General features: G+C 38.4%; 1 protein-coding gene, 1 long non-coding RNA gene and 1 pseudogene across 3 annotated transcripts; 2 read left to right on the top strand and 1 right to left on the bottom strand.

Annotated features, from left to right (window-relative positions):
* Window positions 1-19679: 19679 nt before the first annotated feature.
* On the top strand, window positions 19680-30997 carry LOC145116623 (pleiotropic drug resistance protein 1-like; annotated as a pseudogene). The gene is made up of 22 exons (XR_013712230.1): window positions 19680-20069; window positions 20163-20283; window positions 20639-20727; window positions 20814-20898; window positions 21015-21174; window positions 21279-21355; window positions 21832-21885; window positions 21946-22036; window positions 22113-22414; window positions 23219-23500; window positions 25747-26063; window positions 26146-26306; window positions 26739-26842; window positions 26942-27331; window positions 27439-27771; window positions 28124-28414; window positions 28897-28980; window positions 29066-29199; window positions 29281-29508; window positions 29596-29767; window positions 30194-30448; window positions 30547-30997. The product of XR_013712230.1 is annotated as a pleiotropic drug resistance protein 1-like (transcript).
* A 20153-nt stretch (window positions 30998-51150) lies between these two features.
* LOC145116621 (caffeoylshikimate esterase-like) lies at window positions 51151-52584 on the bottom strand. The gene is made up of 2 exons (XM_079052944.1): window positions 51936-52584; window positions 51151-51735 (listed from the first exon to the last, which is right to left on the bottom strand). The coding sequence occupies exons 1-2, from the start codon at window positions 52473-52475 to the stop codon at window positions 51289-51291; spliced, it is 987 nt and encodes a 328-aa protein (XP_078909070.1). The 5' UTR covers window positions 52476-52584; the 3' UTR covers window positions 51151-51288.
* LOC145116622 (uncharacterized) lies at window positions 52521-53688 on the top strand. Its single transcript, XR_013712229.1, has 2 exons — window positions 52521-53359; window positions 53444-53688. It is a non-coding gene; the product is annotated as an uncharacterized LOC145116622 (long non-coding RNA).
* The last annotated feature ends 18401 nt before the right edge of the window (window positions 53689-72089 follow it).

The raw sequence follows: 72089 nt of genomic DNA, 5'->3' as shown, positions 1-72089 counted from the left end.
GCTTGCATCTACAAAGAAGAAACACTCACACAATATATATATATATATATATATATATATATATATATATATATATATATATATATATATATATATATATAACGATCTGGGTCTCACATATGCGTTAAGCAGAACCCAAATACTACAAAATCTTTGGTTTTCTTGACGATAGTTGAAGCTTATATACATAATCCACATATATAAACAAAAATGAGCTAATGGTTACTGGGAACATTTTATAAATTCGTATGATATTAAAACCGAGCAAAATATATATATTTTTCTTCCTGGGCATTCATTCGAACCCCACATGCATGGGTTACCAAAAGTTTGAACTTATTCAATGAGGTTTACACCTCTTGGTGTGACCCACTATGATTGAAATTTTTCTTTATGATGACGAAAGAATTAAGGCAAAGATTTGATGGCCACTGTGAAGAAAACTCAAAGTAAAACGACAAGGTTTTGGTTTCTTTGGCTAGTTGAGGTATATGGGGAACAAACCAACAAAGAACGTAAAAGTAAGAGAAAGAGGGAGAGCGACTTACGATGGATGAGGAAGGTCGACGAAGGTGGTGGCGGAGGGTGGTCAAGGGTGGCAGCCCTTGATTCTTCTTCTTCTTCCTTTTTTTTGACAGAAAATCAAGGAGAGGGAGGGAAATGGAGGTGAGGTGGTGTTGAACGATCCAACAATGGTGGGAGGGTGAAATTTTAAGGTAATCGTGGGTTTAGTCCAACGACAAACAAACAAAACTTGGTCACTTTCACCCTTTAAGCTTACTACCATTTCAGTTCAAGAAAAGAAATTTTGTACCACCTCAAAGGGGAGAGGTTTGACTTTCACAAAGTCCAAAACATGGATAGAGACGTAGGAGAAGCAGGGAGAGACGTGGGCTGCATTGGTTTACAACATTTTTTTTCTTTTTTTTTTATTTATGTATTTTAAATGCATAACATTTATTTTGTCCTATGTCCTTGAAACATATTTCTTCTTAGCGCGTCTAATTCTCTATGTCGTGAGATCTATCTCATTGTGTCATGTAATAGATTTTAATTCCAGGGTTTCAAAAGCGCGAAGGAAATATTTTTCCGAGTTGTAAAACTCCGGGAATTTGCGTTTGAAATTTCGCGTCAAATTGGTCTGAAGTGTTTGATTTTTCTGTCTCTTACAAATATTTTTACCAAAAATATTTCGAGTTTTAAATAAAATATTAGACCGTAGTCTGAGTTCATAAACGCTCTCAAAACTTCTTTCTGAGGTGTGTAACTGCCTTAACGGATCAGTTCGGTTTATGAAATCGGATAAATGCAATGTTATACCGGTTTGATTCTTAAAACGGTCATATCTTTTGCATACGAACTCCGTTTTGGGTGTTCTTTATATATTCGCGATCATGGAAACATGTACTAGGAGTTTAGAATATTTTCTTTGTTTGCAGACGCCTAATACAATATTTCAGTTTTTCCGTCGTTAAGTAGAGTTACAGTTTGCGTTTTAAGTTTCGGTCGACATTTTCCATAATTTGAGATATGATATCATTTCATATATTATTTCATTTGAAATGACGTTATATTTCTACTAAAATAAGCATGTAAATTCAATCGGTCAAGATACAAAAGATCTGCGGTGAATTCGTCGTTTACAGACTCAAACCTAAATTCCGGGATGTCACACTATGTCTGAGTCGGCCATGGTGTGCTCCCATAGTTCTTGTTCTAGCTTTTGAACTTCTCCCCTTGGGCAGTATTCTTCCAACATCATCTCTTTTAGGTTCTCCCAACCTATTGAGTTAGCCACTGATAGGGTCAGTGACTTAACATGGCTATTCCACCATGTTAGGGCTCTGTCGGAGAAAGTGCAGGCAGCAAACTTCACCTTGTTCCCTTCTGGGCACAAACAGATTGCAAAGACCGAATCTGTTTTCTCGAACGATCGCATCAGAGCAATGACTCCCCCATTTCCATTAAAGGATTTGGGTTTGGAGTTCATGAAGTCCTTATACGAACACTCCCTAGGGTGCCCGTGACTACCACCTTGGGTTTAGTTAACAACCGATCCACTCCTGCTAGTATTGGTCGTGTATAATGGAGCTAGGGCTGTCGTAACATCCGCAACCACTGCAGCTTGAATAGATGCCAGATCGAATTGTGGAGGAGGTAGTGTTGTTTGAGTTGGAGTTATCGGAGTAGTGCGTCTCGCTGATCGACGTGGTGGCATCTTGCTAAAAAGAATACAAAGATGAGATGGAAATAAGTCTATAGCAGTGGTTATAAGCCGAAAGTTGAATGACAAAGTTATCCTAGTTCTGAGTGTATATGGTTCTGACTTTCATAGGGTTCTGGAAACAATTCATAAAGGGAGTCTATGTAAAATAAACTTTATGAATCAGAAGTGGCTATCCTCGAATGAATTTCTGTGAATTGAATAACTGATACTAGTTGTACTAAAAACAAATAATCCTAACACATAATGTGAGCAGTGTATCCACTAGCCCACTAAGTCAATCAAGGTTATTATTTATTAGTGCGACGCATAAGACGTTATGTTTCTTCGGCTGATCCTTATTTGAAAAACTTCTCATGAACCTCTTCTTGTTCCTCCTTGACTCCTCTGCTGAGTACTTATGATGGAGTTGTTACATCTATCTGGGTTTGTCGTGCGAGAATGGAAGTGTCTAATGAATCTATGAGATTAAGTGTAACTTTATGGGGTGATCCTTACCGGGTCCTCCTATAATTACGCATACCGGGTCCTCCTATAATTACGCAATGTATACAAGTTGTATATAATTTAAGATTAAATAGACCTTTAAATAAGTGATCATACTCCAAAACCACAACCAAACAAGGAATAGGAAGTGAAGCATAGATCACAAATTCTAAGTCTATAAAATCTCAATTATACAAAACCTTGGAAGTATACACTCCGAAATCATAAACCTACCAGAAGGGTCTTTAAATTAACACATAAGTTATTTATATAGTGCCTAAAATACTCCTATAGTATTTTATTGTAATGAACTTGGTATGTTTTAAGCTTTTTGTTGTCTTATAGTATCATAAAATACTCATATAGTATTTTAACTTTATGTTCTGATCTAGAAATCCCTTGAATAGAGTTAGGTAAGTTTTAAGACTGTTGCAACACCACCTCACTCCTAAACATATGTCGGTCACATCTCAAATGAATATAGTTGATCAGGCTATACTGATCCCAGATATGATTACATAACTATCCAGGTTTGACCGCAATGTTCAACCTTTAAATACTTATGTTCTGTTCTTCTTGTGATACTTGTTCTAGTATGTATATATGTATAAGCATGTATGTATACTTTTATAAAGTATTGTTATATTTTTAAAATATATTATTATTCAGAGCACTTCGGCCCCATTGCATTTATAGTTGTATATCTTTTATAGGTTGATATACTTAGTTCACTATAAACAATGCTCTGATACCAATCTGTCACACCCCCAAACCGGAACGGTGGAAACATTCGGGGTCAGAGGACATCATGTTTAGTATCACAACACATGCATCATAGCAATCAAAGTAATAGACAAACATTTCATTAATATGAAAGTGTTTACAAAGTATGTGGTTCACAAAAGATAGACTCCAAAAGTAAATAACAAAACAAGACATGAAGCTACTATGCTCCATCTTCTGAATCCCAGTGCGCGTACCTGTCTACAATTTCCTGAGAATACAAGTTATTTTGAAAGAGTAGATCAGCATTTAAGCTGGTGAGTTCATAAGTATTTTAGTGATGTAAAGTAAGTTGTAAGTTCTTTTAGAAAAGTTCGCCTGTTCCTCCAGAAAATCCTATATTTTCTGATATGATGAAAGATAAGTAAAAATGGCTCTACAATCCCTTCTATGAGTACTAAATGGATACAAGTTATATAAAAACCCAGAGTAAACAGACAATCGATTGTGTGAATCTGCCCTAAGCCCACAACCAAACAAGGAACATGAAATGAGGCGGAAGTCACACATCCCATTGTTTGTTAGATCTTCGTTGTATATAACCCTGGCGTAATCATTTGGTACTCACGGAGTTAACTGTAATAGTTCCTTTATATTTGATGAAAACATTCTTTAAGAAAAACCCAAATTTCCTTTAGTAAAAATGGTAACCACAATAGTTCCTTCTATAATCACTTAGTTTATACTAACTATGTATAATCTAACATCGAACGGACGGTTAAATGGGTGAATCTGCCCTAAGCCCACAACCAAACAAGGAACAGGAAGTAAGGCGGAAAGCACACATCCAACCGCCTATCGGATATTAATTATATATAACCCTGATGTATAAACTAAGGTATTATGGAATTAACCACTAAAGGTCCTTTATGTTATATTGGTTTAATAAAATGAATTAAACCCTGTTACTGATAAGTTTCTAGTTTAGCCTACTAAATGTTCTATCCGAAAAGTATGTTTTTATACTAGAAAACAGTATATTGAATTTGTATACTATGACCTGACCCATACCTGGTACTCCTTATGATTACTTGATGTATACAGAATATATATATATATATATATATATATATATATATATATATATATATATATATATATATATAGTTAAGATCGAATAGATAGTAGACTGGGTGAATCTGCTCTAAGCCTACAATCAAACAAGGAACAAGAAATGAAGCGGAAAGCACACATCCTACTGTCTGTCGGACCCGATTAATATATATCCATGATGTATCTACCGAGGAATCATAAAGTTAGCATTATAGGCCCCCTTCTAACTGAATGTACTAAGACTCGACTGTTCTGTTTGTCTTTTGTAATGATGTAAGTTTTCCCAAGTTTAAGACTATCTTTACTAGAAAATAGATTGCATTACCTTTTATGTGAGAAGATCACCATATGAATGTAATGGGAAAAATGAAAGTATTCAGTAATATTGTATAAAGTGACTACTGAAGCACTATCTACCTTAAAAACCAGTTTTTTAATTAAGGTTAAAATGTGTTGAGGTTATAACCATACTCGATTGATTAGTGAAACCCGGCGTTCGAAGACGTCGAAATGGTATGACATTCGTCACCCGTAGACCTGCAGGTCCCACTGTAGCTAGCAAAAAGGTGTAGGATCGTCAATCCCATATAGATCTATACACAAACTCACGCTCTCCCTCCAGGAGACTCTGGTTACAAAACGTGTCACAACAGTATATTGTCGTGCCATGAAGTAGTGGCTCACATTAATGTTATCTTTGTTATTGTATTAGTGTAGTGTGTTCCTTTTGTTCTAGTGTATAGTATGTTCCTTCTGTTCTAGTTATAGTATGTTCCTTCTGTTCTAGTTATAGTATGAACTGAACCCCTAAACTATACCTATTATAGTTTACTAGTATGTTTACTTGAATTGTATCTGATTTGTAGAAAACACTCGATTATCTACTGAGTTATGATTGTACTTTTAAAAAACAGAGTTTTATAATGTAGCATAACTTAAAAGAGTTTTGAAATGATTTGATCACTTATAAAAGCATAAGAAATCCATTAATGTGATGGTTATCACAGATAAACATTTACACAATATCATTGTGTTCAACTTGTATCCCCCCCCCTTAAAAGCATTTAAAACATTTAAAAGATTGATTATAGGGGTATGAACTCACCTTATGTGGGTGATTCAATTGAAGATTCACGTAAGGATGAGAAGTTCCACGAATGAATTTCCGAGGCACAAACGAGTCCTAATCGACATATATTGATACATATATGTATATAAATAGTGTTTAACACCACTAATTTGAAGGGAAACACCCTTAGTGACTAGGAAACACTTGAAATGAAGTGTTACAATTACATGCGATTGACTAAAGGGAGTTTACGGCCAAAGGAAGGTGTGTTCACTGCCACACTTGAGTTTACGGCCAAGGGAGATGAGTTTACGGCCAAAGGAGATGAGTTTACGGCCGTAAACTCTTGAAAATGATGCATTTTGGATCTTGATTCATGCTTATAAGGTGTTGGTCTTATAAGGATACAAAAGCTTCTAATGGATAACAAGATGATAGAAGAAATACTCACCTTTTGGATGACTTTAGGGTGTTTACGGCCCAAGAACAAGTGGGTGTTCTTGGTGAAAAGATGAAGATTTGAAGATCTTGAAGAAAAAGTGATGAATTCAAGGATGTTATTCATAGGATTCATATGATTAAAAAGATTAACTAGCCAAATGGATGAATTACTTACGTTTTTGAAGAGAAATGACGGATTCCCTTGATGATACTTGAGAGAGTTTGAGTGTTCTTGATTGAAAGAGCTGAGAAATGAAGAACAAATGAAGGAAAACTATACTTATCATGAGGAGTTCACAGCCACCAAGAGTTTACGGCCGTAAACTCTAGTTTGCGGCCGTAAACTCCTTGTGATGGAGTTTCCAGCTTGAATGCAACTCAATGAACTTAAGCTAACACACCCCTACACACAATCCTTAAGTGTACTAGGCTTAGAACACTTAAACAGACCCCTAACAATGATAAAAGATAGCAGAAACAAGTCTGACATTTGATTGGATTGATTGGCTTTACTAGATAGAAATTTTGGGTTGTCACACTATCTCACCTCTGAGTATATACACCATGCATTACTTGGATTTTTTATATTTATTATGCCGCTATGTTGTAGTGATCTGTTAGATCTGTGTTCTGGTATCGAGTATACTACTATGTTGTAGTGATTTGTTAGATCTGTCTCCTGGTATTGTGTATGTTGTTTTGCTGTAATAATCTGTAGAACTGTATGTTATTTATGCTTGATGTTATCATCTATAGAGTGCCCTTGGGGATTGTCTATGGTCATGTAGGATAGGTTGAGAACTCTTGGTATAGGCTATCTTGTATGTTCCTTGTTTGGTTGTGTCTCTAGAGTAGGATCATCTGTTCGGGTGGCTATCTCACCTATGGTTACTTATGGTTATGCATTCTATGGAGGTTAGCTTGTAGCAGGACTGTATGCTGTGAAAGGACTAGTAGGCGGTAGTGAGTTGTATGATTTGTATTTGCATGTATTGTGTACCTACTTGATCCTGATTGTTATATGTCGACATGTTGTGTTTGGTTTGGGTTGAGGAGGTCCTGCTTTGTGTTGTAGGACAAGATACCCGATACGGGCCGACTGTAAGCCGTAGGCACGGAGGCTCGGGAAGAGTGGTAGGGTTGAGGCGGTAAGTCAACAAACCCTGGGTATTCCAGCCCGATGGCTGATTGGACCCATTGCATATTGGCATTTCAACCTGGGTTATTCCATCCCAAGAATGACTGGACCCGGAGGTTGACTGGGCATGGGGTATTCCAACCCGATGGTTGACTGGACCCGACATGTTTGATTGTATATGTTATATGTTTGTATGGTGGTATTTTGGGGGAAACTCACTAAGCTTTATGCTTACCCAGTTGTTTATTATTTCAGGTATCATCGGTGGCTATGGGAAGGGGAAGGCGGAACTGTACACACTCATCAGCAGCATTGAGGATTTCTCATTTTCTATGATACTCTGATTTTAATAAATGTAATTTGGAATAAATGGTTTTCTTAAAAATGGATTTATAAATTGGGAAGTTTTACCTTAATAAAATGAAAAATTTTGGTTGTAAAAATGGGATGTTACAAAAGATGGTTATAACATAATTAATACATATTTAGTTTGTTATCTATAAAGTTGGTGTATTTAATTGGAATTTCATTCATTAAAGATAATCCAATTAAGATACACCAACGGGCCTCGTACTTTCGTTTTCCTGATATCACATTAGTTTATCTGATTGTACATACCACACCTCCAAACTCATTTTTAAAGTTGCGTATTTAATGAAAACTATGGTTATAATATAACTAATACATATTTATACATAAGATTATGGTTTGAATGTAAAAAAACCTTATATTTATACAAAAAATGTCGTTTTTAAAACTATCACATCATCAAGCAATCGGGTTGACCGTTCAAGTGGTCAGAATTGTAAAAAATTAGAAATGCAATTTTCAATTTCAAAATAAAAATAACTCAGTGTCAAAATCGAATTTTCGTGTAAACTTAGTCAGTGTCAAAATCGAATTTTCGTGTAAACTTAGTTACTTTTGTGATATTTACCTTATCTTTTATCCATAACAGCTAAATGTTTACATTGTTAAACATATATGCAAGCATATAACATGAAACTTGTAAAATATACATTATCTTTTATTGGTAATATATATATATATATATATATATATATATATATATATATATATATATATATATATATATATATATTTCTTGACGTATGTTCAAACGAGAACAATTCTTATTTTGAGAGCATTTGAGAACAAATTTGGACCACTAAATTTTTGAATGTAGAAAATTTAAAATTTTGTTAAATGAAATTATTTCATTTTCAAATAATTAAAAATTATTTTTTGTTTTTATATTCGTAACATTATTTTACTTTCACTCTCTACATATATCTCTCTCCTCTTTCTCTCTCTACATATCTCTCTCTCCTTTTTCTCTCTCTACAAATCATTTCTCTCACTTTAAAGCTAATATGAACCATAATCACGATCGTCAGACCACCGCCAGAACCACCGTAGCAGCGCTGAAACCACCGTAACGTAGTTGCAACCACCAACGGCCGCATGTTCAATCTCTTAGATCTGGTTCTTTGTTACCTCTTTCAGCCTCCCACCGTTGGAAACCACCTCCTCCGATTCTCTACTCCCTGCACTGTCACCAAATCTTATTTCTCCGGCGAGATCTCATTTCACTGCGAATAGATCTGGTTCTACCGGATCTGAAGTAGAAGCTAACCGAATTTGCTTCCCGATCTGGTTTCAGCAGTCACCACCACCGGCACCGATGAATCTACAATGATCAATATCAGGTTTACATTTGTTTTTTTTTGAGATTTTCTTCTGATTTTTTCCACCACTTACTACCAAATATTTCTTCTAATTTTATTTCCCGATCCCTAGAAATCAATTTCAAGTCCCTCCATGCTCCAACTTACGGAGATCTGATGAGAGATACATAGAGATTCCTAATGTCATTTAGAGATGGAGTGGAATGATGATGACCCCTATGAAATAGCGATGATGACAGTGACGAGAAAGGGTGGAGACAATGAACAAAAATCATGTATGTATTTTTCGATGTCTTCATATTGGTTATGCACATTCAATTTTATTAAATAATCAATATTTTGTTCCATGGATTTACATTTGGTTTATGCCGCCTCACGTTTTCATCGAAGATTAATTGTGACACAGAAATTAAGATGGTTCAATCCTCTTTTATTTTATTTATGTTTATTTAATGTAGTTACCACTCTCAATAGGCCTAATGAAAATGACCATCCATATCTAAAAGGACAATACTATTGGAAAGTGTATTTGTTTCCATGACCATACATTTTGAATATAAGCAAATAGTTTACAATACTATCAAATTTAGGTTTCATCAAAAGTGATGTTGTTTGATATGAAAATATTTGGTTGTACTCGATATCATATATTGGTATTTGTAAATTGAAATGCTTAATATATAAATAATACATTATCTTTATTTTTTTGTTTATTTGTTTCATTTGATGTTTTTGAAAGGTTGGCTAAAAAGATCCATTAGGTTTTTCAATACTTCTAATTGTTAGATTTTATTTGGTGTTATTGGTTGCACTCCATCTGTTTTGATTAAATGTCTGTAAAGGTTTTACCTGTTAAGAACATGATAATCGAGTTTAATCACATGTGATTAAATACTCGAGACCAACTATTCAATCGAAAACACGAAAATGAAACTTGTTCATATAAATCATATGTGATTAAATACTTATAATCACATGTGAATATTTACATGAGAAAAACAACAAAATCGAGAATGTAGAAATTAATATTGTTCATATTAATCATATGCGATTAAATGCATATAACCACATTTGATTATACGTATCTAATCACATATGTTTTATGTGGACAAGTTTCATTTTCGCGTTCTCGATAAAAAATATTGTTTCTCGTGTATTTCATCGCATTTGATTATATGTATCTAATCACATATGAATTATATGGATAAAATTCATTTTTGCGCTCTCGATTCAATAGTTGTCTCATCTATTTAATCATATGTGATTATATGTATCAAATCACATATGATTTATATGTGCAAAATTTGTTTTTGCGTTCTTGATTCAAAAGTTGTTCTTTTTCTATATTAATAATGTGATTAAATACATATAATCATACGTGATTAAACACATAAGAAAATTATTGAATAGAAAAATCGAAAACAAATCTTGTTTATATAAATCATATGTGATTAGATACATATATCACATATGATTAGATACATATAATCACATGTGATTAGATACATATAATCACATATGATTTATGTGATTATATGTATTTAAATACACGAGAACAACTATTGAATCACATATGATTTATGTGGACAAGATTTATTATCACGTTCTCGATTCAGTAATTGTTCTTTGTCAACTTTAATCACCTCTGATTAAATACATCTAATCACATGTGATTATATGTATCTAACAACATATGATTTATATGGTCAAAAAGAATTTTGTCTATATAAATCATATGTGATTAGATATGTATAATCATATGTGATTATATAGAAGAGAACAACCCTCGAATAAAAAACGCAAAAAACAAATCTTTGCTCACATTAATCATACGTTATTAAATACATATAATCATATTTGATTAAATACATGAGAAAAATTATTGAATGAAAAACATGAAAAAAATCGTGTTTATATAAATCATATGTGATTAGATACATATAATCACATGTGATTATATGTATGTAATCATATGTGATTTATGTGATTAAATACATATAATCACACACGATTTATGCCATTATATGCATTTAATCACATATGGTGTTGGTCGTTGTAGGTAGTGGGTGGTGGTCATGTCGTGGAGATGAGTGGTGGTGCGTCGTGGGTTGTGGTGGTGGTGGAGGTGGAGGAGGGTGGTGGGTAGTAGTGACGGGTGGTGGTAGGTAGTGAGTAATGGGGGTTGTGGGTGATAGTTGGTTTGGGGTGGTTATGAGTGGTACTGGGTGGTGGTTGTGGTGGTGATAGGTAGTGGGTGATGAAAGGTGGTGTATGGGGGTGAGAGTGGTGGTTATGATAGGTGATGGATAGGTTGGTGATGGTGGTGTTGATGGGTGGGTGGTGGCGGGTGGCGGCGACGTATGGTGATGTTTGGTGTTAGTGGTGGATGGTGGTGGCGGTGGTAGGCGGTGGATAGAGATGGTGGTAGATCGTGATGATGTAGGTGAGTAGTGGTTAATGGTGGAGATGGTGGTGGTGATAGGGGTGACGGGTGGTTGTGATGGGTGGTGGAGGTGGGTTGAAATGTCCCAAAATTTAAGACCAAAAATTTCATCATAATAATAATAAAACAATCATCCAAAACGTTTTCATAAAACCATAAAAGAAAATCAGAGTATATCAATCAATCATCTCAATACATCAGTGTCAAATAAACGGAAGTCGTAGTGTGTGCGATGCGATCATCCCGACCTCTTCCCCTTCAATCCGGAAGTACCTGAAACATAAACTAACAACCGTAAGCATGAAGCCTAGTGAGTTCCCCAAAATACCTTATATCATACATATCAAACATACAGTGGGCCATGCCCAACAACCATCGGGCCCCACTCAGCATCGAGCCCCGCTTGGAGCAGATTTGTCAGTAACATGAGATGGGCCCCACCCTATCATATTCATCAGGCTCCGCCTGAAATTCATACAAACACAAACACATGCAAGAATCACTAAGATAAATAGCATACAATACACCCATCAGGCCTCGCCTAGCATCGGACCCCGCCCGATACACATATCGCATACTACACATGCAAGAGTCACACAGGCAACTAGCATCCTACTCGTAATAAATCATGGGTTGGCATTGGTGCCTTTGGCCCGCCAAGCACAGTGAGAAGACTCACCTGAAACTGCTGAAAATCAGATAAATGCTCAGACTGCTGATCCGGAAAGTCCCCGCGCTAATTAATCAAATAAAACCACAATTAATAATTGAACCATAAACAAAAACTAGGAATATATTTCATTTGTCCAACTCCTAGGGTAAAAGACCATTTTACCCCTTCCTTACTTGGCCCACTAACCGAGGCCCAATCCAATGGCTCCAAAAGCCCAATACGGCTCAAAATCCTGAATGATGACCAAAGCCCATTATAAGCCCAATCTAGGAAGGCCCAAAGCCTAATAATGACCCAAAGTCAGAAAGGCTAGTGGCCCAACAAGGCCCACAACCCCAAATAGCCTAGAAACGGCCCAAACCACAAAGCCTAAAGACCAGGCCTGGTACGCTACGTGTACCAGACGTACGCCCGACGTACTAGGTTGCGTGCTGGATCGGGGACTCGACAGTGTACACTTGCGTACACGCCCATTAAGCACTTTTTCTAGGGGTGGCAAATCGTGCTATCGTTTCGTGTTTCTGTCTGACACGACACGACACGAAAATGTTTTATGTAACACGAACACGACACGACATGATGTCGTGTTTTTTTTAACTAACACGAAAACGAACGAATTAAAAAACGACAAACACGACACGACACGACAAAGATAAAATAAATAAAAATTAGTTTATTTAATGAATACTTAATCATACATAACACGATAAAAACGACAAACACGAAAAACACGACAAGGAAACACTAAATCGTGTCAATTTCGTGTCGAATTTTGAACACGAACACGACACGACACGACATCGTGTTTTTTACACTTAACACGAACACGACACGAACACAAATTCAAAATTCATTTTCGTCCCAATTTCGTTTCGTGTCGTGTCATAAATTGCCACCCCTAACTTTTTCTATTAAGTGATTAGTTCTTTCAATTCAAACGTCCAAACTTCAGATCTAAGCCTTGTGGAACGCCTAAATCCATAAAGTCATGAACGTGGAGCCTTTGGATGGCTCAAAGGAACCCAAACCATACATTTAGCATTATACTTTCACCAAATGAATGCGTGTTTGATCCACAACCATCAAGATGCTAACTTTATGGATTAAGGACCTCAAAAACATCAAGAGAAGCAACTCTTAACTTCTGGAGTGGAAGAAACCCACTAGATCTCATCATAGGACCAAAAAGGGACCAAAACTTCATAAAGACTATATCTAAGCATACAAGGAGCAAGTTCCAAGATTTATACCTCAATGAAGCTGGAAATGATGTGTGAAATCTGGATCTACAAGTTCTCCTTTGATCAAGGCACCTTCTTCCAAGCTATTCTTCCTCAAATCTCACCAACATACACTAAAAACACACACAAGACGGTCAAATATCCTCAAGAGGGGCTAGGGTTTTGAAATGGGACTCAAAGGGCAATGGAGCCTGAGAAATGAGAGGATCATGGGTCATAATGTTGTTTAAATAGGGTCGAAACCCTAAATTTTAGGGTTTGTTTCCTGGGTGCGTACACCCTGCATACGAGAAGTACGCCCATCGTACTCCCAAATTTCAAAAAAAGGCAAAACTACCCCCTAGGGACCAAATCTACAAAATATTTACACCCCAAGGGTCAAAATGAAAAGTACCTTGAATCGGGTGTTACAATTCTCCCCCACTTGAATCAGACTTCGTCCTCGAAGTCCGCTGCCATAAATAATTCTGGGTAATGCTCCTTCATCTCGTCCTCAGGCTCCCACGTCCATTGAGACCCCTTTCGGTGTTGTCACTACACCTTCACCAACTCCACAACCTTGTTCCTCAAGATTTTTGTCTTCTTGTCAAGGATGGAAATCTGTCTCTCAATATAATTTAGGCGATCATCCACCTGAATATCCTCTAATGGAACCACCGCAGAATCATCAACCAAACATTTTCGTAGCTGAGAGACGTGAAACGTGCTATGGATCTGTCTCGGCTCCTCAGGTAGATCCAAGCGATAAGCAACCCGGCCCACCCGGGCCATAACCCTAAAATTACCGACATACCTGGGGCCCAGCTTGCCCATCTTCCTGAATCGGATGACATCTTTCCAAGGTGACACCTTTAGGAGAACCATATCCCCAACCTGTAACTCAAGATCTAATCGGCGTTTGTCGACATAGCTCTTCTAACGACTCTGTGTTGTCTGAAGTCTACCCCGAACCTTCTGAATCAACTTGGTCATCTTGAGTACTACCTCAGTACTCCCCATGACTTGCTGACTGACCTCACCCCAACATATCAGGTCCTGCACTTCCTCCCATAGAGCATCTCAAAAGGAGGTCGATCAATGTTGGTGTGATAACTATTGTTATACGAAAAGTCCGCCAAAAGGAGATACATATCCCAAATCCCACCGAAATCCAATACACATGCCCGAAGAATATCCTCCAGGGTCTGGATAGTCGGCTCACTCTGTCCATCAGTCTGCGGGTGGAAAGTTGTGCTGAAATGCAGTCGAGTACCCAGCTCCTCGTGAAACCTCTTCCAAAACCTGGATGTAAACCAGACATCCCTGTCTGAAACCATTGAAACTGGCACCCCATGCCGTGCTACAACCTCCCTGATGTAAATGTCATATAACGTCTCTGCGTAGATACTCTCCTGAATCGGAATGAAATGTGTGCTCTTGTTCAGTCGATCCACGATGACCCATATCGAATCCACTCTGCATGTTGTCCGTGGCAACTTCGTGAAGAAATCCATAATAATCTATTCCCATTTCCAAACGGGAATGTCTAACGGCTACGTCTAGCTGTGAGGTCACTGATGCTCGACCTTGATTTTCCTGCAAGTCAATCACCTCTCCACATACCAGACCATATCTCGCTTCATACATGGCCACCAATAATCAAGTCGGAGATCTCTATACATCTTTGTAGCTCCGGGGTGAATAGAGAACCTCGACTTGTGTACCTCCTCCATCAAAACCTGGCGCACACTGCCCAAATATGGAACTCAGACCCTCCAATGAAGGTCAATAACCCCTGACTATCATAATCGAAGGAAGCCACTTGGCCCACTATGCGCTCACTCTTCCGGTTCTCTACCTTCATAGCCTCAACCTGAGCATCTCAAATCTGCTCCAAGAGTGGAGTAATCACTGTTATCCTCAAACACATATCACTGATCGGAGCTGCAACCGCCTTGCGGCGGAGAGCATCGGCCACCATGTTGGCCTTCCCCGGATGGTAAAGGATCTCACAATAATAATCCTTCATCACAACCAACCACCTACGCTGCCTCATGTTCAGACTCGGTTGATCCGTCAAATACCACAGTCTCGTGTGATCCCTGTAGATAGTACAACGGACCCCATAGAGGCGGGTGGTGTTGATGCACTATGAGAATGCAACCCTATGCCGCCGACTTTTACAAACCCTATGCCAACGACAACTCGTCGAGATAGGCTATACCGACGACAAGGCCTCGGCAAAAGGTCATCGGAATAGCCTCGTCGGTAAGGAAATAACCGTCGGGATAAATGTCGTCGGGATAGGTATACCCTATACCGACGACAAGTCGTCTGTACAGGGTATGTCGGAACATATTTTCAAGAAAAAAATAAAGTTTTATTATTTACTTATCCCGACGACATGTCGTCGGGATAGGTGAAAAAACCTAGAAGCTTACCTGGTGGTAGTACTGTGGTAGCCGGAAAACAACAACTCAACATCTATAATAAACTTAATCAAAGAAAAAAGTGAAACAAAAGCTAGAAACATTACCTGGTGGTTCCCAGAATCTACTGTGGAGGTCAGCGGTCCTCCGTGGTAGCTGGTAATCGATGGTCCTCCGGTGACTACAAAATCAACAAAAATCAAACAAAAAGTCGTGAGAAACCACAAATTGATACACAATAAACTTTAAAATGAAAATAGAGAAGCAAACAAGGCTCGAAGACGACTATTGTGGTGGCTAAAAAAACTAGAAATTGAAACACAAACCACTCAAAATCGTATCCAAAATCGAGTGAAATCAGCAAAAGAATAAAGGAGAAAGAAATATCAGCGATCGGCAGTGAAAGATCGCTCAAACGGAGGTGAAACATCGGACGACATGTCGCCGGTCGAGATTTTTTTTTTCTTTATTTCCTCTTCGTTGTGAATGAAGGTTACAATATCCTGAAGAAGATGAAACCATGTCCTGACGACAAGTCGTCGGGATAGCCTTGTCATAGTGTCACACGGATTGAGCCACCTCTATACCGACGACAATTCGTTGGAAAATTGTCACACGAATCGACCCATCTCTATACCGACGACATGTCGTCGGCATAAAGGACCATAAAATGACACTGTTTTCTATTTTTCCTGCAAGGTAATAAAGAAAAGAGAAATGATTTTTTTCAACACCTATACCGACGACAAATCGTCGTTATACATTTTCAGAAACTCGGGAATTATTTTTCATTTTGAGCCTTAGCTAAGTCAACGTAATTGGTCAACTCAATACCGAAGATAAGTCGTCTGGATAGCCTTATTTTTACCGACAACACTTGTCGTCGGTCATGAGATATGGGCAAAACAAATAATCCTATGTGTGCATGCAACCCTAGTATTTTTGGATCTATGTTTTCTCTAATTGAACATACAATTATTGAACATCAAAAGGAAGAACCTAGGAAGCCTATATTATTTTTGAAATTAACTTCTAGGGTTAGTAAACATACATTTGATTGTTATATAGTAATAACAATTCAAATCCTTAGTGTTGTTGAAGCTTCGAAAGCAAGCACCACAAATGTCGTGCCTCTAATGGTTCACACCCAACACTAGCAAGAGGATGAGAGAGGAGAGAGGAGAGAGGAGGAGAAGACTTGAGAATTTCGGCTATCCTTCTTAGGGTTAGAGTGGCCGTAAATCACAAGGTGTATAGGTCTATTTATAGTGCAGATAGGATGCCCTGGATAACCCTAATTTGAATATAATATTATTAATTCAAATTTGGTAATTATCCACCTCCTTAATTATCTTAGAGGATATTCTAGGAACCCTAAAAATACCCTCCAAAACCGTCCACCACCTTTGGGGAAGGTTCTGGAACCCTTTGTTTAACTACTGAACAATTTCACTTTAGCCCCTGCACTTTTAATTAATTCATTTAATCCCAAAATTAATTCCAAATTAATTTCTGATTAAATATTAATTAAATAACATGATTTCTAATTAATATATTATTTTCATAATACATTAATAAATCGTTTATTTCAATTTACTAACCAAATAATAAATTCAACCTCTCTCCAAAAGTCATCATGTCCAGTTGTTAGTTTTGAGGGCAATCCAAAAGGACAGTGCTACTATCAATTCAAGTATAGGTGTCGTCGGCACAGAGATGAATTCTTGTAGTGATGGGTGGGTGGTGGCGGGTGATGGTGATGTGTGGTGGGTGGTGGGTAGTGGTTATAATGGTGAGTGGTGGGTAGGTGGTAGTGATGGATGGTGGATGTGTGTGGTGGTGGTGGGCAAGTGGTGGTTGTTGTGGGTGGTAGGGGTGGTGGTGGGTGGTGGTTTTGGTGTGTGGTGGGTGGGGGTGGTGGTGATGGGTGGTGGTGGTGGTCGTGGATGGTGGTCGTGGTTGGTGGTGGCGGTGGCAATGGCTGGTGGTGGTTTTTGTGGGTGGTGGGTGGGGGTGGTGGTGATAGGTGGCGGTGACGGGTGGTGGGTGGTGTTGTTTGGGTGGTGAGTGGTGTTTATTAGTGGGTTTTTTTAATTTTTTACTTATTTTTTATTTATATTAATATTATCTGATGATTTTAATTTAAAAAAATTGTATGATCCAAATTTGTTCTCAAATGTTCTCGCAATAATAAATGTTTTCGATTAAACGCTCCCCTACATTTCTTAACAATTATAATGACAACGTACTCATATTTACTTACCCACAATAGCAAAATACATTTCATTTTTTTTCTGGATAATGATAGTATGTAACATGAATCTTATAAGCATTTTACAAGTTTCAAGTTACATATTGCTCTTATTGGTAAAAAAAAGTACATAAAGGAAAAGTACATTGTCTTTATTCATATATAGCAAAAGGGAAATCTCCATAAAAGTCTCAATATTTACGAAAAACTTACGCTTTAGTCTCAAGATTTTTTTTTGAATGAAAAAGTCCTGAAAACCGGCAAAAATTTACAGTTTGACCCTTTTTGACCGGTTGAAACCGATACCAAATTAATTTGGGACTATTTCGTAAACTAACCCAAAATATTGTGACTTTTCTGTAACCCAAAAATATTAGGACTTTTCATTAAACAAAAATATTATGACTTTTCTGCAAACAAAACCCTTATTATTATTATTATTATTATTATTATTATTATTATTATTATTATTATTATTATTATTAAGAATACTATTTTGTGAACTTGTATTATTAATATTGTTAATAAAACATATAAATGCATTTAAATGAAAAACTAATGACATTGTTTAAGGGTGGAGGTGGAGGAGATGGTGATGCTTTGTATATAAAATTGTTTAAGGTAGAATAATTATTTTCTAAATCCACTACAAACATCTACATAGGTTGCACATATCAAAATTCAAAAGTATTAATTACAATATCTTGTTTAATAAAAAGTAATAGGAATAATTCAAAAGTATTAATCAAAATACAAGTATTAATCCAAAAAACATGTTCTGTTACTTTTTATTAAACAATATATTGTAATTAATACTTTTAAATTTTGTTATGGGCTACCTATGTAGATGTTTGTAGTGGATCTGTTGGATTTGGAAAGTAATCCTTCTACCTTAAACATTTTTATATACAAAGTGAGAAATCTTTCTATCTTAAACTATTTATAAACAATTTTACAAATATGCAACTTTTTTTAAATTGTAAAGTATTATTATTCTGAATTGAAAACAATAATAACAAATGTGAAATGACCATATACAAAGTAAAAATATACAAGCAAACATTCATGATTTCAATTCTAAAAACATCACCATTCCTCCACCTCCATCATTAAACAATGTCATTAATATTATTTTTTTTCATTTGAAAGCATTTATATGTATTAGTAACAATATTAATAATAACAAGTTCAAAAAATAGTATTCTTATTTATATTTTTAATAATAATAATAATAATAATAATAATAATAATAAGGGTTTTGTTTGTAGAAAAGTCCTAATATTTTTGTTTACAAAAAAGTCCTAATATTTTTTGTTTACAGAAAAGTCCCAATATTTTGGGTTAGTTCACGAAATAGTCCCAAATTAATTTGGTACCGGTTTCAAACGGTCAAAAAGGGTCAAACTGCAAATTTTTGCCGGTTTCCAGGACTTTTTCGTTCAAAAAAAATTTTTTGGACTAAAGTGTAACTTTTCTGTAAATATTGAGACTTTTCTGAAGATTTCCCTATAGCAAAACATATAATTATCTCTTTTTTTCCTAAAAGCATAAACGAGAAAAACATTTCCTACATTCTCAAGCACTATGAAGCTTAGTGTCAGTCATGTTTTTTTTTCTAGAAGAATTGACGTCACTAAGAGTGTGGTGGGTGCCAGTGTGAGACATGTGTAGAATGATAACTGTGACTAAAATATCTCAACCAACGATTGTCTGTTGGATATCTGTAGTCTTTATAAAGAGAACTCCTTTCCTTTCTATTCACAACAAACAAAAAGTTATTCCTCTAAAAGAAGATATACATAATGCATTTTTAAGCTTTAACAAAACAAGTGAAACCAAATTTCAAATCGTGAAGTTTTTGCTTTTAGTTCGTGAGTGAAAATGGATGGAAGTGATATATACAAGGCTACTCGTGGGTTGGATGTTTTCAATCAATCAAATCGACATGAAGACGGTGATGAAGAAGCTCTGAAATGGGCTGTTCTTGAAAAGCTGCCAACTTTTGATAGGTTGAAAAAAGGCCTGCTATATAGATCTAGTGGACCACCTGACGAGATTTTTATTGATAATCTTGGATTAGTAGACAGGAAGCATTTGCTCGATAGACTGGTGAAAGTAGCTGAAGAAGATAATGAAAAGTTTGTGTTGAAGCTCCGAAACAGATTTGACACGTAATTTGAGCATTAAAAACTTTTCAAAATTTTGATTTTTTATTATTCTTTTAAATGACGGTTTTATTTTTTGGGTTTCTTGGGAACTTTCAGGGTGGGAATTGATTTGCCTACAATTGAAGTGAGATTTGAGCATTTGACCGTGGAAGCTGATATTCTTACAGGCAGCAGATCATTGCCTAGTTTCCTTAACTTCAACATTGAAATCCTTGAGGCATGATATTTTACAGTAAACGATTGCTAGAAATAGCATGTACTTTCATTGTCTGTTTATTATAGCACCCTGCTATATCTCACAGTTTTAGTAGTGTTAGTGTCCCACATCATCACTGCAACAGAGTCCAATAAGTGTCTGCTGGAGTATCCCTATATCCATAAGGACACTTTTGGAGAGTTATATGCACAACACATCTTACATGCTGTAATAAGAAAAGGAACTGAATTGTACAATGTTGTAATATAGAGAAATGAAAGTAGGATACTCTAATACATAAATACATGAAAGCACATTGATATTTTTTGCATTTACCAAACAACTATCTACTCATGTTCGTGCTGATTTTCAACAGGCTTTCTTGAATATATTCCATTTACTACCAAACAGGAAGAAGCATATCACTATACTTGAAGATCTAAGTGGAATTATAAAGCCTGGCAGGTGAAGAAATATGACGTTTTTAATTTTTAAGCATTCCATTTTAGTAAACATCAACAATATTAATTATTAATGTTATTCCTTTACAGGATGACACTACTTTTAGGTCCTCCAAGTTCTGGAAAAACAACTTTGTTATTAGCCTTGGCTGGGAAGCTTTCCAAGGAGCTTGCAGTAAATTACGATTCGTTTACTTGTTTGAATACTCTTTTCAGGAAAATTTATATTATGCTATCTCTCATGTCATTTTCGAAAAAGAGAATAAAAAATTGTTTCTTGTTTGTAACCAGTGGTCAGGAAGGGTGTCATATAATGGACATGATATGCATGAGTTTGTGCCTCAGAGAACATCTGCTTATATCAGTCAAAATGATCTTCATATTGGTGAAATGACTGTTAGAGAAACCTTGGCTTTTTCTGCTAGATGTCAAGGCGTTGGATCACGTTATGGTTAGTTGGCATTATCCAAGCCTATCGATTTCTACACTTTCAACCTGTACGTTTTCCACTACTTACCTTGTGGTGAATATTTTTACTGACATAATAAATTGCAGAAATGTTGGCCGAGTTGTTAAGAAGAGAAAAAGATGCAAATATTAAGCCCGAGACAGATATTGATATATACATGAAGGTACTAAAGGAGTTACCTTAGGTTAATATGCCTTTGGGACAGTTTCTTTGTTTTTCGTCTCCATTAAATCTTGCATGGGTACTGATGTATGTCTCGATAAAGAGTTGTATACACAGGTTTGTTTCTTTTTTGGACCGAATAAACATTAGACTAAATGACCATTTTACCTTTACATGTCAAAAAAAAATTAAAATAAAATCACAATATTCATCAATTATAATGTGAGAGGAGTAGGGAGGAAAAAAGAAGGGCGAATAAGTAAAGAGTTAGTATCTTAATACAGTAAGCAAGTGTTTTTTTTTGGCTTATCAGCCCATAAGTCATTCTTTCCGGATCAGTTAAAAGAAGAAACAACCATATGTCCAAATTAAGTGTTTAATTCATTAAGCTCATTAAGTCAAAAAAGAAACAAACCCACTAATCTTAACTTGAAAAAGAAAAAAAAAACAATTTGTGATTGTTCAATGATGCTTTAGGCAGCAGCAACAGAAGGTCAAGAGACAAGCGTGGTGACCGATTATGTTCTCAAGGTACAATAATCATTAAAATTTGTTGACTACCAAAACAATAATGTTTTGTGTTTCATTTAGGTCTTGGGACTAGATATCTGTGCAGATACCTTTGTTGGGGATGAAATGATCAGAGGCATATCTGGTGGACAGAGAAAACGTGTCACTACAGGTAATTAAGCTTTCAAATGACATATAGAGAGAGTCTCATTTGATACATGTTTTATGGATTTGATCAAAACGTGTAGGTGAAATGATAGTGGGCCCATCAAAGGTTCTTCTTATGGATGAGATATCTACCGGTTTGGACACTTCTACAACTTTTCATATTGTGAATTCTTTGAGGCAATATATTCAGATTTTTGAAGGAACGGCTGTTATTTCACTCCTACAACCTGCACCCGAAACTTATAATCTATTTGATGACATAATATTGCTCTCGGATGCCAAGATTGTGTATCAGGGCCCACGTGAAAGAGTGCTAGAGTTTTTTGAATCGATGGGATTTAAATGTCCCGAAAGGAAAGGTGTCGCTGACTTCTTGCAAGAAGTAAGTATGATTTCAAGATTTGTTTCATGATTTTCAGCGTCTTGTTAAGCAAAATAAATATGGGTGTAACTAACTTAGGAGCTTTTTCAAAAGCTTTTTGGGGGAAAGAGCTCTTGAAAAAGTTCATCTCCTATGATGGTAGCTTTTTCATCCATAAGCTTTTTCAATAAGCTAGTGTAGTTGCAAGCTCTTACATGAGCTTTTTCATCATTTTTAATATATATTATTCCTTTTAGTGTATAAAATACACCAACAATAACTAATAACTTGGTAATGGGACCCGCAAATAAGCTTATTTAAGAAACTTTATTATATATACCGGGCCTATATATATATATATATATATATATATATATATATATATATATATATATATATATATATGTTATGCATTTTGGATTGTTGATGTGACATGAATTTTTTTTGCTATTGTGTATATGCTCTAAGAGCCTCTACAATAGTAAAACGTTTTTGTGGCACATCAGAAATAACTCAAGTCAAAAACCTCAAGATATCCACTTTTCACTACTAGTGCGTCCCATCAATTTTAGTTTATATCATTTTATTATTTTATACAAATCAAAATAACTGAAATTAAAGTTAAACAACTAAACAGTATATATACGTTTCTTATTAAAGAAAAGAATTTAAAATATACAAAATGAATCATGAAAACCTCATATGATCAAGCTTGTAAATTTTTACAAGCAAAATGAAAAGGCTCCACGAGACTTTCATGAAGTTATTTGGCCGAAAAAGCATATGTAAAAGCGCGCACTCACACACAGACACATGTTTGTGTAGGTAACATCAAAGAAAGACCAGGAGCAATATTGGATAGAGAGAAACAAACCTTATAGGTTTATCACAGCAAAAGAATTTGCTGAGGCATATGAATCCTTCCATGAAGGAAGGAGAATGGCAGAAGAGATTTCAATCCCATATGACAAAAACAAGAGCCATCCTGCTGCATTGACAACCAAAACATATGGATTGAGCAAAAAGGAGCTCTTGAAAGCCTGCACTTCAAGAGAATTTTTGCTTATGAAGAGAAACTCATTCGTATACATCTTCAAACTATTTCAAGTACGTATTCAATTAATTAATTAGTTGGAGGGGTAGTTGTTTCTTTTTTATTTGACAAAATTACATAAATGGTGCTTGTGGTTTTGATAGAACCAAATTGACCAACTCGTTTACTTATAACTTAGTGCTTAAAAACAAATTATAGGTGCCTGATATTGGAGATTTAGGTGATCTCCAAACAAAAGAAAACGATTCAAAACTTTGCCTGCCTTCTTAGAGCCGGCCCTAACCCTATTTATTGACTCTGCTAAACTGATAAAAAGAAACTATACTCGTAAAAAAGAAACTCTAACTGCATAAGGAAACCAAAATCAACTAGATAAATACTAAATAATAAAGATACTAGAATGATCATAAATTACTAAACAACACCTCCCTTCTTTTTATGCCTCTGGTAGACCTAATCCCACTTATCCACTCGGTTCATATCAATACCACCTCGATGAAAATCCACCTTGTCCTCAAGGTGGAAAGTGAACATGCTCATCGTTTTGTGGGTCTAGGGGTGTTCATAACCGGATATTCGAAAATTCGGATATCCAAATTTCGGATAGTTGATTTTTGGTATCCGATTCCGCATCCGAAATTTCGGATATTCAAAATTTCGGATACGGATTCGGACACCAAAACGGATATCTGAAAATTTGAAATTTTGTTCAAATTTGAAAGGCATATGAAGTTTTTATATTAGAAAGACATATTTTTTAATTAGAAAGACATATGAAGTAATATAGGTATTTAATTAAGGGTATTGTGAATATTTTTTAGCTACTAACATTCATATTATAAGACATATATGTGATTAAAATAACAAATAATGTATAAATTAAAATCAAAATTTTCGGATATCGGATATTCGAATTATCCGAAAAATCTGAAAAACACTACCAATTCCGATTCAGAAAAATTCGGATATTCAAAAATTCGATATCCGATTTTTCGGATAATTCGGATTAGAATTTCGGATACAGATATTTTTGAACACCCTTGTTGGTCTACATCTTCCTCATCAACCAGCAGGACTTGTAGGGTTTTATGGAGGCAGCGATGATTAGGTGCAAATTTGCCTTCACAAAGAAAACAAAGACCCTTGCCTCTTTTGTCGGCGAACTCCGCATCTGTAAAGTACAATGCAATACATAAACTTAGTCTAACAGTGTGTGACTGACTATTGGTGGTGCTAGCGTTGGGGCTGGTTGCGACAATTTCAACAAAAGTGCCATCAATTCCGCATGGCATTGATTGGCGATCTCCTATCATTTTTCTGATTCCGATCTCATAGTAGCTAACTCTTGCACTGTCTTCTCAAAATGATCAGTTGACTGTGTCTGGAGCTACTCCAAAACTGCCACCAGATCGGTCAGCTTAATTACGGTGCTTGAATCCACCTTGGGTGCCATAGCTAGGACAGAAACACGTGAACGATAGCGTGAACAGTGATTCTGATGAACAGTAGTCGTGAAAATATATTTTGATGAACAAAACACGTGAACAGCTAGGACAGAAACATGTAAACATATATTTTGATGAACAACTAGGGCAGAAACACGTGAACAGTAGTATGCAGGAATTCCGATGAATAGTATGTGAATAGTGATTCCAGTGAACAGTATTGTGGATAATTATCCGATGAACTGTAGAGTGAATAGTGATTCTGGTGGTGAATAATGTTGATGTCAAAATGATTGTTCTGATACCAATTTGATAGAACCAAAATGATAAACTCGATTATTTATAACTTAATGCTTAAAAACAAATGATAGGTGCCTAATATTTGAGACTCAGAGAATCTCCAAACAAAACAAAACGACTCAAAGCTTTTTAAAACTTCTTAGAGCCGGCCCTAACCCTATTTATAGAACAATCATAAATTACTAAACAGCCCCTACCTTCTCTTTATGCCTCTTCCCACTGATCCACTCGGTTCATATTTCGTTCCTAACTCTTTTTTTTTCCGTTGCACATATGGTCCCTATCCATTTTTCCCCCTAAACTCCTGTCACATTAAAATTGATGAAAATTGTAAAATAGAGTTGGAATGTAATGCTAAAATGACCATTTAGTCCCATGGAAACGGTTTATTCAGTCTAGAAAGAAAACGGTAGACCTTATGTATACAACACTTCATCTGGAGAGACATCATTGCTCATTCAGCCACTTTATGAATTAATAAGAACAAAAAATCTGAAATGTTTCAAAGATTAATTCTAAAACCTGAAAGAATTTGTTTTCTTACCTACTTTCAGCTTCTTGTGACGTCCTTTCTGACAATGACAGTCTTTTTCCGAACCAAAATGCACAAAAGGTCAGTGGAAGATGGAGGGATATACACGGGTGCACTCTTTTTTGGTGTAGTTATGATGTTGTTCAATGGATATTCTGAGCTTTCCATGGCCATTGCAAAGCTTCCTGTCTTTTACAAGCAAAGGGATTTCCTGTTTTACCCCTCATGGGCTTACACACTTCCTTCATGGATCATCAAGATTCCCATCACATTTGTTGAAACTTTTCTTTGGACTCTTCTTACTTATTATGTAATTGGATTTGATTCAAATGTTGAAAGGTTAGTTACTTCATATTAAATGACATTAACTATTTTCCTCCTTGGAAGTATTATATATGACTAAATAATCTCCTTTTTACAGATTTTTTAAACAGTATTTACTACTCTTACTCGTCAGCCAGATGGCAGAAGGATTGTTCCGCTTTATAGCTGCACTCGGTCGAAATATGATTGTTGCAAGCACATTTGGTGCATTTGCACTCCTCATACTATTTGCCTTGGGTGGCTTTGTCCTATCACGAGGTACATATGTTCTATCTAATATTAGGCAGCGTTGGTATGCAGCAATCGACGATGGAATGAAATTGAGCATTATAACGAATAAAATGTCAAAAAATCATATTTGTTTTTCATATAGGAATAGAAAGGAGCATTCTTTTCTGCTCAATTGATTTTCATTATATATATGGGGGAGGGGGTGTTAATTTTTCCATTCCTTTGTGGGATGGATGAACACATTATAATTATGCTTGAATGAGTCATTCGTTCATTCAAGCCAACCAAACATGATAATGGAATATAATGATCCATTTAAATACCTTAAGTCATTTCATTCCACCATCCTTCCATTCTTTTGCAATTTCACTCCATCCCACCAAACATACTCTTAAACTAAAGAAAAACTTCCATCAGACTATTGATTAAGAAATGTGTTTTTTTTTTTCAATATTAAAGATGATATCAAGAGTTGGTGGATTTGAGGATATTGGTCATCACCAATGATGTATGCGATGAATGGGATTGTAGTCAATGAGTTTCTTGGGCATAGTTGGAACCGAGTAAGTCATTTAAGTAAAATAATCAAGTTTCCATATATCATATGTGTTATAGAGTATCTAGTATTCATTCAAGCTAACCGTTTGTAACATTAAGTACAGGTGTTGCCTAACTCAACAGAGTCCCTAGGAGTGAGGATTATAACATCTAGAGGATTCTTCCCATATGCATATTGGTATTGGATTGCACTAGCAGCTTTGATTGGATATGTGTTCCTATTCAACTTTACATACACGCTAGCCCTCACTTTTCTCAATCGTACGTATCCATCCTTGTTGTTAGTTATGAATTAATTCATAGAGCTTTAACAAAATAGGAACACATATGCAGCTTTGGAGAAACATCAAACTGTTATATTAGATGAAAACGAAACCCAAAATCCTTCAGCTGTTGAGTTACATTCCATGAGCAAGAAAAAGGGAATGATTCTTCCATTTGAACCACATTGTATCACCTTCGATGATGTTAAATACTCAGTTGATATGCCCCAGGTGGTTAAAAACACACTTGTTATAAACTTGTTTTAGTACCTACTTCTTAATATTAATCAAAATTCTTTATCATATTTGATTGAAACTAATGAACTTTGGCATTAAAGGAAATGAAAGAGCAAGGATTAGTTGAAGACCGATTGCTGTTATTAAAGGGTGTGAGTGGTGCATTCCGACCAGGTGTTCTTACAGCATTAATGGGTGTTAGTGGTGCTGGTAAAACTACTTTGATGGATGTGCTGGCAGGAAGGAAAACAAGTGGATATGTAGAGGGTAATATTGTCATTTCAGGGTACCCAAAGAAGCAGGAAACTTTCGCTCGAATTTCAGGATACTGTGAACAAAATGACATCCACTCACCTCATGTCACGGTGCATGAGTCCTTAATTTACTCTGCTTGGCTAAGACTGCCAGCAGATGTTGATTCTGAAACTAGAAAGGTAAGGAATATATTGATCATTTTTTACTAAAAGACTCAAGGGCTGTTTATTTTGACTTATTTAACTTAAGACACTAACCCTTTACCTATTTTCCCTTCTTTTTTCCTCTCAACTCCTCTCACGTTAAAACTGATGAATATTATGAAAAAATGGAATGCAAGGGTAAAATGATCATTTACATCCATTGAGACGGTTTATTCTGTCTAGAAAAGAAACAAATCTTATGTACATAGCCCATTATCCACACAGATCTTAATACTCATTCAACCACTTTACTTATACATAACTTACCGGAAGAAAAAAAAAACTAACTAAAGGTAATTTACACTTAATAGTAAAACAACATGTGCAGATGTTTGTTGGTGAAGTTATGGAACTTGTGGAACTGACTCCATTGAGAGATGCGCTAGTTGGGTTGCCAGGTGTAAATGGACTATCAACCGAACAGCGAAAGCGGTTAACCATAGCGGTTGAGCTGGTGGCTAACCCATCTATAATATTTATGGATGAACCAACGTCCGGTCTTGATGCTAGAGCGGCTGCTATTGTGATGAGAACTGTTAGGAACACCGTGGACACGGGTAGAACCGTTGTGTGCACAATACATCAACCTAGCATCGACATATTTGAAGCTTTTGATGAGGTATATATAATAAAATTAAGGATATATTATAAAATAATATAATATTGACTATTAACTTAATGATGGAAGCATAAGTGACACACTTTTCTATTCGGCCAAACTGATGCATGTTCAAACTGCTATTGAGTCGGTTGGACCAGACTTTGAGAAGTAAGGCTATTACAAGTTGAATCATTATCAAATCTAAAAAATAGATTGGGGCCGATTGATAACCTCTGAATGGAACCATTCAGACGTCACCTCTGAATCGGTCAGCATTCAGTGCGTTTGATAAAGCCTATGAATGAACGACCTCTAAAGGGTTTACGAACCCTATCTTCTCTTAATCATTAAGAGGTTAGAATCATTCAGCACTACATGGTTTAGTTTTATCAAAGAGCACCTAAAAATACTCTTTCTTTTTGCGAAGATAATAAAATTAATACATTCGTGATTAGTTTACTTCCTGAATGAGAATTCTAAAATTTATATATGGGTTGCAGCTACTTCTGATCAAACGAGGAGGAGAAGAGTTATATGTCGGACCAGTCGGTCGCAATTCCTGCCATTTGATCAAGTATTTTGAGGTAATTATCCTTAACATGTTTAATTAAATAAAAAACACAATTTGCATAACTTTATTTAATATGTGATACACCATGACTATTCTAGGATATCGAAGGAATAAGTAAAATCAAAGACGGTTATAACCCCGCAACATGGATGCTAGAAGTAAGTGCCTCAGCACAAGAAATGGCTCTTGGAATTGATTTCACACAAGTCTACAAAAACTCTGAACTTTACAAGTAAGTCAACTAGTCAATACCAATACTTTCATTTCATTAAATTGTTTCTTGATTTTTGTAATGTCTTATACTTATTGATAGGAGAAATAAAGCTCTTATTAATGAGCTGAATACACCACCTTCTGGATCAAAAGATCTCTATTTCCCAACTCAATACTCTCAGTCTTTCTTCACACAATGCATAGCTTGCCTATGGAAACAACGTCTGTCATACTGGCGAAATACTTCTTACACTGCAGTAAGATTTCTATTCAGCTTGGGAATCGGATTGATGTTTGGGACAATGTTCTGGGATCTAGGTGGCAAAAGGTAAGATAATTTAAGAGTAATAAAATTGAATACATCTCAACTTGGTTTTCTATTTCTCTTAATTTACTCGTGTGACTGTAATTTCAGGACTTCACAACAAGATTTGCTTAATGCAATGGGATCTATGTATGCTGCTGTTCTTTTTATTGGGACCCAAAATTCGTCATCCGTGCAACCAGTGGTTGCTGTTGAGAGGACAGTCTTTTATAGAGAAAAAGCTGCAGGAATGTATTCTCCCCTATCATATGCTTTTGCACAGGTATTTTGAGGCTTTCTTTTTTCTTTTTTCAGTTACGTCTTATATGGGTTAAGTAGTTTAATAAGTAATGACGTCTGTCTGGATAACGTGTTGTATACATAAGTTGTGTTCCTTTTTTAGAACGAATAAACCGTCTTAATGAGACTAAATGACTGTTTACCCTTACATTCTAACAAACAATTTTCACAATATTCATCAATTTTAGCAATACTCATCAAGTTTAACATGAGAGGAGTTGGGAGGAAAAAAGCCCTTTAGGTCATTCTCTATGACCAGATTAAGTAAAAAAGAAACAACCATGTATAGATGTCCAGATTAAGTGCTTAACCTATTAAGCCATTAAGCAAAAAAGAAACAGTCGTTTACTAGATAACCCTCAACAATATTTGTTATAAATATTAACCTGCTATTCAATTCTTTTTGCAGGTTCTGGTGGAACTACCATACGTGTTTGTACAAACATTAGTATACGGTGTCCTAGTGTATGCAATGATTGGATTTCAGTGGACATTTGCCAAATTCTTTTGGTATTTATTTTTCATGTACCTCTCATTACTATACATGACCTTTTATGGCATGATGGCTGTGGCCATGACACCCAGCCCCACAATTGCTGCCATTGTGTCTGCCTCATTTTATGGAATATGGAATCTCTTTTCTGGATTTATTATCCCACGACCTGTAAGCTCCATTAATCCTCAACATTTTTGCTTCAAATTTGAGATTTACAATCTTTTCTTTACTTACACATATGTTCTTGTTCTCCATTTTGGAAACAGAGGATACCTATTTGGTGGAGATGGTACTATTGGGCTTGTCCGATTGCTTGGACTCTCTATGGTATGGTTGCTTCACAGTTTGCAGACTCTGAAGATATGCTTGAGAATGGTGAAACTGTAAAAGATTACTTGGAGAGATATTTTGGATTTGAGAGAAGTTTTATGGGTGTAGTTGCGGGTATGCATGTTGGACTCACCCTATTATTTGCATTTGTCTTTGCCTTTGGCATCAAGTCCTATAATTTTCAAAAGAGGTAGACCAATTATCAGGGAGTTTGATTATGAGCATTCCACATTGTCAAGAAAGTAAGCAAGGATTTAGAGGGAATTGAAGTGCTAAGTAGGAGTCCTAAGATCCTTGTAATCTTATCTTTTTTACCCTTTTCATTATAATAACAAGCTTTCTAATGGTTGGATGCAAGCTCTGTAAGATAAATATGGGAAATGTGGTTTCGATAAAACAAAACCTCCCTTTGGAGCATATTAACAAACAGCCGGCGACAAAATCCTGTGGTTGAAACCGAAGAACCCATGGCGCCAAACATATAGTATGGAAAAACAAGAAACAATCAAATAAAATGTAATAACTGAACTTTCTAAAATCTTCTACATTTAATAACTTCAAGGAAAAAAGTTAATCCTACAATAGAACACATATTTAATCATCAACGAGTGTAAGATAATTATGATTAAGGCATCCACAATCCATTAAAATCTATAGAGTTCAATGGATTGTCACATCATCCATTGAACATATATACAACACCACCCACAACCCATTAAACACCTTTTCAATCATAATCACCACTTTATTTATTCTATTGAACCATTCAATGATCATTCAACTCTATTCCATGTCATCACCCACACTCCATTCAACTTTTATTCAATCCTAGTCATCACCCTATTCAACTCTTATACTACTTGCATTGTGGATGCTCTTATGCATGATTACGAGATGTATTTAGAAAGCATGAGTTATGAGTTTGAAGTATAAATTCGTCTTGAAGCCTACCTGTTGTATGTTGAAGCTAGCTCAATACGATGTAAAGGAATGTCAAAAGTAGCGACAGCATGTGGATTGTAGAGGCCGTAACGAGGTTCATTTATTGGCAAATTGATGTGTATGATGAGCATAAAGAACAAATTTGGCTTGGTATCGTGTGAATCCTGAATCTCTACTTGAAAGGTATTCCATCATTCAACAAAAGAATTGAAAATTACTATTATGTATTTGATTTAGCTTTCTCATGAGCGGTGAGCAACCTGACGCTCACAAAAAATCCAACCTATTCACAAAAAATCCAACCTATTCACAAAAAAAGTTACTCCCTCCGTCTCAAAATTATTGTCCACGTTTGACTTTTTAAATCTCTTTTGTTCAACTTTGACCTTAAATAATTTACTTTTTGTTATATAACTTTTTATGCAAGATATATGAATAGATTGTTTTTTAAATGTATTTTCATTGTTATAAGTTTCATCAAAAATTATATAACACAAATAAAGTTATTTATGGTCAAAGTTGACGTTGAAAGACTTCAAAAGTCAAACGTGGACAATAATTTTGCGACGGAGGAAGTATTAAATTGTTATTTTGTATACTAAACCATGGTTGTCAAGATCGGGATCCTACGTAGGATAATTTTTTGGTTTACAAGATCAAAATCTAAGATCGGAATCGGGATCCTAAGATCCCACAAAATAAAACATAATTTTAATGAATAATGTAAAATATGAAAAATATTTCAAACATTTAATTTTTCGTTCAAAAGTTATAAAAATTTCAAAATATTAGTCATAAGTCACAACACAAAATGATAAACAGTAAATGGGTAAAGGTAAAAGACATAAAGTGGTAAAAAAAATCATTTGCAAAAAAATAAATAAATTAAAATAAAAATAAAATCAAGGGAAGGTAGGATCGGATTAAATCTCGATCCTACAATCCTACTTACGATCCTACCTGCGAACCTACTCCAAATACGATCCGTTTACGATCCGGATCGTTTTTCATACCTAGAATCATAGGATCGTACGATCCGAATCGCGATTTTGATAACCATGAGTAAAAATATTAAGTTATTATTTTCTACAATTAAAAAAAAATATATTTTTATTTTGTACGGTAAACTCATTATGTTCTCCTCTATTCCCCGTATTTTCCTCTTTGGAAACATCTTGCTAGAATTGCAACAGTCATCGGAATGACGAGATACTTTTTTAGACCAATGAATATGTTTCTTACATAAAAACAACTAGGGTAGGCATTGACATGGGGCGTTGAAGGGGAGCAAAGTGAGCAGTTGTACAGAGCCCAATTTTTTTTATTATATGTTATATATATTTTTATTTAAAAATAAAAACATATAATAACGATAAGAGCTATTTTTTTGGCTCGTCTTGAGCCTGTAAGGATATTTAATTCCTTAAGACCGACCCTAGGCATTAAGATCAATACTTGCCTTTAGAACCAAAATCGCTCCAAACTATCGGTTTTGGAACTAAAGCCAATGTAATTGGTTACGGTTATATTCCTAATATATGAAACCGTTTGGGACCGGTTCTGGTTCTTAGTTGCTTACCGAGCACCCATTGTTTTTTAATAAATAAAATAAAATTCATGATATAACTAGATAAATTAACTTATATGATCAAGACTTTATATTGGATAAAAAATAAATTTTTATTTGTAGAGAGTCACGATGTGAAGTGAAGTCGGACCATAAAATTTCGATTAGATGTCTCTTGGAAAATATACATTACACCTCTAATACAATTTTATAAAATTTTGGATTGGAAACGATCAAATAAGCAAATTTATAATACTTATAATTGTGACAGAAAAAATTATTTCTTTTTTCATTGCACCTCGAATCCAAATTTGGAGCAGAAACGTCCAATAAGAAAATTTACAATTTCATATTTGTAGTGGACCTATTGTGCTTCAAAATTATACCAGATTTGTCAAATCAAAAATAAAATAATTTTTGAAAATACAAACCGACATGCATAGGTATTCGAGTATTTGATGATCGGTTGATTAATACAACAAAAGGTTTTCAAGAATTTTATTAACAATATGTACATGATTAAGAGAAGCTAGATATTACCATCGAAGAATGACAAAATTAATTAGCTTAATTCTTGTTGCAAAAAACGTAACGATTTCTAAACTTCTAAAGAAACTCTTATAGGTTATCATAGGATAATTAGCTTATACATTGATATATACTTTCCATGTAAGCTTAAAACGACATCAATAATGTCATGTCGTTTCTTTTAAAGCCAAATAGGCCATTAATTAATCGGCTCTCATGGTCTTGCCGTTTATGAAGGATTATTACAGGCGTTATCAGAACATAAAATGATTTTTTATTCAAAATAATAACATTATGGCCTTTTTACGTATAAATGATGTTAATAGGTTGTGATTTTCTAAAGCAATGTAGTCTATGCAACTGACTATCAAGATTTTGATGGTTACGAAGGATTGTTTTAGGCATTATCAGAATATAAAAATGGTTTATTGTACAAAAATAATATAATGGTTATTTTGCTTATTAGAAGATAATATGTTGGGTTTTCTTGTTTTATTATTATTATATTATTATTATTATTATTATTATTGTAAATAACTCAGCCCCACCCCTTCCATGATGAGACCACCAAGCTATCTCAAATAGTTCATCAAAAAAACTAGAGTATAAAATAGTTTATAAGCTACTATAAGTTAATTTTACGGTCTCACCAAACACTACATAACAATAAGATCGAAAAATAAGTTAGTTTATGTACGCAAACACACCTAAACCTTTTTCACATTTCTTCAGTTCATGAAGTAATTCAACTCGATAAAGAAGGGTTGGTGTCGTTTGGTTGCCTTGGTCAACAAGGAGGCCGAGAAAGAAGACGTGACAGAGAAGAACATGACTAAAGAGGTAAGGGTAAGGATCGGCTAGCTCCGATACCATGAAAGTGTTAGAAAACATAATGTCTCCTCTCTATAATCAGTAGGCTATAATCACATGAGCAAGGGTAAGGATCGGCTAGCTCCGATACCTAGGACTTGTTTTAATAGATAAATACATGCGATAAATACAAGATAATACATATCTAGTCTAATTAGCTAGGCTAATTGGCTTGTTGTCATGGGTGTAATACTTACAATAAGTTGGGGTCCTAGGACCCACCTAATTTTTTAATTTTATATGGTATTTATATAGAAAAGAATTTTTTTTTTTTGAACAACAATAAAGCTTTCATTCCAAAGAAAAAGCTAGCGAGAAGATAGAATTATAAGACATTAATACATTCAACCTTTGGATCTAAACACGTTATCCCAATTTAACATACAACCTCTCCTAGCTCTAATTTTAAGCCAATGGAAGGCAACTTGCTAACAAGAACAGTAGTGTTCTTCGTTTTGCTGTGAAATACAATCCCATTCCTGAAGGTCCATATCATCCAAGCAAAGGCCAATAAAAGAACAGAAATGTCGGTGTGTTCCTTCTTTAGGTTATTAGCAACACAGTCAGGAGTGAAAGCATGCTGAATCGAGGTCGCAACAATAGGAAAATCGATCCACCAGTTATGAAGGGCAGACCGAACCTCCAAAGCAGTGAAACAATCTATGAAAATATGACCTTCTATTTCATGTTTTGTATTGCATAAGGGACATAGAAGAGAACCCGCATTAACTCCAATGCGCTCAAGATTGGTACGAGTTGGTAATCTACCCAAACGTGCCCTCCAAACGAGTAAATTAGCTTTGCCCGGTGCAATTTTATTCCAAGCGGTCTTGAGCGGACATTTGGTCAGAATTTTAGCATCGATAATCCTCCTAAGGGAGGAAACAGTGAATTGGCCATCAGGTTCTTCACTCCAGCACCACTTTTGATTCTGCCACAGAAACATGTTTGCAAGGTGGATGTTTTGATGATCAAGTGCAAGGTGCAAGTGGCTAATGTTTCCCCAGATACCACATCTATTAGTAGTAGATCTAACACGACCAATTCCACCATCACTACCATGAATTGCTTGGATGACTTCTTTCCAAAGAGCATCGTCTTCATTTTTGAAGTGCCACCACCACTTTCCAACTAAAGCGAGATTAAAGGAATGAAGGATTCCAGTGTCAAGGCATCCATTTTGCTTGCAATTCTGAACTTTTTTCCAAGCAATCCAAGTTGTTTTGCGGTTGTCCAAACTACCACCCTAAAAAAAATTATTATTGATACTTTCAAGGTGTTTAATCACTCCCATAGGTGCCCGAAGAGCGAAAAAAGTAGGTAGCAAGGCTGCCAAGCTCATTCTTACAAAGGATTAATCTACCCCCGAAGGATAGGTTACGCGTCTTCCACAATGAAGGCTTCTTTTGAAAATTTTCAATCATGGGTAGCCAACTCGAGTTTCTGGACATTTTGGCTACAACCGGCACTCTGAGATAAGAGAAAGGGAGGGACCCAACCCCACAATTAAGCCGGCAAGCCATAGAGGATATATCTAAGTTACTAACCCGGATACCCATCACGTTGCTTTTGGAAAGATTGACTTTGAGAACGCAGGTGATATGGAAACATCTAAGGATGCGAATAAGATTAAGAGCATTCTCTTTGGACCATTCGCCAAGAAAGACCGCGTAATCTGCGTATTGAAAGATGGAGAGGTTCGGTCCATTGTCGGAGAGATAACACCTTTGTATAAACCTTTTTCAACCGCTTCGAAGATTGCCGCACTAAGAACCTCTGATGCGATGATTAAGATGAAAGAAGACAACATATCACCTTGACGAACTCCTCTTTGGGGTTTGAATTCTTTGGTAGGATTTCCATTAACAAGACCCGATACTTTGGCGGACAAGATACAAGACATTGTCCATGAAATACATTTGTCACAAAACCTCATAAGCATCATCATATTTTTCAAAAAAGACCAACTTATGCTATCAAACGCTTTGTCAAAGTCAAATTTGAAGAAAAATATTTTCTTTTTTTCTTTTCTTGGCCCAAGTAATCGTTTCATTAACCATGAGTAGACTATCCATGATGTTTCTTTCTTTAATGTAAGCAGATTTCTCTTTACTAACGATCGATGAAATCACATTTTTAAGTCTCTCTACAAGAACTTTAGAAATGATTTTATACACACACCCTATAAGATTGATTGGTCTAAGGTCACCAAGACAAAGGGGATCCTCCATTTCAGGAACCAACATGATAAAGGAAGCATTACTTCCAGAGTTGATGATACCATTCTCTTCAAATCACTTTGACGGCCTTGAATAAATCATTCCCCATAATTTTTTTATGAATGCAAAAGTGTACCCATCCGGATCTAGGGCTTTTTCATTACCACAACTCCACACATCATCTTTCACCTCCTCTAGAGAAAAAGGATTAGTTAACATTGTGATTTGAGCATCCATAATCTTCATCACCTTGTCATTATGAATCCACGATCTATCTTTGATCGGTTCATCAAACTTAGTCTTGAAGAACCTGAAAACTTCATATTTAATCTTGTTTGGGCAAGTGGTCCATGAACCACTTATGTTTAGACCATTTATTCTAGAATATTTCAAATTTGAATTTAGCACCCCGTGAAAGAAAATAGAATTTTCATCTCCTTCTAAAATCCATCTACAATGAGACTTTTGTCTAAGATCCATGAGACGTGACATGTCAATCTCTTGAATCTTTTACATACAATTACCCCTATCTTTGATCAATTAAGCATCCATTTGGACAACTTCAGCAATGGTGTTAATGGCAACGATTTTTTTAAGAGTTTCATAATCCACGTTGTTATTCTCCACAACTTTACGTCTCCATTCCCTAATTTCACTTTTTAAGTGTTGTAGCTTTCTCGATAATCTTTCAATCTTGGAAAAAACGTTAAACACAACCGATTCTTTGTCCCAGTTATCTTTAACCAAACATTCTAGACTTGGATCCATCAGCCAAGAGTTAAATATTTTAAACGGGATAGGGCCAAAGTCAAGACAGTTCGAATTAAGAAAAAAGGGGACAGTGATCAGAGTGTAGTTTTGTGAGTGCAATGACACTCGAGTTAGGCCATATTTGGGAAAACCTATGCAAGAGGAGAAAACGATCCAATTTGCTGAATTTTGACCTGTCACGAGTCATCGAGGTGTATCTCCTACCCCTGATGTTGGGGTCAATCCAACCCAACGAATTGATAAATTGATTAAGTTCATGTGCACCTTTAGAGTCAACCGCGGATCCCTTGTGCTCCTCCGGTTTTCCGACTTCGTTGAAGTCGCAACAAATAATCCATGCTTTCTCTTGTTCAGATGATACGAGATTACAAATCTCCTTCCATAAATTAGTTTTCTAAATTTGCTCTAGTAGGGCATAAACATTGATAAAATCGCACATGGTTTTATTCTCATGTAACAACAATATAATTCCTTTTCGTAATAACAACATCAACTTCAAAACATTTTGGATCCCAAACAGAGACGAGTCCCCCAGATTTGCCAACGGCTTTAGATAAAACATAATTACATCTCTTATTACCCCAGCAGGAATGGATGTACCCCTCTTTGAGTTCTCCGATTCTCGTTTGAATGCAGAGAAGAGTGATATGATTTCGCCAAACCCTGTTTTTAATCCAAGCTCTCTTAAAATCCTTACCCAACCCATTTATGTTGATTAAATGACTTTTAATCATTCTTTAGGAATATCACCTTTCTCTAAAACATTGTTTTTTACCATCTCGATATTACCTGCTAAATCAAATCCGATTTTGATGCCCAACTCAATGGTGCATTGTATCTCTTTAGATAGAGAAGTGCCTTCATCAAGTTTGCCTTCTTTATCATCTTTGACTGTCTAGCATTTGACTTTATAATGTATGATTCTGAGTCAGAACCACTGTAACAACGTAAATTTTCAAAACAATTTTTCATTTTTCAAACAACATGATTATCATTTAAACATTCTCAAATCTCATGTTCAACAATTGTCATCAAATAAAGCATATCCCAAGATCACAAATAAAATCCTCAGTCTGTGTGTACGGATCATGTCGGCGCCTTCCCGCGATCGTCACTAGTACCTGAAACACATAACACATAACACTGTAAGCATAAATGCTTAGTGAGTTCCCCAAAATACCACATACAACACATATTAGCCACTCGAGGCTATAACTCGGTATGACCCTCTGGTCAAAGTGTCTCAGTGGGACCCTCCAGTCTCATAACTCTGTGGACCCTCTGGCCCTAACTCTGTGGACCTTCCGGTCCTAACTCTGTAAACTCTGAATCATACATAGCATAGAATCACATAGATATCACATCATATAATAGCATACAATATACTCTGTCACATACTCTAATTACCACTCTAGGTAAAGTATAGGGAGAAGACTCACCTCGGGTAACTCGGTAAATCTCGAACTCGGAAATACTGATCTAGCCTCCGCCTAATCACATAAAATAATTACTCTAATCAATACGACTCTCAAAGGCTAGGCTATTCCCTCTTTGAGTTCTCTCAGGAGGGTAAAAGACCATTTTACCCCTCCAATGGCTCAAAAGTCCAAACATTGACTGGACCCTAAAAGTCAACAAAAGTCAACGGTCAACTTTGACCAGACTCGTCGAGTGCACATAGGTGACTCGGCGAGTCCAAGCGTGTCCTCTGGGTCTATCTAAACCTCACTCGACTCGCCGAGCGAACCTTCCACTCGACGAGTCACCACTGGTCATGAATTGCGGGTCAACCCGACTCGACTCGTCGAGTCCCCTTATGGACTCGGCGAGTTCCTTCCATGGCAGCACTCAAACGACCTTCTGAGGTCAGATCTGCTTCACCAACTAGTAGATCTAACCTTCTAGCACTCAAAAATCACGTAAAGGTTCGAACTTTAGGCCCATGCATCACACTGTCATCTCTATATGCCAAAATAACCCTTAATATAATAACCTAGGCCCCAAAACTCATAAAGGATTGCATAAAGCTGAATAATAGGGACTCTCTGGACCTCTCAAGGTCCAGATCTGATATTATTGTCACAAGTGGACATCACACACACTAGATCTCTTACCAAAGTGAAGAGATGAAACCCTAGATTCATGAAATCTATTACTCAAATGAAGATAGACATGAATCCTTACCTCCCACAGTAGCTCTGAACGAAATGATGGAAGATTTGAGCCCCACAAGTCAGCCTAACTCGAAATCCTTCCTTCCCTTTGCTAAAACACACCAAAGAATGATGAGTTAGCCCTCCTCTTGCACTACAAGCTTTATCTCTGCTCTCTAGGGTTTCTCAGGGGTGCAGTGGTCGCAAATGAAGGCCATAAAGGCCTTTAAATAGGGCACAGGCCCCAAGATTTAGGGTTTCTGCCGCCAGCACAGACTCGTCGAGTCACCTAGCCGACTCGTCGAGTCCATTCATTAATCCAGTCAGTGAATCGCGATCCTACTCGACGAGTCTAGGCGCCAACTCGTCGAGTCCCTCTCTTTAACTCAAAAAAATAAAATACCTGGAAATCTGGATCGTCGCCTATCCGCATAACTCTTCTGGCGACTCTGAGCTGTCAACAATCTCTGTCTGACCTGCTGTATCTGCTATGTCGTCTGAAGCACTATCTCGGTGCTACCCATCACTCGCTGCCCTACCTCTCCCCAGCAGATGGGAGTCCGACACCTCCTCCCATACAACAACTCGAAGGGAGGCATGCCAATACTCGAATGGTGGCTGTTGTTATAGGAAAACTCAGCCAATGGCAGATACGTGTCCCAACTCCCTCCGAAGTCCAACACACATGCTCGGAGCATGTCCTCGAGCGTCTGAATCGTTCGCTCACTCTGACCGTTCGTCTGTGGGTGGTAAGCGGTACTGAAATGAAGCCTCGTGCCCAACTCCTCATGGAACTTCTTCCAGAACCTGGAAGTGAAACGTACATCTCGATCCGACACGATCGAGATTGGCACTCCATGCCGCGATACCACCTCCCTCACATACAACTCTGCCAGCCTCTCCGCGGAAGAGCTCTCACTGATAGCAAGAAAATGAGCGCTCTTCGTCAGCCGTTCGACGATCACCCAAATTGCATCGACACCCCTCGCGGTCCTCAGGAATTTGGTGATAAAATCCGTAGAAATATGTTCCCACTTCCACTGGGGAATCTCAAGTGGCTGCAACTTGCCATGCGGACGTTGGTGCTCGGCCTTAACCCTGCGACAGGTCAAGCACCTCTCAACGAACCACGCTACATCCCTCTTCATACATGGCCACCAATATTCTCTTTTCAGGTCCAAATACATCTTAGTGGCCCCGGGATGGATCGAGAACCTCGACCTATGCGCCTCCTCCATCAGTATGGTACGTGCCCCGCCCACGAATGGCACCCAAATCCGACCCTGAAAGGTCATAAGCCCTCTACTATCGGTAACGAACTCCGATACCAGCCCGATCACCCGCTCTCTCTTGCGGTTCTCCGGTCTCATAGCTTCTGCTTGGGCCCCTCGAATGGTATCCAACACCGGAGTCATCACCGTCAACCTCATACAAACGTCTCGTATGGGGGCACTCTCCGCCCTACGGCTCAGGGCATCAGCCACCACATTAGCCTTGCCCGGGTAGTATAGGATCTCACAATCATAATCCTTTACCACATCTAACCATCTCCTCTGGCGCATATTTAGGTTGGGCTGATCCATCAAATACTTCAAGCTCTTGTGGTCCGTGTATATGGTACATCGAACCCCATACAAATAGTGACGCCAGATCTTGAGGGCGAACACCACGACCCCCAACTCCAAATCGTGGGTGGGATAACTCACCTCGTAAGGCTTTAACTGCCTCGATGCGTACGCTATCACATGCCCTCTCTGCATAAGCACCGCACCCAAACCCGATATCGATGCGTCACAATACACCACAAAATCCTCCATCCCCTCCGGAAGGGCTAATACTGGGGCCTCGCATAATCTCTGGCGAAGAGTCTCAAATGAGGCCTGCTGCTTTGGACCCCATCTGAAAGTCACGCCCTTCCGGGACAAACTGGTGAGAGGAATGGCAATCTTGGAGAAATCCCTGATAAATCTCCGATAATAGTCGGCCAACCCCAGAAAACTCCTGATCTCGGTGGGGGATCTCGGCACCTCCCAATTCATCACCGCCTCAATCTTGGCCGAGTCGACCTATATCCCGCTCTGATTAACGAGATGCCCCAAAAACTGGACCTCTCGTAACCAGAAATCACACTTGGAGAATTTGGCGTAAAGCCTCTCCGATCTCAAAACTCCGAGAATCTCTCTCAAATGTTTCTCATGCTGCTCTCTGGATCTCGAATACACCAATATATCTTCGATGAACACGATCACCGAACGATCCAACATCAGCCTGCACACCCGGTTCATGAGATCCATGAACGCTGCCGGTGCATTATTGAGCCCAAAAGGCATCACCACGAACTCGTAATGCCCATAACGAGTCCTGAACGTCGTCTTCTGGATATCCTCATCCCGCACCCTCATCTGATGGTATCCAGATCTCAAATCAATCTTGGAGAACCAAGACGCTCCCTGCAACTGATCGAACAGATCATCGATCCTTGGTAAGGGATAACGGTTCTTGACCGTCAACTTGTTCAACTCCCGGTAATCAATGCACATCCTGTGTGAACCATCCTTTTTCTTGACAAAAAGGATCGGCGCTCCCCACGGTGAGCTACTCGGTCGAATAAACCTCTTCCCCAGCAGCTCCAGAAGCTGTGAGGATAACTCCTGCATCTCTGGTGGCGCAAGGCGATAGGGTGCCTTGGCAATAGGCGCCGCTCCCGGGACCAAATCGATGCGAAACTCCACCTGCCTCTCGGGAGGCACACTCGGCAACTCCTCGGGGAAAACGTCTGGGAACTCTCTCACTATCGGTACATCATCAACCGAACTCGGCCTCTCCGCGGCCACTCGAGTGTCCATCACATAGGCTACAAACCCACTACAGCCCTGCTGTAGACTCTGTCTTGCTCTAGCAGCCGAACAAAATGCTGACCCATAACGGGTACCCTCGCCGTACACCGTAAGTACTCCCCCACTAGGGTCTCGTATGGTCACCAGTTGTCGCTTACAATCGATAACCGCTCCAAACCTGCTCAACCAGTCCATGCTTACTATAACACAGACATCCCTCATCGCAATCGGGACCAGATCTATCGGAAACTCAACGCCGAAGATCTCAAGTACACATCCTCGAATCACCTCAGTAGCATATACCGCTCGCTCGTCATCTATGGAAACTCGTAGAGGTCGACTCAACGCCTCTCGACCGATACCGATGTGCTGACTAAAGGCTAACGACACAAAAGATCGACTCGCACCCGAGTCAAATAACACCAAAGCAGGTACAGAACTCACAAGAAAAGTACCTACGCACATCATAATATAAGCACAATATCTCAAACTCAAAATAAATAGATGAAAGAATACATACCAGCCACAACATTGGGCGTTGCGCGGACCTCCTCCGCTGTCAACTGGAAGGCTCTCCCGCGAGCCTTTGGCGCCTCGGCCTTCACTGGCCGACTCTCAGTAGCTCGTACGGCAGCAGGGGCAGACCCATGCGGTGCTCCCTGTGCCGACCCCCGCAGCTGTGGACACTCAGCCTTCCGATGGCCGGTCTGATTGCAGTGGAAGCACACCGCAAATCCCTTGGGGCAATCCTTAGCCATATGCCCCTCCTTGCCACACTTGTAGCAAGACCATGCTCGACAAATCCCCTCGTGGCTCTTGTCGCACTTGCCACAAGTGCGGCCCTTCTGGTTCCCTGATCTCGAATCGGAGGGCTTTGCCCGCTTGGCTGCCGGTTGGGACGGTGCCGGTCGCCGATCCCTCCCTTGAGACTCCGCCTCCTCCCTGGCCTGAGTCTCGAGCTCAATCTCCCTCTTCCGAGCATTTGCTTGAAGCTCGGCAAATGTCCGGTACGTCGAGTTCGCCACAAACTCGCGAATATCTCTCCTCAGAATACTCAGATATCGACTCATGCGTGCCTGCTCCGTAGACACATGCTCAGGGCAAAACATCTCCCTCTCGTGAAACATCCTGGTGATCGTAGTAACAGACTCAGTACCCTGCTTAAGGGTCAAGAACTCTTGGTCCAACCGTTCCCTTTCCACCGAGGGAACGTACTCATCTCGGAACATAGCGGTGAACCTCTCCCAGGTCACCGCAACAAGCTCTGCAGAAGTGAAGTGCGCTGTCACGAACTTCCACCAGTCCTTCGCTCCCAAGCGAAGCTGGTTCAGCGCGAACCGTACTCTCAGATGCTCCGGACATGAACATGTGTAGAAGCACCCCTCAATGTCAGAGATCCATCTCATCGCGGCTATCGGATCCTGAGTCCCATCAAACTCTGGTGGCTTCGTGTTGCTGAACTCTCGGAACAGCAATGAGTCACCCCCCTGCGGCCTGGCAGCAGCAGCGGCTGCGGTGGCCGCAGCAACAGCAGCATCAGTAAGAGCGGCGTACCGCTCATCAAAAGTCTCGATCAGCGTGGTCTTGATAGACCCAAACATCTCCGAAATCTCAGTTCGGATGGCCGCAACCACCTCCTCATGAATCAACCTGCGGATCTCCTCATCACTAACTCTGCTGCTCTCAGGTGTGTGGCGTGTCCCAACCATGATGTCTCTCTGAAATACAACATAAAAATATTAGAGACCCGCTCGAGCATACTCGCACTCGATAACTCAACCCTACTTGCTCTTCGGTACCCTAAGGATTCTTACTTGGACTGCGCACTGATTCGGTGTTTCTAGTAGTATGGGCCCTTATACTACCGTCCACACCGCATCGGTATTCACCCCAAGTCCTCCTCCCAGGATCCCAGATCACAAGTACTCTAACCTTGCTACGCATAGGCTACTCTCTAGCAGACCTCTCATCCGCTCCTTGCTGCTACCTATTCACTCTCAAGCATCTCATAGCAGTAGAAATCTCCTAGGCTAAGGCATCACAAATCAGGCCATTCTAGTCCTAATATGAGTACCTAGCCTACTCTAGCATGCATCACATATCATAACGTATCTCATAACACATAATGTGAGGGTATTCTGGGAAATCACCGTTCGGGCGCTGGCTGACCGTACACACTGCTCTGTTCTGCTCGTCTCAAAACCTTTTACTCTTTTTAGAAAAATTGTTTTATTGCGAAAAATTTCTCAAATCCTCAGTTTGAGTTCAGATACGCCCGAAGGTGCGTCCGAATCCCTCAAACCAAGGCTCTGATACCAACTTGTAACAACGTAAATTTTCAAAACAATTTTTCATTTTTCAAACAACATGATTATCATTTAAACATTCTCAAATCTTATGTTCAACAATTGTCATCAAATAAAGCATATCCCAAGATCACAAATAAAATCCTCACTCTGTGTGTACGGATCATGCCGGCGCCTTCCCGCGATCGTCACTAGTACCTGAAACACATAACACATAACACTGTAAGCATAAATGCTTAGTGAGTTCCTCAAAATACCACATACAACACATATTAGCCACTCGAGGCTATAACTCGGTATGACCCTCTGGTCAAAGTGTCTCAGTGGGACCCTCCAGTCTCATAACTCTGTGGACCCTCTGGCCCTAACTCTGTGGACCTTCCGGTCCTAACTCTGTAAACTCTGAATCATACATAGCATAGAATCACATAGATATCACATCATATAATAGCATACAATATACTCTGTCACATACTCTAATTACCACTCTAGGTAAAGTATAGGGAGAAGACTCACCTCGGGTAACTCGGTAAATCTCGAACTCGGAAATACTGATCTAGCCTCCGCCTAATCACATAAAATAATTACTCTAATCAATACGACTCTCAAAGGCTAGGCTATTCCCTCTTTGAGTTCTCTCAGGAGGGTAAAAGACCATTTTACCCCTCCAATGGCTCAAAAGTCCAAACATTGACTGGACCCTAAAAGTCAACAAAAGTCAACGGTCAACTTTGACCAGACTCGTCGAGTGCACATAGGTGACTCGATGAGTCCAAGCGTGTCCTCTGGGTCTATCTAAATCTCACTCGACTCGCCGAGTGAACCTTCCACTCGACGAGTCACCACTGGTCATGAATTGCGGGTCAACCCGACTCGACTCGTCGAGTCCCCTTATGGACTCGGCGAGTTCCTTCCATGGCAGCACTCAAACGACCTTCTGAGGTCAGATCTGCTTCACCAACTAGTAGATCTAACCTTCTAGCACTCAAAAATCACGTAAAGGTTCGAACTTTAGGCCCATGCATCACACTGTCATCTCTATATGCCAAAATAACCCTTAATATAATAACCTAGGCCCCAAAACTCATAAAGGATTGCATAAAGCTGAAGAATAGGGACTCTCTGGACCTCTCAAGGTCCAGATCTGATATTATTGTCACAAGGGGACATCACACACACTAGATCTCTTACCAAAGTGAAGAGATGAAACCCTAGATTCATGAAATCTATTACTAATCTATTACTCAAATGAAGATAGACATGAATCCTTACCTCCCACAGTAGCTCTGAACGAAATGATGGAAGATTTGAGTCCCACAAGTCAGCCTAGCTCGAAATCCTTCCTTCCCTTTGCTAAAACACACCAAAGAATGATGAGTTAGCCCTCCTCTTGCACTACAAGCTTTCTCTCTGCTCTCTAGGGTTTCTTAGGGGTGCAGTGGTCGCAAATGAAGGCCATAAAGTCCTTTAAATAGGGCACATGCCCCAAGATTTAGGGTTTCTGCCACCAGCACAGACTCGTCGAGTCACCTAGCCGACTCGTCGAGTCCATTCATTAATCCAGTCAGCGAATCGCGATCCTACTCGACGAGTCTAGGCGCCAACTCGTCGAGTCCCTCTCTTTAACTCAAAAAAATAAAATATCTGGAAATCCGGATGTTACAAGCACAATTCTCTTCTCTATGGACAACAATCGATTTACCTTTGAACAAACCAGACATGTTTTTTTCATTTTCCCCTTTTATTCTTCTTCTCACACTTGCAGGGGCTGTGGAAGCTTTTTAATTTGAGTGCTCTTTTCTTTTTTTCCCGCTGACTGATTTCATCATCCCATCCAATGCATTTATCGTCTTCATTATAATCTTCAATGGAAAAAACATCTTTGAATCTTGGTTGATTTTCTTCGACGGCTTCTTGGTTATTTGTCGAGCTTTTTGTGATTCAGAGGGTGTCGTCGTTGCATGTTTACTAGAAGATGCAGAAGAAATATTGTGGTTGTATTCATTCATCGGCTTCATTAATGAAGTTTTAGGATCATAATAATTTGTAGATTGTTGCAAGTTATTGGGTCGAATCTATTTTAAGCCCAAATCCGAGTTTGACCTTTTAGGGTTGTTTGACTCGCTGCCAACAAATGGAGACGTATCATCTGTCCTGCAGCGGATCTTGTACCCATGCGCATCTCGAATATCCTCGTCGTTATTTGAGCCACATATTTCCCGCTCCTTCGTCACTGGTGGAATTGGCATCACTGGAATTTTGGTTCTTTTTTCATGTTCATATCACACCGATTCATTGGACAAATTCTCCCGATCATCCTTGTCATTAGATTTTGCATCGCTGCATATTTTAGGAACTACCTTGAAAAAAATTTAGAACATATCTAATACTATTTTACAAACAAGAAAACAAACAAATAAATAAAATAGTGGAGGTCTTATACTTAAATTTCAAAGTAAATGGTTAATATTTTCAAAAAGGGAAAATTTCGTTCATATCCTTCCAAACTTTAAATATTACGTCAATGTCCTTATAAATTTTAAAATTACGTATACATCATTTTAAAACTATAATATTTACATCTATATCCAAGTTTATATTTTTATTTAAATTAAACTAATATAATATTAAAAACCTATATAAAATTCAAAATTATATATATTGTTACTAAAATACCTTTTTAAATAAAATATTATATATAGAAGTTTTAATAAGGATTAAACAAATGACAGTACACTAACTTCGACACCATTTCTTCAGCATGTTAAACAACTGCAGTTGATATAGCCATTGTTTTTGAAGGTTTCACAAACTACGTATCACAATTATGCCACTTGAGGTTTTATTTAGCGAGGATAAGGATATGGGTAGTTGTTGCCTTGTTGGGTGTGTATCTCATTTTTCCTATTGGATACGTGAATTGCTTTTAGTTGTTTTCACTTTTCAGTGCTACTCCTATAAAAAAGAAGAAAACAAATACACAAAAATGGTTACAATCAAAAGCTGAAAATCAAACATGATTACAAAAACAACCAAACAAATACATAATCGTTATAATTCTGAAAAGAAAAGACTCTTCGTTGTAGGATAATAATGTTATTTATGCATATTAATGTTTAGACAATAAGTGGTCATGAATCAAAATGTTTCTCTGTATATATAATGACGAATGTGTTGAAAAGTTTAATTAGTTGTTTAACAAGATTAATCTTGATTAAAATGGTTTAAATTTAATATTTTATTTAGAAATGGTATTTTAGTAACATCATATATAATTTTTAATTTTAGACAAGTTTTTTAATATTATATTAGTTTAATTTTAGTTAAAATATAAATTTGGATATAGATGTAAATATTATAGTTTTAGAATGATGTATATGTAATTTTTAAATTTATAAGGACATTGACGTAATATTTAAAGTTTAGAAGGATATGAATGAAATTTTCCCTTTCAAAAAATATTCCACATCGAAGATAAAGAGAAAGAGCTGAAGTTGTTTGATGTTATAAAAATGAATGATGAATGGAACACAACTCCTCTTGTATTGTTAGTTTTACAAAATAATTGTTGCAAGTGGACTTTTGCAAAAGAAAAAAGGCCTTGTTTTGCAAAGTAGTTTTATTTTTATTTTTATTTTTTTGCAAAAATCCGGTTTTAGGGGTAAAGTAGAACCGTTTTTACTAATTTTTAAGGTGTTCAACTGGTTAGATTGAACCCAAGTTTTTACAAACATTCGGTTTTTGTACTGGTTCGACCCCACCCGGTCCATCACATATATCATCAATTCTTTGGCTCCTTCATTTAATTAGGAAGCACGTGTTTTTCTATTTTAGATTCGTCACTATCGTTGGTCTCAATAAATGACTTATAGCTAACGTACACTCTTAAATTTATTATGTGGCCACTAGGCCTAGGTTCCCACAAACAATTATGCACGATAATCCAACATGAGACGTTTAACGTCTAATGCACAAGAACGATAAAGCAAGATGCATTGGATTGTTCGTAATATTAGGAGAGCCAAAATGTGGAGTATATCGAGTATTTATACTCATTATATTGATAAAATAGATAAATTTCATGAAAATAGTGGTTTTCAAAAGTTGAATACAATAATAACATGTAATTTTTCAGATGTCAATTTGGCAAAGATCTTAGCCAACCAAAATCAGCTCCAAACTAACCAAATCAGCCACACATCGACTGTATAACTTCCACGCCGATGGTTTTTTCATCTTGCAAATGTATATTGTACATTATTTAAAGGCCATGCCAACATACTTCTTTCAACAGATAGAGGAGTCAGACCTTGCAAATCCCATGGATTAGACCTACAAACATCAACTTCAACAAATGATGGGGAAGCCACAAGGCGAGATTGAACCTTGCATTTCAAGAAGTGTACCACAAGCTCTTCATCAGTCGGGAAGAACCTGAACCCTAGTGGTAATCAGAGGCCACCATTGTTAACGAAATTGAGCTTTTCCTTTTCGAGATTTTGAAAACTTTAGAAAGAAAAAGGGTGAATTTTTTTTTTGTTTTGGTAAGAAAAAGTGTCAGAGTAGTGCTTAGATTAATCCCCAAGGTTGTTGACGGGGCATACCTCTACTAGGCTACAAGGGTTGCTGACGAGACTACATGTCATCATTTTCTAACCTATTTGGCATATCTAACCGGTTATAATGGGTTGTTTACCCAAATTAGCGAGTAAAACACAAACCCCACTGATGTTTGACTTTCAAATCTATGCCTTCATGTTATCCCCTTGACACATAAAGGGGGCGTTGTCCTTTAACCTCGTTATTCATCGTTTATTCATTGTGGTTGATACCAAACTCATGTTTATATAATTATGTATTTCACACCATCTCACAAGTTAACACCATCCATAACTCTTATCCATTCCAAATATACTAAGATGATCAAATGACACCAAAATCACAATGAAACGATATATATTAAAGGGTATTTTGATGTTGGATAAAAGAAACAAAGATCACCAAAAAAATGAAACAGAAGCCAATTGGCATTATTGCTCTCAAACGTTGATTTTTGAAAGAACAATAGTTAAAATGGTTGTCTTAGACCATCTGGTGTACATTGAACGACCAGGCTCGTGGCCACGAACTTCATTTGTGCACACTACCCCGGTCATTTGTGGTCGGGCGTTTTCGTGATGATCTGTGATCCGTACGACGGAACTAAACGCCCAAGCAGGCCCTTGATCCATTTCCAACTTTACTAGCTGTTAAACGGCTAAATTTTCTAAAAAAATAGTTTTTAAAACAACATTTTTACCTATAAATACCCACACTATACATCCTTATTTCTTACACCATTCTTTTCTTTCTCTATACACGATATACACACAACATTTTTCACAACCAACAAAAATAGATGCTAATACCCACCCCCCCCCCCCCCCCCCCCAATAACGTTTTTGCGTTAGATACAACCTCCCGCTACCTATCTAACAAACACCACTTTTCCAACATTTTCCGACCTTTCAACAACTCCACCAATTTCAACAACAATTCTATCCACAACAATCACAACCACCTTATTCGTCGAATTTTATTTCGGAAACACAATCTTCACCACCACCACCTCAACCAAAAAAGAAAAAGAAACGGCTCGACCCCCTACCCAAGAAAGGGTACCATGGATAAAAAAGAAAGAAGAAAAGCTAGCAGAGGTGTGAGTTTCAGCTTCCCAAGACCCAACTAAAGGAGATAATCAAACCTTCAATTGTTTTTGGGAGAAAGTTCGAAGTGTGTTTATGCGTTAACGGGAAGTAAAAGTCGAAATATCGATCAAATTAGCTCAAAGTGGTGAGATATTCGACTAAAATGCACCGAATTTGAAGGAATTTACAACAACCTCCAAAACATACACAAAAGCGGGTCAAACGATTTTGATGTCTTCAAGGCGGCCTTATTCAAGGCGGCCTTAGATCAATTTGAAAAAATAACGCCAACCCGCAAAGCTTTTTCGTATGTGAAACCGTGACTAAAATTGAAAGACGCTCCAAAATAGAAAGAGCAAATGGAAGGAACTTCACAAACCTCTTTCGGTTCAAAACTTTCAAGAAACCCCGATGCGACTTCCCAACAATCAGGTAGACAGACACACATCGACATCAACGATGATCTTGAAGACGAGCAACTTCTTCGTCGACTCTTTGGAAGAAATAAAGCAAAAAAAACGGCTTCGACGTCTTCACAGGATCTATTGTTATAGAGCATTTTGGAGACAAATTTGAACGATATGTGCAAGTTCAGCTCGAACTCGAACGGAGGGTCACCATTGAAATATTGTGGTGAGGTTTCCGCTAAATCTTTTGCCGTTTCCAAAAAAATATGTGAACTTGTTCATAATAAACACCCAACAAAGATTTGTAAAGTTAATATCAATTGTGTGTTAAAAAAAAAAAAAAAAAAAAAAAAAAAAAAAAAAAGTTTTGAGTGATGAGTGCAATTCTGATTTAGGGCCATACTTTTGACTTTTGAGACATGGCATCAATCCAATCTTTCATGTCCGCCAAAACAAGATCCGCAGCCTCATCAGGCTCACCATTGATCAACGAATGATACATTCCTTCATAAAGCTTCAACGTTTTGTCCTCTTTAGCAGTCACAGCTTTCTCATACAACATCTCTGAACCAGTATGGCACGCCAACCCATCCGCAGTGCCATGAGCTGTAAAAAATGGAACCCTAACCTTCTCGAAGTTGTTCTGTACATAATTCGTCACCCTCACCACCTCTCTCATCGTCCCCACCCTCGGTTTTCCGGCATATCGTTTCGGGTTCACCACCAGTATCTTCAGTTTCTCCAAATCCTTCACCGCCTTCACCGCCATTTGAGCAGTTGGCATCGCCGCCCATGTATCTGCCAATCCGAAAAGTAGTCCGTACATCGTTATATGTAGCTTCAATCGCAAAACCACCACAGTTAGAATCGAAGCAATTTGATGAATTTGAAAATTCATGACTAATTGATTTAAACAACAAATCATAAGCCCAAAGACCCATTGACTTTTTTTAGATCGGTAACGAATTTGGAAATTTGCCCAAAGTCAAACAATAAAAATCAAGTGCAGATTTGAGATCGGAGGTTATTTGAAATTACCTTGGAGGGAATCATGCCTTCCGGTAGGACAAATAACGGAGACAAGAAGATCAAGCCGGACCATATGTCGGGATCAGATTGGAAGTACATAAGCATTGTGATCATTCCGCCCATTGACTCCCCCAAAAGGAACGCCGGTAGATTACAGTACTGTTCGCTACGGCGAACACTAACGAAGTATGATAGTGAAGTCGCGGCTGCTTTATCCATGTCTCCGATGTATCCATGGAGTCCGTCGGAGCGACCGTGACCAAGGAGGTCGGCTGCGAAGACGGCGTATCCCCATTTGGCGTATGCGATACAGATATTTTGGAAAACCCAGCTGGTGTCGGATGTGTAGCCGTGGGTCATGAAGACGGCGGCCTTAACTGGTTGGTCTAATGGCAGCCATGATTGAGTGAAGATCTTGCCGTTAGGGGTTTCGAAATAGGATTTGGAGTTACTGACGCCATGGGATTTGTAGTATTCTTCCTCAGGCGTTTCCCCCCAGAAGAACGGTGGTGGCGGTGGTAGTTGTGGAAAGCCCGGCGGTGGAGGCATAGTTAGTGGCGGTCGTCGTGGAGGATAAAAGCTCGAATTCGTGGAATATTAGTTGACGCTTTAATCTATGAAAAAGGTTATATTATAAACCATTTTCTTAACTCTTTGAACTTCAATGGCGATTATTTTAACAAAATGTTTGATGGAATTGTCGATTTAAACAAAATATTAACAACAATATCATGAAACTAAAAACTACACAGGTAACCATTTTTTTAGGTTTTTTTTAATATAAAGAAGTTTTTTTTTTTTAAATAACCTTTTGGTCCGGAATAGGTTATTTCGGAACGGAAAACCGGCTCAAACCTAATATTGTAGCTCATTGGTATATATATGGGTCTCACATATAAAAAATTCAAAATACACTTTCCGGAATTAGCAGATCCGAAGCACGATCTACCCGCATTTCAGACCAAATTTTCAACATGGATTCATCAAACCAATTAAGTTTTACACTTTAAGTTATTTTGCATTTGATTTTTTGAAACAATTTACGTATTTCGGAATGGTCCGGACAAAGAGGAACAACTTGAATATCCAGATTATCCTTTTTTTTACTTTTTCTTATTGTATGTGTATGAATGTTATGTAAGTATTTTATAATATGTTTCTGATCGGTTGTTGTAGTCTGGAATTACGTATTGTAGGGGTTCCGGAATGGTAATGTAGGTCTGAAACACGATGAACGTTGTCCGGAACTTGATCATCTATTCCGGAATGATGATCTGAAATACTTATAATATACATTTTTTTTCTAAGTATTTTTTAATATCTCATGTTAGTCCAAATACGAGTTAGCATTGATGTTGTTAAAAAATGTGGGTCTTACGGACGACGAAGTTGTATTCCATTTACAGAAGCTTTGGGAATTTCGTCCGATAAAGGTAAAATTGAAAAACAATAAATTTATAATTATGATTTATTTTTACGGTAATGTATTAAAATGTTCTTGGAATTTTTTTTTGCAGATAAAAAACGACGACGCTGAGTTTCAAAATAAGATAAAAAATAAACCAACAAAGGCACCCATAAAATTAAAAAAAAAATTATAAAGGGTGTTAAAACTTAAACTGAAAGCAGATAGAATTTCGAAAGATGTCACCGTAGCAAGTGCAGACAACCCTGTTATGGTAGACTAGTTAAAATTATGTTTTTTTTTGTTATGAATATGTTTCAGGAATTGTTTTTTATTATTATTAAATATTTTTATGCACATTGGTTTTTAAATAGTATATTAATATAATTTAGGTATATCTATTTTCATTCTCCAACATTCAGTGACTCGAACGATCATGATGAGTTGCCTATAGAGTATGTTATACCACGTCTTGAAGACGAGCAACGACGTCTTGTTGATACGACTGCATTAGAAATGATTCGTGATTATCAATGTGCTAAACAATGAATGGTAATACTGGAAATCTCATTACCGCCTTCACCGGCTGAGGACCGGAGAAAAGTAGCATTGTATAACATGCAAAATGCTCCTTATTACCATGTCTGAAGATATAAGACAATTTGTGAACACAATAAACATCATCGAAGAAACACATAGGATAACTCCAACAATAGAAGATCGAGTCGAATTGACCGATAATGGTTTCGAACTAACTGAGACCTACATAGAATTGTTTGAAAATCATGTAGACACGGCTAGTTTGCATCGGATGTAAGTTCTCAATTATCGGCCACAAATGTAATCTAATTTTAAATATGGATATTGTAATGTCTTTTCAAACTGAATTTTGTAAAACGAACGGTATGATTATGTAAACTAAAATGACAATTATCCTTTTTTATTAACATTATTGCAAAGAGTGTTATTTAATCTAATACATACTTAGATTGGTTTCCACAAATCAGGAAATTGTAAGGGATACATATTTTGTTCCCGGTCAATAAAATCTCCTCTAATTCTAACAATATCTATTAAACGGTCCCATTCTGCACGAAGCTTATTGATCTCCTTATTTTCATTTTCAATCCACTTCTTAGTTTGTTTCACTTCTTTCATCGCTTTTGCAACCCATTTTTTTCATTTAATTGTTACGCTAGATCGTCTGCACGTTGATTTAGTGTGCAACTTCTTTCAGAGTCCCTTTCGTTTGCTTCTTCAGCAGCCTTCATAGCTTGGAAACCGTCATCAGGCATTTTATCCGAGAGTGAGAAATATGGGCCTTCCGGAAACGGGTTATTATCTAAACAAACATAACAATCTTCTTATTCACAATGTCAAACACCATCGTGATATGAACCCATTCCAATTTTATTTCAACGTTGAGGATTCATGTTGTTGGATTAGGTGTCTAAGCCATAACTATATTTGGTATGTACTTGACCCGGTTGTAGCATGGTCCTTTTGGTTTGCCTTCATCAAAGCAACTTGACTGGATGAATAATAAGAAAGAGGTTATTATGGTTTATTAATATATTATATGAATAATATATTAAAGGCGAAATCATATTTATTTAATTAATATTGGTCAAGAATTAATTTAGAATTAATTTTGTGGTCAAAAGAGATTAATTAAATTAAGGGGACTGATATTGTAATTATGTGATAGTTGCAATATGGGCTGAGGAACCCTAAGGAAGGGGTAGACGAATTCTATGTGGGAGCCCACATAGAAATCGTCCAAGGGGCCTTCTGGAAGGATCCTTTGGACTGCTTAGAACCTAAGCAATCTAATTAGGGTTTTGACTGAAACCCTAGCAGCTCACCTATATAAAGGACCCCTAGGCTTCACAAATTCGGCTACCACAACCCTAGAAGGATTCAAGAGCCAAAAATTACCTCTCCCATCTCCCTCTAAGATTCTCCAATTGTTTTGGTGTTTGTGATTCATTAGAGGCATCACATTTGAGGTGTTAGGTTCTCAAAAGCTAAAGATCATCAAGCTACAATCAAAGGTAATATCTTAACTCTTCATTAGATGTAGATTTTGATTTTTGTTGTATGCTAGATTAGGGTTTGAGAGCTTTGGATGATTATTGCATGTACAAATAGAAAAACTAGATCTACAGCTTTAGGGTTTGCATGTGCACCATAGGATTGATGTTTTGCTCATAACCCAACAGTGGTATCAGAGCATAGGATGCTTTTTCTATTGTATTTGATGTTATGTTTAATTGTTCAAAGCAAAAGTTCATCGTTTTTTTTTGCTTCTGCCTCGTGACCACGACGTGGCATAGATTGCCACGATGTGGTGGCGGGTCAGAGTGCAAAATTTCAGGTTTTTGGCTAAGTTTGGATTTAGATAATTACTATAAATTATTTTTATAATTAAAAATCGTTTTTAGCTGTTATGGTAATACATATCTTAATCCAATTAGAAGATAATTGTCATAAATAAGATAATTACTTGTTTTCTATGATAAAGATTAATTATTTGTATTTTGATTTGAATTATCTTGTCAAGAAAATAGATTAGGTCAAATTATGTGATAAAGATTAATAATATGATTAATTAATTATTTTTCAAATTTGATATAAAAGTTGTTTTGAAAAGTTTCAAAACTTGCCCTCAAGTTTTGGGATTTAAATTTTTGATTAAAAGTTTTAATTTTGAAATACTGAAATCCTAAACCCTAGAATTTTACAAGTTTAAAATTCAACCCTTATACTATTATATTATTATAAGATTAATAATTATATATATATATATATATATATATATATATATATATATGTATAAGATTAAGCTAGTCTTACCGTTAGTAGGCCTCATTCACGAAGCCGATCTATAAGGGGGTATAAGGTTGTTGCCTATAAAATGACAGTTTAATGGGTGTTCACTCTCACCCACCGCTTCCTTGATTAGTGGAGGGTCGTTAGCCGAACGGGTAGAATAGGGCAACTAATTCCTCATTAATAAGTATAATGATTTATTAAAGTAACTAAATGTTTTTATAAAATTCTCAATCTTAGTTACTTTAGGAAAAATGTGAAATGATGCTATTCCATGAAATTACACTTTGCACCCTGTCAAGTCGTTAGTGAAGCGTGCGTGGATAACCGGCACACTAATCTGGGACTAGCAAAGGTGGCAAAGGGTAATTAGATGTTTATCATAGATCAATGGAGCGTGTGTGGCTAACCGACACATTGATTAGGTGGTAAATGACATCGAGAGTACCATGTACATTTGCATGGTTATTCACACCTTGTTTCTGATCCTCGGTATCCCAATCACAAACTTGAAGGGCATATCGAGATTTAAACATGTCATTGAAAAGTTCAATGAATCTCAAAAGATCTAGGAATTTCAATACATTTGAAACTTAAGTGTCTTTTCGTTTTTCATGGTGGAAATTGGTAAATCGTCATTTAGCTACCTTCAAATTATTTGCAATTAGATTACGGCATCCCTCTTCTAAATTGTAAATAATTGTGTTGGGTCCTAGCCCTAATTTCTCATTTTGGTGTTAAATTGGGGATTCTTATCTAATCTAAACTTTGTTCCTTTTCTATTTAAGATGTCTACTTCAAACAACAACAACGCTTCTGGCTCGACCCCTTCAAGGTCATTCTCACTCATGAACTTGTGTGGGAGGGTGATATTCGATGGGTCCAATTTTAACGATTGGATCCGCAACATTCGCATGGTCACCCCCTACGAGGACAAAGAGTATGTTCTCGACAAGGAGCTGAAAGAGGTTAATGTGAACACTGCCACTCCCGAAGAAATCGCTGCTTACGAAACTCATGAGCGAGATGTTACGAAGGTTCATTGCATCATGCTCGCAACAATGACTGCTGAACTCCAAAAGTCCTACGAGGACTACTATCCCTACGAGATGCACCAAGATTTGATGGAATGGTACCATCAAAGTGCTAGGCAAGAACGGTATGAGATCATCGTTGCGATGATCACTACCAAAATGAAGGATGGAGAGTCCATCACGGCCCACTTGTAGAAAATGCAGAGATATGTGGACCGCTTGCTGAAGTTGAATGTCAACTTCGATGAGGAGTTGGCCATAGATATCATTCTATACTCCTTGCCTCCTTGCTACGACCAGTTTCGTATGACCTACCACATGAACAAGGAAGATGTCACTCTAAGCAAGCTTCAAGGCTTGCTAAGGACTGATGAGAGTAGTCTCAAAGGCAAATCTGTTGCATCTACTCCTACTATTGATGCCCCGGTCTTGGCTATTGGGCAAGGAAAAGGAAAGAAGAGGAAGGCTCCTTCTAAGAGCCACAACGGAAAGTCTCACGATGGTACCTCTTCAAGTGGAACCAAAGTTGGTCCTGCTGCTCCCTCTTCCAACCCGAAGGATGCAGAGTTCTTTTACTGCCATGACAAAGGGCGTTGGAAACGAAGCTGCCCGAAGTATCTGCAAGATATCAAGGATGGGAAGATAAAGCCCTCCTTCGCAGGTATTTATACTATTCAATATAATAACTCATCACATGCTATGTCTTGGGTCCTCGATACAGGATGTGGTTTTCACATTTTTTTGATTTGCAGGGTCTAAGAAGTAGGGATGTGGAGCATGAGAAGATAAACTTGATCATGGGGAATAGGAAAGCGTCGTCTGTCACCAAGATTGGAGTTTACTCTTTAGTGCTTAGTAGTGGGTTAGGTTTAGATTTGAATAACTGTTGTTATTCGTCAGAAATGACACGAAACATTATTTCTTTTCATGGTTTGTATAAACAAGGTTTTAGATTTTCGTTTAATAATGAAAATGGTTCTATTAATGCTTTCTTTAATGGTAATTTCTATTTTGAAGCATTGTCTTGTAATGGTATATATGAAACTGTGATGGTTGTAGACAACTTAGGAAATGATGTGTTGCATATCGATTCTTCCAATAGTTTGGATAAAGCGTGCTTGTGGCATTGTCGTCTTGGACATGTCAACAAGAAGCACATAGCCCAACTCCAAAAGGATGGAGTGTTGGAGTCATTCGACCTTAGGGAGGATGGCACGTGCGAGTCTTGTTTACTTGGAAAGATGACCAAGTCACCCTTCACTGGTACTTGTGAAAGGGGTGAGGGTTTATTGGATCTCATACATACCGATGTTTGTGGGCCCTTTAGATCCACCACAAGGGATGCGAACTGCTTCTATGTGACTTTCACCGATGATTACAGCAAATATGGGTATATCTACTTAATCAAGCACAAGTCAGAAACCTTTGAAAAGTTCAAAGAGTTTAAGCAAGAAGTAGAGAATCAGCTGGGCAGGAAAATTAAGATGCTCTGATCCGATCGAGGAGGTGAGTACCTTAGTATTGAATTCCACGACTGCCTCAAGGAATGTGGAAATGTTTCGCAATTGACGCCACCTAGGATACCGCAGTTGAATGGTGTGCCTGAGAGGCGCAATCGAACCTTGTTGGACATGGTTCGTTCCATGATGAGTCGAGCTTCGTTACCTATCTCATTTTGGGGGTATGCCTTAGAGACTGCCTCCCATATCCTTAATCTAGTCCCGACTAAAAAGGTTGCCAAAACACCTCACGATATGTGGACAGAGAAAGCTCCCTCGTTGGCACATATCAAGGTTTGGGGTTGCGAGGCTTTCGTAAGACGAGAGACTCACGACAAGCTCGAGCCTCATAGTGAGCGGTGTATTTTCATCGGCTATCCGCAGAAGTCCTTTGGATATATCTTCTATAGACCGAGTGACAATGTTGTCTTCGTTGCGAGGAGAGGGGTTTTCCGAGAACAAGAACTCATATGCCAAGAGGACAATGGGAGGCAAATTGATCTTGAAGAGCTTCAAGAATTAAACGATGAAGGAACCTATAACACTGGCGCTCAACCCGAGGAGGAAACTCCTGTTGAACCGATTGACGAGTCCCTACCTCTTAGACGTTCCAATAGAGTTAGTGTTCCACCCGTATTATATGGTTTCCATATAACTGCTGAGGGTGATACGTTTATTAGTGATAGTACACTAATAAATTTAGATGAACCTAACAACTACAAGGAAGCCATGGCAGGCCCGGAATCTGCGAAATGGAAAGAGGCTATGGACAACGAGATTCAGTCCATGTATGACAATCAGGTTTGGAACTTGGTTGACAATGTGCCAGGTCGTAAGACGGTCGGGTGCAAGTGGATTTTCAAGAAGAAGACCAACATGGATGGGAAAGCTATCTTCGGTGAGGATGGTTGTACAAGGAAGCCATCTAGGCCAAGCAATCGCCTACTTCAGTGTGACCTGATCAATCGCTATCACAACCCCATAAATGACATAGATAGCATTAAACAAATCCACACCAACCGTCTATCATAGGCCCGTTTTACTATGCTGGTCCTTTTCTTTCTTCAACCTAAAATTTACAGTGTTCTTCATTTTAGTCTTGTGCTTGCGTTTGATACAGGGGAAGGCGCTTCTTTCTTCCTTTCAAGGCATGTATTGATACTCGGTTCCTCGCAAGTAATGTGTTATTCGATTAATTTCTTGATTAAACATCTATGTGATTTCACCATTCAATGTAACGTCCTGTTTCACATCGTTTCCCATTGCAGAGTGATGATCAAGGAATGGGTACTAGAAGACTTAGAATCCTTGAAGAATTGAGTTTGGGCTCATTTGGAGGTGTATGACGTAGTTTGGATGATCCGGGTATTGGGTTTGTGTTTTGGAGCCCAAGAGTATCGGTAAAGGCGTTGGTTCGGGCCTTTTACGAATTTTGGATTTAATTTCGGTTGGTTTTCAAACTAAATAAAGTTTATATAAGTGTAGGGTTTCTCATTACCTTTCTGTGGATATAAATAACGTCGAAAACGAATAAAGGATGCAAAAGTTATGATCATTTGAATTTAGAAGGGTTTGGACCAAACCGGGTACGCATGGTGTACACGTGAATTTGGATGTGGGAGGATTTGGGAATGCCCTGCGTTCCCCAAGGGAACGCGTTGTGTTCGTCAGGCCAAATTAAAACCCTAATTTAGGGTCTTGGACCCTATTTAAAGACCTTAACTCACCTCCAACCCTCATTTACTTCAGCCTCCATCCTCTCTAACCCTAAGAATGAAACCCTAGCCCCCATTTGTGTATTTCTTGAGCTTCATGGTGATTTTTGTGTGGTTTGGTGCTTGAAAAGAAAGAAGGAACTTCTTGAAGAGTCAATGCTTGACTTAGAGCTTTTGGATCTAGGTTATACTCACCTAGACTTAACTTCTGGTGGTATAAAGTCTTAACCTTGACAACTCTTTCATGTAGATCTAGCTAGTTGGTTTTGGTTTTGGTCCCTTTGTGGTGGTTCTTGTGAGTAGAAGTTACTCCAGAACCTTTAAGCTTCATATTTGGTCCTTGTTGGGGTTAAGAAGTCTTAAAGTTTGGATCTTGATGAGTATCAACCTTTCATGTATTTTTTAGTGGTCTTTTGGTAAAGTTTGGTACTTAGGCTTTTGATTTGGGTCACATTAAGTCTTGCTAAGTCATAAATTCAGGAACTTTATGACTTAAGAAGTCCCTTTGAATCAGATCTGGAAGTTTGGACTAAGGTTTTAAGGTAAAAGCTTGCATCTTGGCCTCTTTATGGAATTAGAATGCTTGAAATCATTATTGGGTCCTTTTGGACAATTCAAAGGTGCCAAGTTGACAACTTTATGGGTTAAGTCAATAATATGAAGCTATTTTGAGAATTTAGATGTTGGACTTAAGGTATTAAGTCATTGGTGCAATTTTTGGATATTGGCCGGGAACGCCGTGCGTTCGTCTCGGGAACGACGTGCATTCGGGTCATCAGTGGACTCATTGGAATTTTTGCTTTGGACTTGATTTGGGGTTGGACTTTCTATTTTGAGCCATGTTCGAACTTATCTGGTTGGATAGCCCAGTTTGGGCCTAAGGAGTTTGGGTTGGGCCTTAGTAGGCCCAATTGGTTTGGGTCATTAGTGGGTCGGGTTAGATTGGGACATCGTTGGGCCTATGTTTGGGTTTATCCCTGGATATTAATTTAGATCAGTTTGGCTTGGCTCAGTGTGTGGAGCCGGTTCGCAGCAATAGCAAGTGAAGAATTCTGTTATTAGTCGATCAAGGTGAGTCTTCTCACTATATCCATGGGTCGAAGGCACCAATGTCGGCCCATTACGTGTATAACATCCCAAAATCAAGACCCAAAAAAATTTGTTCAATTACATTACTTATAAAAATAGTTTATGGAAAACATCGTTGCTATCATTTCAAAACATCAAGTCACAAATCACAAGTCTCGAAAATCATATCATCAAATAGTAAAATGTCAGAGTACAATCCCAGGGTTCTCAAAGCGGAAATCATATGTGTGCGATGCGTTGCTACCCTGCCGGCTCATTCCCCTTAGCTGAAGAGGTACCTGAAACCAAAACTAAAAACTGTAAGCACGAAGCTTAGTGAGTTCCCCCATCATACCCCATACCATTCAACATACATACTGTCGGGCAATTCCGGGGTGCCCGACCTACCCATGTCAAGCCATTATGCGGTACTGACCTACCCATGTCAAGCCATTCTGGGGTGCTGACCTACCCATGTCAGGCCATTCTTGGGTGCCTGCCTACCCTCCGGTCTATCTCACCCGGTCATGGGGACTATTTCACCCCATACTACTATCACATAATAACATGTCATAATCATGCTGTCAGACAGGTCTGGGGTGTCCGACCTACCCTTCGCTCCTAACGACCGAATTGAGGACTATTCCCCTCCTACTACCACTATCACATAGAACCTATCATACTGGCACATAAAACATATCAAGTAATAGCAAACGAGACAATTATCACAAAGACAGTCATCTCAACTATAATTAACTACTAGTGGGTCGGCCTTGGCACCTTAGACCCACTTCTACTGGAAGGTAACTCACCTCAATGTCGTATAGTGCCTGTGCTGTCCTCGGTGTGTAAATCGACTCTCCTCAACTCCTCAATCCCTACACGACAACTTTTCTAAGTTATCAATTCATACTCATAACCCTTACAAGAGTCACTCACGTCCAAGTCAAAGTCAAGGTCAAAACCTTGGTCAAAGTCAACATATGGTTGACTCGACTCGCTGAGTTGGTCCACCAACTCGCCGAGTCCCCATGTCCACAAAATGCTACCATCTCGTCCCTACTCGCCGAGTCTAGCAAGAACTCGACGAGTTCGCCTTCAACAACACATCGAACTGTCTTCAACCAACTCGCCGAGTTCGTCCTTGAACTCGTCGAGTTCGTCTTCATCCATATGAAGGTGTTTAGTCTATGACTCGCCGAGTTCATCCTTGAACTCGTCGAGTCCGTCTTCATGTGGTTGGGACATTGCCTTGAACTCGCCGAGTTCCTCCTTGAACTCGTCGAGTCCTTCGATCTTCAAGTCCATAACAAACCCCCTAACAGGCTGAGTGTTCCTTCCACTCAACCAAAGACCATTTCCAGAAGACATTTGGGGGAACATGTGACCCGACTCGCCAAGTCACCCAAGCGACTCGTCGAGTCCCTCTTTGTCCAAAACTATTCAGTCGATTATAATGGGTCTTAATACATCAAAACCATAGATCTGACCTCCTACGGTCCATTTTATACGTAAAGTTCCAATCTTGACGTCCATGCATGGGGGGTTTTTGGCTCAAAAGCCATAAAAAGAGGTATATAAGAAGCATGGGTCTCCCATGGCCATAAAGTTGGCACCTTTATGCCATGGGAACCCTCAATGGTTCCAGATCTGAAGTGTAACTCCAAACACACTCACAAAATCTGATTATAACTTCACAACTCATAAAAAGGGTAGGAAAATAGCCCCAAATCAAGATCTAAGTAATGAATAGCCAATGTATCAGCTTTATACCTCAAATGAGCAGGAAATATGCCAAGACTTCTGGATCTACTTGCTCTTTCTTGATCTCCCAAGCTTCCTTCTCCTCTTCCAACTTCGAATACACACAAAAAGGCACCAAAAAGCTCAAGAACACTCAAATAAGGCTTAGGGTTTCGAGTTAGGGTTTCTATGGGTTAGGAGGAACAATGGGGGTTGTGTTGGGCGTCATAAGTTGTTTAAATAGGGTGCAAACTCTAAATATTAGGGTTTCATCCAAACAGTCCTACTCGTCGAGTAGGTCACTTATCCTGCCGATCCAAAGTCGAGTCTACTCGATGAGTTGGGCCTCTAACTCGCCAAGTCCCAGAGAAAAACATGGGTTTACTTAATTAAAATACGTACCAGGAACCGGGTGTTAAAAATCTCCCCCACTCATTTTAGACTTCGTCCTCGAAGTCTGCTGCTGAATCCAGAAAAAGCTCAGGGTAGTGCTCCCTCATCTCGTCCTCCGACTCCCAGGTCCATTCTGTGCCCTTGCGACGCTTCCATTGCACCTTCACCAGCTCCACCCTCTTGTTCCTCAGATCCCTCGACTTCCCGTCGAGGATAGCTACTGGCCGCTCAATATAGTTCAGGCTGTCATCCACCTGAATATCCTCCAAAGGCACCACCGCTGAATCGTCTACCAGGCACTTCCGCAGCTGGGAGACGTGAAAGGTGCTGTGAATCTGACTGAGTTCGGCTGGCAGATCCAGCCTATATGCCACCTTGCCCACCCGGGCTACAACCCTGAAGGGTCCAATGTACCTGGGGCCCAACTTGCCCCGCTTCCTGAACCGAATGACACCTTTCCAAGGCGACACCTTCAAAAGCACCATATCCCCGACCTGGAACTCCAGGTCCGAACGACGCCTGTCGGCATAACTTTTCTGCCGACTCTGAGCAGTCTGAAGCCTGCTCCGAACCTGTTGGATCCTCTCTGTAGTCTTGAGTACCACTTCGGTACTCCCCATGACCCTCTGTCCAACCTCACCCCAACATATCGGGGTCCTGCACTTCCTCCCGTACAACATCTCGAAGGGAGGACGGTCGATACTCGCGTGATAGCTATTATGATAGGAAAACTTTGCCAAAGGAAGGTAAGTATCCCAACTACCTCCGAAGTCTAAAACACACGCCCGCAGTATATCCTCCAGAGTCTGGATGGTTCCCTCACTCTGACCATCCGTCTGCGGGTGAAAAGCGGTGCTAAAATGCAGACGAGTACCCAGCTCGTTGTGAAACTTCTTCCAGAATCTGGAACTGAACCGCATATCTCTATCAGAAATCACCAAAACTGGCACCCCGTGCTGAGCCACTACCTCTATGATATAGATGTCGACCAACTTCTCGGCCGAAAATGCTCTCCTGAATCGGAATGAAATGGGCGCTCTTGGTCAACCGATCCACGATGACCAAAATCGAATCCACTCCCTGCACGGTCCTGAGAAGCTTCGTGATGAAATCCATAGTGATATCTTCCCATTTCCACAACGGAATATCCAACGGCTGGGTCTTTCCGTGAGGTCTCTGGTGCTCGGCCTTGACCTTCCTGCAGGTCAGACATCTCTCGAAAAACAAAGCTACGTCCCTCTTTATGCAGGGCCACCAATAATCAAGGCGAAGATCCCTGTACATCTTCGTCGCCCCGGGATGGATAGAAAACCTGGATTTGTGCGCCTCCTCCATCAATACCTGGCGCACACCTCCATGATATGGGACCCACACCCTACGGTGTAGAGTCAACAATCCACCGCTGTCATAATCGAAGGAGGAAACCTGATCCCCAATACGCTCACTCTGACGGTGTTCCTCCTTCATGGCCTCCTGTTGGGCCACTCGAATCCGCTCCAACAGCGGGGTCACCACCGTCCTCCTCAAACAAACATCTCTGATCCGTGCTACCTTGCGGCTAAGCGCATCGGCCACGACATTGGCCTTCCCCGGGTGGTAGAGGATCTCACAATCGTAATCCTTCACCACATCTAGCCATCAACGCTGCCTCATATTCAGATTTGGCCGATCCATGAGGTACCTCAAACTCTTATGGTCCGTGTAAATAGTACAGCGGACCCCATAGAGGTAATGACGCCAAATCTTGAGGGCGAAAACAACTTCTCCCAACTCTAAGTCATGCGTCGGATAGTTCGCCTCATGAGGCTTCAGCTGCCTCGAAGCGTAGACGATAACATGCCCCCTCTGCATCAATATCGCGCCCAAACCTGAGATGGACGCATCGCAATATACCACAAAATCATCCACGCCCTCCGGTAGGGCTAAGATTGGCGCCTCGCACAATCTCTGTCTCAGCGTCTCGAAGGCGGCCTGCTGCTCTAGCCCCAGTGAAGGACCACGACTTTCCTTGTCAACCGGGTCAAAGGCACGACTATCTTGGAGAAGTCCTGAATGAATCTCCGAGAGTAACCTGCCAATCCCAGGAAGCTCTGAATCTCAGATGGAGACCTCGGAACCTCCCACCTCATCACGACCTCTACTTTGGCTGGGTCGACTGAAATCCCGTTCTGGTTGACAAGGTGCCCAAGAAATTGCACCTGGCATACAAGCTCTCCCTCCTAAGAGTATCCAATACCTCCCGCAAGTGCTCCTCATGCTGCTCCCGTGTCTTGGAATAGACCAAGATGCCATCAATGAAAACGATCACAGACCAATCCAGCATCGGTCTACACACGCGGTTCATGAGATCCATGAACGCGGCAGGAGCACTAGTGAGCCCAAAAGGCATCACCACGAACTCATAGTGGCCATATCGCGTCCGAAAAGCAGTCTTTTGCACATCCTCTCTCTGACCCTCATCTGATGATAACCCGAATGCAGATCGATCTTGGAGAACCAAGATGCTCCCTGAAGCTGGTCAAAGAGGTCATCAATCCTCGGGAGTGGATAACGGTTCTTCACTGTTACCTTATTCAGCTCCCGGTAATCTATACACATCCGATGCGACCCGTCCTTCTTCTTCACAAATAGTATCGGGGCTCCCCAGGTGAACTGCTCTGTCTAATGAATCCCTTGTCTAACAGCTCATGCAGCTGTGTAGACAACTCCTGCATCTCAGGAGGAGCCATCCGATACGGTGCCCTGGCTGTCGGAGCCATCAACAGGATCACAAACTTTCGATGTAGAGGGTTGATCACTGTTAACCTTTTCCATTGAATCATGACAAATTTCTTTGCCTTTTGCCATTGAATAGAAATTAATAACAGATAATTGAGAACAATCAACAGTTACCTCTTCATCAATTTCACTAATATTATCAGAATCATCTTCGATATCAGCAAAATTTTGATGAGAGTCTAGTGTCGAATTCTCATTCATGTTCAAAAATTTAACTTGTTCATTTTTAGTGAGAGTTTCATTAACTATATGCACTAAATCATCAGCATTCAAGCATTCATCAATTTTGACTATTCAGTAAGCATATGAGTCATTAGGCACTTTATCAAATTCAGAAATTTTCTTTTCGCAATCATAGGAAGTAGTATAAACTTTTTCTCTTTCATATTCTGAGAATTGTAATAATTTTCTATGTTGTTCTTTGCAAATATCAGAAGAGTGATGTAATTCTATAAGTTTCGCATACAACCATTTAGTGTTATTACAATAAATGTTTCGTTGCTTGACTAACAGAATATTGTCACTTCTCACTGAATCTCTATCTAAAGTTAAGTTTCTCAATTGTAGCTCTAGATTCTCAATCTTACTCTTCTTAATCTCCAATCGATTTTGAACATCAAACAACAACGTTTTTGAACATTCAGCTTCACTACTAACAGAAATCAGCATATCATTAACATATGAGAGAGTATCATCAAAATCAGATAAAACTGTAAGATAAGAACTTGAAGGAATATCAAAGGATTCAAGAAGAGTACGTACCTTTGAAGTCATGGGTGACTTATCAACGCCTGTAAATACAAAACATCTACTTGTGACCTTCTCATTCTTTGACACATCCTCTTCATATTAAGCAAATATCGCTCCATGAGTTGGATTCCTCATCTCTTCGTCAAGAGAGCCAGATGACCAAATCTGATATGTTCTATCATTTTCGCTTCCTCCCTTCGCAACCATGGAAAGACCTTTGGTTTTCGCCCTTATCTCCTCTATCTTTTTCGTATAGTAAGATTCATCTTTTACTCTCCCCTTCTTCACTTCCTTCTTTCGCAACATGCAATTTTTGGCCAAGTGGTTTGAGCCATTGCAATAGTTGCAATCATAGCCCGAATCACCTTTCAATTTCAACTGCTTCTTCTCAGCACCATTCTTACTATCCTTATTTTCTTCCTTTTGCCAATGAGTTGTTCCCTTTAAAGTCACTGTTACTTTTGTACTTGGGATTGAATGGCTTCTTGAAAAACTTTTTCACCTTGTTGTTAGAATAGTAAGCAACAACCTCATACTTAGAATTTAATAGAAATCCTTCTCCTTTAGAGTTATCTTGCTCACTAGTTTCGATCTCAGATTCCTTTGCATTCACTTTCAACATTAATGCTAAAGGTCCACCAATGCCCAACTTTCCTTCCTCTGATATCTCATTAATTTCACTTTCATGAGCCTTGAGCACATTGTACAGATCTCCCAAAGAATATCCATCAAAACTCTATTGAGTTTTGATCATCAGACTTATGTTTCTCCACTCCTTTCGCAGCCCCATCAAAAAGGTAAAGTTGTACTCAAGATTTGAACGAGTAACCCGATAGCGATTGCACTTGAATATCAACTCATTCAAGAGATCATAATACAACTCAATGGTTTCACTATCTTTCTGATTGAATTCGCCAAGTTCTAACAGGCATTGTTTCACAGAACTCTTCTTAGTCTTTTCACTTCCTTGATACTATTCTTTCAGAGTATCCCAAATCTTCTTTGCGGTCTTGCATCCTCGAACATAGTTGTAAACAACTGGTAGAAGAGCACCGTGAAGTTCACGTAGACACTTCTTATCATTAACCTCCTTTTTTTCCTTTTGTGCTGCCATACCAGTGGATGAACCTGCATTTCCAACTTGTTCAAGCCTTTCAGGTCGATAATTTCCACTCATAACACAACGCCAGAGATCTTCGTCGATTTCGTTGAGATAATCCTCCATACGATCCGCCCACTGCTCATAATACTCCGGAATGAGCATTAGAATCTTCGTGGAAGATCCAAGCAGATGAGAAAAGCTTGACAAGGTGTTCATGTTGAAATTCGTCATTCTCGTACGGACAAAAGTGACGAATAATTTCAGAAAAGAGATCTAACGGATGAATCAACTAGAAAACGATAAGGAAACACATTATCATTTTGTTTTATTTCTTTAGCTTTTCAATGTTTAGTATAGAGAGGTTACAGTAAGACATTTGTGGATTTTAGGGTGGGGTCGGTGGGGGGGGGGGGGTGGGGGAGGGGGACAATTGGCTTCCTATTTTTTGGTTTTTAATATTAATATAATATAGTCTAATAATTCGAAAGATTAGAAAACAAGAATTTTTTTATGCTCTGACTATTTTAAACATTAACTTTTTAATAAATACTACAAATATATGATGTTACGTTATTAACATTGATTTTTTTAGTTAAAAAAGATGCCTCTAACTATAAAATTTGAATCGTTTTAATTTTCATACGTATAAGAAATCAAAATGAATAATTTATTCATCATTAAAGAGGATCTATCAATTGATTTGTCGTCTAAGAAATTTTGAAATACCATCGTAATGAAGAATCAGTTGTGGAAGAACATGAAGAAGAAGAAGCTAAATTGCGTGTGCCAAAAAACATGGATGAAGTTCATGAAGTTGTGAAAAACCTAAAGAAATAATTCAAGAAGTTGTAGAAGAACCTAGAAAAGAAGTTGACCTATAAACAATGTTTTTAAAACCGGTTTTTTAGTTGAGCCGGTATGGTTACCGATTCTCGGTTCAACCGGTTTAACCGGTTCGACCGCCGGGTCAACCGGTTCTATAATTTTCATATTTTTTTTCCTATTTTCCTACACATACATACATATATAAATCATGAATTTGACGTTTACTAGTTCAAACATTATAAATATACATAAAAATAAGTTGTAGATCAATCCAAATACATTAAAATAACACGTAACCATAAGTTTTAGTGTATTACATCAATCCATATACGTCAAAAAGAAAATAAAATATAATACCGTAACAAAATATAGTTTTAGATGAATACAAACACATCAAAAAAAACTTTATAAAATTTATCATATGTTTTTATTTAGAGAAAACTAAATAGATTTGAAAAAAAAATCACCAAAGATTTTATTCAAATGGTTTTTTCCATGTGTTTTTATTCGCTTTAATCGGTTTATTTTGACCGGTTCAACCGGGTTTTTATAAAAACCGGCCGGTTCAATCCGGTTTAGAAATCGACATAAAATCGGTGATAGTTAAACCGCTCTCTCCTACGGTTCCCAGTCGAACCGGTTCGACCGGCCGGTTCAAACCGGTTTTTAAAACATTGCCTATAAATGCTAGAAGATATGTCTTGTGTAGATGAAGATATAGTCACCTTGAATTGTAATGGTGATGAATAAGAATATATTTTAATGAACATTTATGATCCTAATGAGCACAGACATGATATTATGGTAGTGAATTTACGAGATATTTATTATCAACTTTAAGTTTTGAATATAATAATAAAAGAAATTATTTAATAATATTTAACAAAAAAATTTTTATGGGGCCTCACCTTGATTTTTGTACATGATCTTTAAAATGTCAGCGGCCGGACCTGAACCATTCACATAACTTTCTTTTTTTATATTACCATGTGTCAGTTTACTTTAAATTCATCATTGTCTTACAATTTTTTAAGCTTGTAAACAAGTTTGCCATTAATAACCTCATTTTTGGTTCCAAAAGTCTTCCATGTTAACGATTAAAATGGAAGGTGTAACAACGTAAATTTTCAAAACAATTTTTCATTTTTCAAACAACATGATTTTCATTTAAACATTCTCAAATCTCATGTTCAACAATTGTCATCAAACAAAACATATCCTAAGATCACAAAACATAAACTCCATAAGTGTGTACGGATCATGCCGACGCCTTCCCGCGATCCTCGCTAGTACCTGAAACACATAACACAACAACTGTAAGCATAAAAGCTTAGTGAGTTCCCCAAAATACCACATACAACACATACGCCACTCGAGGCTACAGTACGACCCTCCGGTCGATGTGTCTCAGCGGGACCCTCCAGTCCTATAGCTCGTTGGACCCTCTGGTCCGGTCATAGCTCGTCAGACCCTTCGGTCCAGTCTGTGTCGTTGGACCCTTCGGTCCGGTCTATATCGTTGGGCCCTCCGGCCCGGTCTGTTCAACACATAGCATACATATAACACAATGCACATAATCTCATATATACACATAGCATACAAGACCCTCCGGTCTACACATAAATACCACTCTAGGTAATGTATAGTGAGAAGACTCACATCAGGTATCTCGGATAATCTCGCACACGAAAACACTGATCTAGCCCCCGCCTAAACACATAAACAGTACTCTCGAATAAATAATGGCTCTCAAAGGCTAGATTACATCCATTCCTACAATCCCACAGAAGGGTAAAAGACCATTTTACCCCTCCATGACCCAAAAGTCCAAATGTTGACCAAAACCCTAAAAGTCAACGAAAGTCAACAGGAAGCAGTACGCGGCGCGTACCATCTCTATACGCGGGGCGTACGCCGGCGATCCATAATCGGGGTCTCAACCCCTTACGCTGCGCGTTCTGAGAGTTACGCCCAGCGTAAGTCTCAGTTTCAGCCTTTCTTGGATTTTGGTCTTAAACGGTTAAGACATGAACTCCAACTCCAGATCCGACTTCTCTAAGACCAATTAATCCATAAAGTTGACACCTTTAAGCCTTTGCATGGCTGTAAAGGTCCCTAATCACTTTAACACCTTTCCTTCTTCCTCATAAAGTCTAGATCTCATGCATGGCTCAATATTCACGTCCAAGATTGGATTTTTATGAACATACAACTCATATTACCCTGAAATATGGCAGATCTAGGCCAATGGAGACCATTTGCTCATAAAGTCTCCACCTTGGGACCAAAAACCCTAAAAATTGGTCCAAGAAGCACAAATCACAAATGACAAGGAAAGCTTTGAGCTTTTTACCTCAAAAAGAAGCTCCAACCTCTGTAGGACTCGGATCTACTTTTGTCCACCAACTTCTAGCTCCTAAATGGCCTCCTCTTCTCTTTCACCACCTTGAAATGACACTTTGAAGCTTAGAACACACACATACACAAGCTAGGAACGAAGGGTAGCTCTCTATTAGGGTTTCACTCTCTGAAATGGTGGCTGAGGATAAGGCCTTAACATTCCTTTTATAGTGTACAAGCCACAAATTAGGGTTTGCATCTGGGCCCGCTACGCCCAGCGTAACCCTGGGTACGCCCAGCGTACCTAGGCGAGTCCGCGTCCAACTTAAGCGCATGAGTACGCGCAGCGTACTCTTCAGTACGCCCAGCGTACTCATTTGCCTTAATATTTCCTTTAAGGGGCCAAACTTGACAACTTGGAAAAGAAGAAGGGTTTAAGAGATGTACCTGAATTTCGGGATGTTACAGAAGGGATGAAAACCATCTCGATCATTAATTTCTTTTCTTTTTGGAAAAGAGAATTTCTTTAATAATGGTTTTGGGTCAGTTTTCACAAATCGATTAATTCTCATTGCTAACATTGGCGATATTTTATGTCTTGAAGTCACTATATGCGAACCTTTACAACCATGTAAACTGATTTGAAGATAGATATTAGACTACTCATTATATTTTCCAC

Source organism: Lactuca virosa, chromosome 5 (genome assembly GCF_052849685.1).
Source record: "Lactuca virosa cultivar CGN04683 chromosome 5, Lactuca_virosa_CGN04683_v6, whole genome shotgun sequence".
NCBI lineage: Eukaryota > Viridiplantae > Streptophyta > Magnoliopsida > Asterales > Asteraceae > Lactuca > Lactuca virosa.
Note: the sequence above shows the minus strand (reverse complement) of the source record. Positions and strands in the feature narration are given on the sequence as shown.

Bases quoted from the DNA above. Each gene is read 5' to 3' on its own strand.
- LOC145116621 (XM_079052944.1), bottom strand. From the start codon at position 52,475: ATGCCTCCACCGCCGGGCTTTCCACAACTACCACCGCCACCACCGTTC. The intron at 51,736-51,935 runs GTAATTTCAAAT...TTGCGATTGAAG, and splicing joins AAGGCATGATTCCCTCCAAG to CTACATATAACGATGTACGG.